The sequence below is a fragment of the Camellia sinensis genome, chromosome 1, assembly GCF_055761805.1.
Source record: "Camellia sinensis isolate YWXY chromosome 1, ASM5576180v1, whole genome shotgun sequence".
Lineage (NCBI taxonomy): Eukaryota > Viridiplantae > Streptophyta > Magnoliopsida > Ericales > Theaceae > Camellia > Camellia sinensis.
Window position 1 is genome coordinate 192,339,959 of NC_138961.1, and position 72,089 is coordinate 192,412,047.

At 33.2% G+C, this 72,089-nt stretch overlaps 1 protein-coding gene, 2 long non-coding RNA genes and 1 other non-coding gene across 35 annotated transcripts; 1 reads left to right on the forward strand and 3 right to left on the reverse strand.

Annotated features, from left to right (window-relative positions):
* The first annotated feature begins 3,284 nt into the window (after positions 1-3,284).
* On the forward strand, positions 3,285-17,693 carry LOC114299723 (Ubiquitin carboxyl-terminal hydrolase family protein). Of its 32 annotated transcripts, none has more exons than XR_014341642.1 (6): positions 3,285-4,888; positions 5,023-5,172; positions 7,296-7,375; positions 16,056-16,387; positions 16,819-16,990; positions 17,092-17,693. XR_014341642.1 is itself a non-coding variant. In XM_082890891.1 (2 exons), exon 1 carries the CDS (start codon positions 3,376-3,378, stop codon positions 4,588-4,590), a length of 1,215 nt encoding a protein of 404 aa, XP_082747017.1. In that variant the 5' UTR covers positions 3,285-3,375; the 3' UTR covers position 4,591; positions 5,734-5,791. The 32 variants fall into 32 exon arrangements, 1 of the variants encoding a protein (XP_082747017.1); XR_014341640.1 differs by having other exon boundaries at positions 16,819-16,898; XR_014341643.1 differs by having other exon boundaries at positions 3,285-4,591; positions 16,819-16,898.
* An 878-nt stretch (positions 17,694-18,571) lies between these two features.
* On the reverse strand, positions 18,572-20,157 carry LOC114299741 (uncharacterized). Its single transcript, XR_014341712.1, has 2 exons — positions 19,835-20,157; positions 18,572-18,873 (listed from the first exon to the last, which is right to left on the reverse strand). It is a non-coding gene; the product is annotated as an uncharacterized LOC114299741 (transcript).
* A 12,238-nt stretch (positions 20,158-32,395) lies between these two features.
* Positions 32,396-36,848, reverse strand: LOC145790457 (uncharacterized). The gene is made up of 4 exons (XR_014329175.1): positions 36,769-36,848; positions 35,661-35,743; positions 35,382-35,467; positions 32,396-33,256 (listed from the first exon to the last, which is right to left on the reverse strand). It is a non-coding gene; the product is annotated as an uncharacterized LOC145790457 (long non-coding RNA).
* Positions 36,849-63,390: 26,542 nt separating this feature from the next.
* On the reverse strand, positions 63,391-65,885 carry LOC145790458 (uncharacterized). The gene is made up of 4 exons (XR_014329196.1): positions 65,175-65,885; positions 64,885-64,994; positions 63,487-63,801; positions 63,391-63,413 (listed from the first exon to the last, which is right to left on the reverse strand). It is a non-coding gene; the product is annotated as an uncharacterized LOC145790458 (long non-coding RNA).
* Positions 65,886-72,089: the final 6,204 nt, after the last annotated feature.

A 72,089-nucleotide genomic window follows, 5' to 3' on the forward strand; every position in this document is an offset into this window, starting at 1 on the left:
GGGTAGCTGGTGGCGGGTGGGTGGTGGTGGGCGGGTGGGTGACGGTGGCAGGTGGTTGGTGGTAGTGAGTGGGTGGTGGTGGTGGTGGCAAGTGGGTGGCGGATGGCGGATGGTGGTGGTGGTGGTGGTGATGGGTAGGTGGGTGACGGTGGCGGGTGGTAGGTGGTAGCGAGTGGGTGGTGGTGGTGGTGGTAGCGGGTGATGGGTGGCAGTGGTAGGTGGATGGAGGATGGCGGCTGGTGGTGGATAGTGGCAGGTGGGTGGTAGGTGAGTGGGTGACGGTGACAGGTGGTGGGTGGTAGCGAGTGAGTGGTAGTAGTGGCGGGTGGTGGCAGGTAGGCGGTAGTGGTGGTGGTGGGTGGGTGGTGGGTGGTGGTGACATGTGGGTGGCGGGTGGTGGGTGGCTGGTAGTGGCAGGTGGGTGGTGAGTGGTGGTGGCAAGTAGGTGACGGGTGGTGGTGGCGGACAGTGGATGGTAGTGGCAGATGGTGGGTGGGTGGTGGTGGTGGTGGCGAGAGGTTGGTGGTGGTGGCGAGTGTGTGGCAGGTAGGTGGTGGCTGGTAGGTAATGGTGGCGGGTGTTGGGTGGTGGTAGCAGGTGAGTGGTGGCGGGGGGTGGTGGTGGAAGACGGTGGTGGAAAATGGTGGCAGGTGGTGGCTAGTGTTGGGTGGTAAAAAAAAAAAAAAACTCAAAACGGAAACACATTTTTTGTATTTTCATTTTTTAGCCAAATTTATAAACTGAGACCACTGATTTATAAATCAAAAATTTTACCAAACAAGTTTTTATTTGAATTTTTAGAATTTTTGTAAATATAAACAGAAAACTGAAAATGTAAGGCCTAGTTTGGGAAGACTAAATAAGTGCACTTTTTGATTTTTTATGAAATATGGGTTGGGCTTAAGTTGGGTTTAAAGTGATGTGTTAGAGAGGTGATGCGACTTAAATAAGATGATGTGACTTAAATAGGATAGTGACTTTTTGTCTTTTTGTCTTTTTTCAATCATGCCAAACTATTACCAAACGACACCTAAGAAATTATGTATATATATATAAAGAGAGCATACCAACTGTGACAATGGTGGATGAGACAACAGAAACAGTAATCACATTGGCTCTTCTTCTTCTTGATAGGTTTTGTTAAGTTTTTTGGAAGAGGGATTTTTTTGGAGTGTGGGGGTGTGCATTCAATAGGTGAAATGTTTTCACAAGTATAATTTTGGTATTATTTGGGAGGGGGGAAAAGAAATTTTGAGAGTGCCAAAATTTATAAGTGGAGGTTCAAAGAAATGGAATGTTCAAAATAATTCATAGGATACTAATAGCATAACTCTAAATAAAAATATCAACTTATTAGTAGTAGTTTCCAAAATAATCCTTTTTTTTTTTTCTTTTTTTTTGGTGTTTTAAACATTTTTGGGGAAATTACAAAAAAAAAAAAAAACCTAGGGTTTCGCGTGTTTTTCAAATTAAACCCCATAGTTTCAATTTTGACAAATTAAACTCTACAGTTTCTTCCGTGTTTCAATGTGAACCCTCTGTCTATATACATTTGATTGAACTAATGGAATCTGGGAAAAATTCTCATATTCAAGCACACATGTTCAAACACTTGTAACTTCCTCGCCATAACTCTATTTCGCTTCATTTTTATGTCGTTTGATTCACTTCATTGCCTAATTTTCATTTCATCCCTCATACGCCTTGTTCCACCTCTTTTTGTGTGCCGTTGGAACTCCGAAAGTTGGAAAAAAATAATATTTTTTTCTCTTTGTGCAAAATTTTCAGATTTAAAACACACATGTTCAAGCACTTGTATTTCCTTCGTCGTAACTCCGTTTTACCTCATTTTTGCGTCTTTGGATTCACCTCATGGCCTAATTTTTGTTTCACCCCTTATAAGCCTTGTTCCACCTCTTTTGCATATTGTCGGAGCTTTGAAAGTTGGCCAAAAATAAGATTTTTCATTTTTTGGGCAAAATTTTCATATTCAAACTCACATATTCAAGCACTTGTATCTCTCTCATTGTAACTCCGTTTCGCCTCAGTTTTGCTTTGTTGGATTCATGTCATGACCTAATTTTCATTTCACCCCTCATGCGCCTTATTCCAGCTCTTTTTGTATGCCATCAAAGCTCCAAAAGTTGGTAAAAAATAATTTTTTTCTCCTCTTCTATTTTTTATCGCCATGCTTCTTCCATCCTACTTTATTTCCACAATTATTCTCTTTTTTTCTTTTCCTTCATGGCCCTTCCACCAAGCTCGTAGTGACCACTGAACCTCCGATAGTGGCGGTATTGTCAAGTATGAATGTATATGACTTACAAGAACGGAAAGAAACATAAGAGTGGGGGAAGGGCCATGAAGGAAGAGGAAAAGAAAGAATAATTGTGGAAAGGAATGAGGAAGGAAGAAGTATGGTGATATAAAATAAACGAAAAATATATATATATATATATATATATTATTGTTGGCTAACTTTCAGAGCTCCAATAACATGCAAAAAGAGGTGAAACAAGGCATATCAGGGGTGGAAAGAAAATTAGGCTATGAAGTGAATCCAACGACATAAAAATGAGGCAAAATGGAGTTACGATGAATGACATACAAGTGTTTGAATATGTGTGTTTAAATCTAAAAATTTTGCCTAAAGAGAGAAAAATTTTATTTTTAGCTAACTTTCGGAATTCCAACAGCACACAAAAAGAGGTGGAACAAGACGTATGAGGGATAGAATGAAAACTAGGCAATGAGATTAATCCAACGATGCAAAAAATGAGGCGAAACGGTGTTACGACGAAGGAGATACAAGTGTTTGAACATGTGGGTTTAAATCTGAAAATTTTGTCCGAATTTCATTAGTTCAATCAAACGGATATATTATATTGAAACACGAAAGAAACTGCATGATTTAATTTATCAAATTTGATACTATGAGGTTTAATTTTAAAAACACGCCAAACTTGGGATTATTTATTTATTTATTTATTTTTTTAATTTCTCCAACATTTTTTAATTTATTTATTGTGGGTGTTTGGGAATTGGGTTTTTTTTGTAGGTTTTTTTAGTTATAGGATATTATTGGAGAAAAAAATTTTGTGTTTGGAAAGATAGTTGAATTTTTTTGTAGTTGAATGTGATGTTTGTGAAATAAAAAATGAAATGATTATGAGACTTGATATAATATTTTGTTTGGATTGATTTTTTTTTAATTTTGTAACCAATTTATCTTTTAGTGAAAAAAAAAAAAGAAAAAAAAAAGAGCCAAAAACACTTCCCAAACAGCGCCTTCTTAGTTATGTACTGGTGCATCAGTGAGCAGTGTGCACAAGCTCGTCTCTTCCATTCACAGAGCTCAAACCTCAGTGTGCATCAATGGCAACCCACATCTTCAAGAAATTCAAATTCAAACCCACCTCCAACCTTCCTTCAATGTCCACCACCGTCCGATCCAAAACTACCTCATCCCAGTACGTAGCCTCCAGATCCAGAGACCCCACATTCGAGAAACTCATGGACAAGTACAAGAACCTCCTCAAAGTCATCTCAATTCAAGACCTCATCCTCGCAAACCCCACCTCCAACAACCCACCATCAATCTCCGTCGACTTCCTCAACCGCCTCTCCCAAAAGCTCCACCTCAACCGCGGCGCCGCCGCCTTCCTCCGCCAGTACCCCCACATCTTCCACCTCTTCTACGACTCCTCCAAGTCCCAGCCTCACTGCCGATTAACCGCCGCCGCCGTCGAAATTACCAATCAGGAAGCTGCCGCCATCGACGCTTCGTTGCCGGTCGCCGTTGATCGATTGGTTCGGATCCTCTCCATGTCAGTTTCCAATTCGCTGCCTCTCCGAGCGATTATCAAGGTTTGGAGGGAGTTGGGACTTCCTGACGATTTCGAGGACTCGGTAATATCCCAAAACCCTAATCTTTTTGAGCTTTGTGATGGGTATGAACCCAATACTCATATATTGAAACTCGTTAGTGCAATTCCTAGTTGTAATTTCTCTGCTGCAGTGGAGAATTGGAGGGTCATGGAGTGTTGTAGAGAAGACTGTAGTGTTGATAGGACTGTAATTCGGTTTAGTTTTAAACACGGTTATCCTCCGGGAATGAGGTTGGGTAAGAATTTTAGGGCTAAAGTGAAGGAATGGCAGAGATTGCCATATGATGGGCCGTATGAGGAGATGGGAGAGAAGAAGAATTCTAAGAGTGGGAAAATGGGATTGGAGAAACGAGCGGTTGGGATTGTTCATGAATTCTTGAGTTTGACGGTGGAGAAGATGGTGGAAGTGGAGAAGATCAGCCATTTTAGGAGATGGTTTGGGATTGATTTGAACATAAGGGATTTGTTCTTGGATCACCCCGGGATGTTTTACTTGTCAACCAAGGGGAAGAGACATACTGTCTTTTTAAGAGAAGCTTATGAGAGGGGGTGCTTGATTGAGCTGAACCCTGTGTACAATGCAAGGAGGAAGCTTCTTGATCTAGTTCTTATGGGACGCCGTGGTTTGTTCACCAACAATTCAACGTTGAGTGATGCTGGTAGGAGCCAGGAGGAAGGATGTAAACAGGAGCAAAATGATTGAGGTAATGCCCTTTCAAGTGAAGAATGCTGGTTTCAAAATTAGGGTGAACCTCCTTAATTGAAAATGGCAATGGCATACTTGACTGAAAGAGGACTAAAAATGATGTAACATACTAACAAATGGGGGTAATGGACAGCAGAATGAATGTTGCAAGAAAATGCGTTGTTGGATGAACAAGTATATTGGTAGTTATTATGTCTACTTGATTGGTGATGGCACATTTCTTTTGTGAGACACATAAAAAGAAGTCATTCATACTAGTACTAACACACAGAGTAAACCCTAAAGCTGTTGAAAGGTAGATCATTTTAGGTTAAATTTTTTAAGTAGGGAGATGGATAAATCCTTTGGACGATCAACTGATTGGAGATTTGTTGTCTTCGCTTTGTGCATTTGAAACACCTGTGACATGGTTTTAATCTGCCCATCCAGATAAGCATTTTGTGTTGGTGCAAATAAAATGCCATCCTGCCTCAATATGCTACCCTATGTGCCCACTGAGCTCACTCTAAATAAGTGCCCGTTTGTGATGGAAGCTGCCAATTGGCTCAGGATAATTACCTGGAAGGGTCTCACACCCTGGTGATATTTCTTTCCCCGTCTCACTTGCTGCCTGTGTGCATGTGCACACACATGTGTGCATGTTTGATGTGTTTGTGCAATTAGGTGTCTGCTTATGTTCGTGTGTCTACGTGCATATTAGCCCCGTTTGGTAGAGCTGTGGGAAAGTGATTATAATTTATAACCTAACAGCTTATAACTTATAATTGTGAACATAAGCTGATTTTTTACTTTTAAATTAAGTTTCTCTTCCCCCACTTAAAGAATAAGTTGATTTTTGACTTACAAAAAGCTATAAGCTGTATTATTAAGCTGAACCAAACACATTAAAATAGCTTAAATTAAGCTAAAAGCTGAAGTAGTTGGAAATAAGCCCTACCAAACAGGACCATTGTTTGTTTATCATTTGAGTTGATTAAGATTTTTTTTGTTTTTTATATAAATTTTGTTTGCATTTTGGCAATAAGAATATTGGTGAAATCACCTTAATTTATCTGCAGTTGTTAAGAATTTGCTACAGTCCATTGTAATAGACTTCATTGCATTTTTCTCACTCTGTATTTATCTTCTTGATGTATACAGAGCTGCCCATGATGTTTAAGAAGTATGCACAGTTTTCTTTTATAATAAGATGTTGAAATCCGTGGCAAGCAAGTAACTTGTTGAGGTCAACTAGGAGGTTGGTTTACACTTCTTAAGATAGCATGTTTCTTCATGTTGAGCTGCTAGTGGTTTTGAGTTCGTCATCAGATGACATCCCTTGTTTCAGACTGGCTTTATAGAAATTGCATGGGGCCTTTTGCTGTTAAAACAGATTGTAGGATACAATTTAATTTGAATTTAATAGTTACATAAGTACTCTGAGGTTTTACACTTCATAAAAATTTAGAATTCTCATACTAGTACAGTTATGGAACATTGATGTTTTGTGGTTTGGAAGATTGTGTGTATCTTGGAGAAGGAAAGAGGGATTAAGAGCATGAATGAGTTGGCTTTTATCAGGACGAGATAAAGTAACTTAAGCAAGCCTTGAATTTGTGTAAGAGAATGGCAAGACCATGTCTGAATAAATGGTGGATCCTATATCTTGCTAGGCGGCAAAAACCTTGCAAAGAAATTGTGTCTGTATTAAAAACAGCACCTCTTGTTTGGGTAAGATCTGCTGAAGTATACCATCTCAAATTCAGGTAAGACTCTAAACCATCGGCAGTTGGAATTTTACATTCTGGAAATTTATCCATTATTGAAACTTTGACCTATGATCTGTGTACAAATGTCCTTTGATGTATCATTTGCTTGGAAGGAGCTTAATGCATTTCGGATTGGTTAATTTATTTTTTTGGGCATGTTTGTATAAAATTGTTCTGCTGCGGTCTTAATCTTTTTTTTTTTTATCGGCAAAAGTCAATTGTTAGTTGTTAGATTAGCACTTATGGGAGTTAGCCTTCCCACCCTTGCAAAGCACCAAGTGCTTGCGTCCTTAATTCAACTTCTCCTTTGGGAGAGTTGAATCTATGACCTCCCCTTTGGGACTAAGCCCTCAGGAGAATCATGGTGCCCAACTAGGCAAAAGTCAGTTGCTGTCTTAATCTAGTGAAGCGCAGGTTGCTAAGCCTCAGCCAGATTCTCGTGGCCATTCCTTGCAATATGGTCACCATGGGCATGGTTCTTACTGTTAATGAGAGTGGATGTCATGGTACTGTGGATGCTCGATGTGGCTGGTTGCCTTCTCTGAAAAGGACTAGGTTTGTAAATTGTTGGCTTGTATTTTTTGCCTCTATTGTATCTCTTTTGTCCATATGGACTGGTGTACAAGAACATCAGTAGGCTACTGTGTTTGCACTGTAAACTCTTGGTTGTTTTTCTATTTTCTTTGTTTTTTGATGGCTACTCTGGTAACGCTGCCAATTCTAGCGAGTTTTTTCACTTGTAAATCCTTACACGTGTTTAACTGCTGGTTATCTGATTTTTTATTTATTTATTTTTGCATACATGTGTTTTACTTGAGGCCACTATATATGTAGTTCTTATAAACACATTTAAATTTATGTTGGTTGTGAACTTCATTACTGTCCGTTGAAAGAAGAGCTTTATTTTGTTGAACCATTCTAATATTTTTTTGCTGTGCAAATAATATAAAGCAGGCATTTCCTACTGTTTGGTGAATGGAATTGATGAAGATTGGGAGCTTTTGTAATTTGCTTCAGTTATGTAAACATCTGAGGTGAGCTTTGAGTTGCAGTTGATTAACTCTATTGATGTTAAGTGTTAGGGGTAGTTTGGTCTTTATGTATTATTCTTATTAGTATAAGTAGTTATGTGTAAGGGGGAAACCCTATGCTTTTTGAATCAATATTATACAGCAGCTTTCTCTCGTTCTATTTCTTCTTCTTCTTATTATTCTTCTTCTTCTTCTCATCTATACATTCAATATGGTATCAGAGCACTATCTTCCTCCTTGAAGATTGTTCCTTAGGCTTCATACTGTTCCTGGTACGTCTGTTATAGCAACAAAAAAAAAAAAAAAATACAGTATGCTCGAAAATTAATGGGTAATCACCCTATATTGTCATTTTGATTGTTTGGTCATTATTGATTGAGTTTTCTAGTTTTTTTTTATTTTTCGTCAAAATTGGGTGATTTTTCGAAAATCACTGTTTGACCCTATTTTTTCTGGTTCTGTCCCTTATTCTCCTATCCTTAGGAGTCGACTGGAACCCTAGAGGGGTTTATTGTTTCTGGTTTGATGTATTTTGGCCCTATCTTGGTTTTTTATCGCTGTTTAGATGCTCTGCTTCGGTTTTCTGGCTTGTAGTTGATCTGGTTGCTCTGTTTTGGGCTTCTCTTGGACTGTTTTAGCCTTAGAAGGTGTTTTGGTGTGCTGGTTGGGTGATTTCTGGACTTGTTTGATATCCAGCTTGTGTTTTTTGCATCCTCTTTTCTCATCTCATGGCTGACAACTTGGGTCAGGACTCTAAGGGCAAGGAGGAGAGTGGACTGAGTCATGGTCTGACTCTTGGTGATAGTCCTTCTCTTCAGATTAGTCCGGTCAAACTTAATGGTTTTAATTACTTGATTTGGTCCCGCTCCTGTAGTCTTGCCATTGTCGCCCGGCGTTTGACTGGCTATATTACTGGTAGTAACCAGCCACCTATTGAGGATAGTGCTTTATCTGCTCAATGGATTTTAGAGAAAGCTTTAGATATGATGTCACGACCGCATTCTATCTGTCACGACCCCCATTCCGCCCCTAGTAGAATGGTGCCGTGATGGCCAGTAATCCGAGATTACCAAAGACTAACTTACAAAGATTCACACACAATCAGAGTATAAATATATGGGGCCTACATATGCGGAAGCAAATTTAAATCTAAGTAGTCCATAAGAACTGTGCATAGATCAAATGAAATGTCATACATCTTAATATGGTTTATAACTTAGATACAAATATAATAAAGTACATGTTACATCATGATCAAAAGGCTTCTCAAGCCGACATATACAAAAGAAATGAGTTACAAACTAAGAAGCATAATTTTCAAGATAATACAAAACATGAATCAAAACATTTTGCACATAACATCTTAGGCGTCACCGCCTTCTTGCTCGCCACCTACATATATATAAAGGGGAGGGTGAGCTTGGATACTCAGTGAATGATATAATTAATAAAGGTTTGAATGAATGATATCCGAAATCTTTATCAAAACAATACATATCATAGCTTGTAACAAAACATGGGATGAATCGAGTTCATCAATCAAATCTTTCAAATCTTCTTGGGATGTTTAATAACATCTACATAATACATGGGGGATGACATTCCGGACAAAACAAGGGAATAATCTACCCGGAATCGATTAGACAAATCCACCCGCACAAGGCCGTCGGTGGGGCCATCCGTACAAGACCGTCGATGGCAGAGATCTCTCAAACATGGTGCTACATGGGCTTATAGTCCCCTAGTGTGAAAGGACTTTCCAAGAATATCATCAAAACAAGATAATACTTGATACAAAATTAGGAATAATCATTCATACTTGAACAAATACTTTTCCAAAACGAAGCAAAGCTTTATCAAAACTTTATAACATAGCTTTATTAAAAATACCACTCACATAGCTCTTTGGGTGTAGGGATTAAGGTAAAGATCCAAGACCTACAAATATATAATAAAGTCTACTGAATGCACTTCAAGAAGACAAGAAGGAATGCTCAAAGATGGTTGTGCAATGCATCCTTAAAACAAGCTTTATATGAATGAAAATGATCCCGGCATTTCTTTCCAAAACCAAGTCAAGACAAAGTAAAACATGTTGGGAGTTAAATTACTGTTTTTCATCTAGGGAAAACATGCTGGGTACCAACCAGGTCTTAGAATGGATGTACAGAAATGATCTAGGCAAAAATGACCTAGCGGGGTGAACTCAGGAGGTCTTGGCTGAGGTCCCACATCTCTTGGCCGAGGTGTGGTTACCTAGGCTTCGGCGTGCAGCTGTCTGCCGAGGTGTTACAAGGTGTCTGCAAGGGTGTACCATGGTCGGCCTAGGTGTGCAGTGGTTAGCCTAGGTGTGCATGCAAGATAGACTAATGGTGCAAGTGATCATGCAAGGTAGGCTAAGGTGAGATACGATGCTTGGCCTAGGTGTGAGATCTAGGCAAGAGTGGTCTCGGTGACCACACCTAGGGAAGTGAGGTCTGGAAATCTGGGTTTCCCTCTTGATGAACATGAAGGACATGAACATGAAGAACATGAATGTTAAAATCGTAACTTCTTTATTCAAAATACGAGATTTCATGAGATGAGTTTGAAAACATGGACCTGGGTACCCATACTTGAAGATCTTATGAAAACAAACACAAATACAAAAACATGGATCTTGATACAAACTTTCGGATCAAAACATGGTTTTCTTTCAAGAACACAAGAACACCATTTTCTCTTTCTAAAACAAGATTTAAATCAATGCATGTCTCATGAATCATGCTAGATCATGCAATGTGATCGGATTAACATAAAGAATAACAAGAGTAGATCAAGAATCTAACCTCAAAACACGGATCTAACGGTTCAAGATGTGAAGATCAAGCTTGGACTCTAACTCTCTCCCTCTAAGAGCTTCTTCCTCTTTCCAAGAGCTTCGCTCTCTTCAAAGGCAAAGATTATGACAAATGATATGTTTTCTCTGCTGCCGGCTGACTTAACCCTCTGCTGGGACACGTGGCACTACCGGATTGGGTTTCCTCAAAAAGGTGACTGAATGACAAGACAAGAGCATGACAAAGGGTGTACAAGAAGCAAGGTGACATGGGCACACCGGCATGTAATGATCTCGGATTAGGACATAGGCTTCGGCAAGTAAGGTCCCAATGATCTCGGCTAGGAAGGATAACACTTGACCTAGCTGTGCCACACCTCGGCCTAGATGTGTCACACCTCGGTTTAGGTTATACCAGTCCCGGAACAAGATCACTAGGTGCAAGGATCAAAGATCTAGGACGCCTAGATGATAACATCTCGGCCTAGATGATACACATCTCGGCCAATATGCCAGGGTGAAGGTGGAGGTCAACAAAAGTGGTTCCAAGATGGTCCTAGGTGTAAGAGATTCAAAGGTGTGACCTAGGCTTGAGATGACTTAGGCTTGGCATAACCTAGGCTTAACACGACCTCGGCTTAACATGACCTCGGCTTGGCATGACCTCGGCTTAACATGACTTAGGCTTGGCATGACCTCGGCTTGAGACAGCAAGGAAGGAACAAAGCATGGATACAACACTTAGGCAAATCACATAAGCACAAAACAAGATAGGGACTTTTACCTAGGCAAAACAAGTCAGTCTACAAATGCAAGTTTAACAAGACGAAATCATGCAAATGCACATGAACATGACTAAGACATGAATGTGGGTTATTACATACGACCTGGCTCATCAATTCTATGGAGCCTACCATTAGTCGGATTTTTCTCTTGATGGATACTGCTCACAAGATCTGGATAGCTGCCTCTCAGATGTATTCTCAACAAGGGAATGATGCACAGGCCTATGAATTGTGTAAGAAGATTAGGGGTTTGGATCAGAAGGATCGCTCTCTGACAGTCTACTATGCTGAGTTGAGTGGTTTGTGGCAAGAGCTAGATTTTTACCAGAGTTTCCAGCCAGTTTGCTCCAAAGATGCCATTATGTTTCAGCAGGTTGTGGAGAAGGAGCGGGTGTATGACTTTCTTGCTGGTCTGAATTTGGAGTATGATCCGATACGGGTTCAGGTGTTGGGTCGCTCTCTGTTTCCTACATTGCGTGAGGCTTACGCCCTGGTTCAGCAGGAGGAGAGTCGTCGTAGTGCTATGGTGCAGGCTCCTGTTCCGGATCGGTCAGCGATGGTTGTTGGCCCTAAGTCACGTGATACTCCGCCTTTTCCGCTTCCAGGTGGTGGTAAGGGTCCATTGGTTGATCGGGACCGGTTAAAGTGTGAGTATTGTGGGAAAGATAGACATGATAAAGAACACTGTTGGAAGTTGCATGGCCGCCCTACTCGAGGCCGTGGTCATGGTGGTGGTGTTCGTCCTCAAGCACATGTTTCTGAGACTACTGCTAGTGCCTCTAATGATGCTGGTTCTCATATTTCCCCGGATGAGCTTCACAGTCTCAGACGTTTGATGGCTCGACTTGATTCTTCATCTGCCTTAGCTTCTTCCTCTTCTGCCTCTTCCAACTTTGCTAACACAGGTATTTCTGCTAGTGCACTCAGTGCCTCTTCGTCGTCTCCTTGGATCATTGATTCCGGAGCTACCGATCACATGACCGGTACTTCTAGTTTTTTCCATTCTTATTCACCTAGTTCTGGGTGAGATAAGGTTAAAGTGGCTGATGGCACTTTATCTTCTATCTTCGGCCAGGGTTTTGTTCATTGCACCTCTTTACTTTCGCTTTCATCTATTCTTCATGTTCCTAATTTTTCAACTAACTTACTTTCTGTTAGTAGCCTTACTACTACTCTCAATTGCTCTGTAACCTTTTTTCCGACTCATTGTGTTTTTCAGGAACTAGCTATGGGGAAAATTATTGGCAGTGGTAGAGCACAAAGTGGTCTGTACTTTCTGGATGTCATTTCTGCTTCACCTTTGTCCTCTCAGGCGCTTCAATGCGCTTCTGGCTCCTCCCTTCGTCTCCTTCATCAGTGGCATCGCCGTTTGGGGCATCCTTCATTTAGCATTTTAGAGAAATTTTTTCCTTTATTAGTTCGTAATTGTCCTAGGAATAACTTTGTTTGTGATGCTTGTGAGCTTACTAAGCATAAACGTACTTGTTATCCTTCAATTAATAAAAGAAGTAATTTTTTTTTATGCTTATTCATACCGATGTGTGGGGTCCTTCCCCAGTTGTTTCTACCACTGGTTATCGTTGGTTTGTCACATTTATTGATTGTTATTCCTGTGTAACTTGGCTTTATTTACTTCGTACAAAAAATGAGGTTTTCTTATGCTTCAAAAGTTTTCATAAAATGGTATTCAATCTCTTCAATGCTACTATCAAAATTCTTAGGAGTGATAATGGGACTGAGTATGTTGATGGCGCTTTTCGGGCATACCTCGACGAGCATGGCATTCTTTATCAGACTAGTTGTGTTGGCACTCCTGAACAGAATGGAGTTGCTGAACGTAAGAATGGCCATCTCCCTGAGGTTGCTCGCTCTCTCTTGTTTACTATGAACGTTCCTAAGTCCTTTTGGGGGGATGCGGTTCTTACCGCGGCTTACCTTATTAACCGTATGCCCTCTAGTGTCCTTCACTTCCAAATTCCTCTTGAGCTTCTTCTTGTGACTTATCCCACTTCTTCCCTTCCGCCTCGGGTTTTTGGTTGTGTCTGTTTGTTCATCTTCACCCTCGTACTCGTGGGAAGCTTGATCCTAAGGCTGTCCGGTGTGTCTTTCTTGATTATTCTGCTACTCAGAAAGGCTACAAATGCTATGACCCTCATTCTCATAAGCTGTATGTTAGTATGGATGTCACCTTCCGTGAATCTGAGTCATTTTTTTCTGGTCCTTTGCCATTTCCTTAGGGGGAGGGTGGTATCGATGAGATTGCGGATGAGACGACATCATATCAGCATGAGTTGTCTTTTTTCCTTCCTACTCAGTGGGCTGTTATTTGTGGTGAGGGGGAGCCTAAAAGTTATGTTAATGAGGAGTCGGATATCGGTGGTCGTTTGGACAGAGCTGATCTTAAGACTTATTCACGGGGTCAGAAAGAGCCGGCTTCTCTTGTGCCACCAAGTCAATCATCATCTCCTATGCCAGTTCTACACCCAGTGTCCACTAACTCTTTAGGTAATGATCCTCATCTCATTTCTTCACCCGTTGTTGATGGTCCTGTTACGGATGATTTGAGTCTTCCTATTGCTCTCAGAAAGGGGGTTAGAGCTTGTACTCAACACCCTATTTCTAAATTCGTGTCATATGATTCGTTGTCTTCTCCGTATCGTGCTTTTGTTTCGTTCCTTTCTTCTGTGTGTATTCCGCAGGGTTGGAAAAAAATCATCAATGATCCTAAGTCAAAGGTAGCTATGGTAGAAGAGATGCAAGCTTTGAGTAAAAATAACACATGGTAGTTGATGTCTCTTCCAAATGGGAAAAAACCAGTCGGATGTAAGTGGGTGTTCACCATTAAGCACAATGCAGATGGGACGATTGAACGGTACAAAGCAAGACTAGTGGCCAAGGGATTTACCCAAACATATGGAATAGATTATCAAGAAACTTTTGCCCCGGTAGCAAAGATGAATTCCATTCGGGCTATTCTGTCATGTGTGGCTAATTTGGGATGGCCTCTACAGCAACTAGATGTGAAGAATGCTTTTCTTCATGGGGATTTGGAGGAGGAGGTATATATGGATGTACCTCCAGGATTCTCATCTCAGTCTACAATTGGAAAGGTTTGTAGATTAAAGAAGGCTTTGTACGGTTTGAAACAATCTCCTAGAGCCTGGTTTGGTAGATTCCTCAAGGCAATGCTGGGATTTGGGTATCAGCAAAGCAATGCGGATCACACCTTGTTTGTCAAACGCAATGTACATAAGGTAACAGTGTTTATTGTATATGTGGATGACATACTTGTGACAGGTAATGATGAGGAGGAGGTGGCCCATCTCAAGATGCAGTTAGCCAAGGAGTTTGAGATAAAAGAACTTGGTCCATTGCGATACTTTCTTGGGATTGAAGTTGCTCGGTCTGATAAAGGCATCCTTATTTCTCAAAGGAAGTACATTCTAGATCTTCTTGAGGAAACGGGCATGTTGGGCTGTAGACCAGCTGATTCACCAATTGAGACTAATCATCATCTTTGTAGTGGAATTGGTGAGCCTGTGGAGAAAGAAAGGTACCAAAGACTTGTGGGAAGACTGATATATCTCTCTCATACTCGTCCAAATATTGCCTATGCAGTTGGGATAGTGAGTCAAGTTACGCATGATCCTCGTGCAACTCATTTGGATGCAATCTATCGCATTTTGAGGTACCTTAAATCTGTCCCTGGAAAAGGAATTTTGTTCTCTAATCATGGTCACTTGCGGTTGGAAGCGTTCACAGATGCAGATTGGCCAGGCTCTATAGATGACCGACGCTCTTACCTCCGGTTATTGTGCTTTTGTAGGGAAAAATTTAGTCACATGGCGTAGTAAGAAACAAGCAGTCGTTTTTAGATCTAGTGCTGAAGCTGAATACAGGGCTATGGCACATGGAACATATAAACTAATTTGGCTTCAATCTTTGTTGAGTGATATAGGGCTTGATTGGAGTGGTCCCATGACTTTGTATTGCGACAACAAGGCTGCTATTAGTATTGCACACAATCCTATTCAACATGGCCGGACTAAGCATATTGAGATTGACAGACATTTCATTAAGGAGAAATTGAATAAGAGTGTGATATGTATGCCTTTTGTTAAGTCTGAAGATCAATTGGCGGATGTTTTTACTAAGGATCTTAGTAGTAAAGTCTTTCACCCTATTTGTTGCAAGTTGGGCATGAGAAACATCTTTGCACCAACTTGAGGGGGAGTGTTAAGTGTTAGGGGTAGTTTGGTCTTTATGTATTATTCTTATTAGTATAAGTAGTTATGTGTAAGGGGGAAACCCTATGCTTTTTGAATCAATATTATACAGCAGCTTTCTCTCGTTCTAATTCTTCTTCTTATTCTTCTTCTTCTTCTCATCTATACATTCAACAGTTTCTTCCCTTGGTTTCTAGGACAGATGAAGAGAAATTCGTTTCAAGCCTGAAACTCATGTATTCTTCAAGGCTCCTTTTGACTGTATATAGTAAAAAATAAAAAAATAAAGAAAAACAAAAAAAAAAACACCACCACCACCCAATTAGTACAGTTTAATGCGTGTTTCGGAGGGAAAAGATTGGGTATACACGTAACTTTTGGGATAATGCATAAAATGGTTGCCTCGTGACTTGAACCCATAACCTTAAGGTTATTAAGTTTTACCATTGACTATAAAATTTGCCTTGAAATATCTATGATGTCGCTAAACCAAAACAAACCAAACCATAAGTCCCATCAAATGGGGTCGGCTGCATGAATCTTTCTTCTCCACTCGATTCTATTCTATCCATAGCTATTTCGTTAGTCAAATTAAAGAGATTCATATCTCTATTTACTACACTAGTTTACGTCAATTTAGGTCTACCACTTGTCCTAACACTATCATCTACCGTCATTGTATCGCATCTCTTTACTATTGTCTCTGTTGATCTCTGTTGTATATGACCAAACCATCTCAATCTATTCTCTTTCAGCTTATCTTCTATCGGTACTATTCCTACCCATTCTTGAATATACTCATTCCTAACTCAAATATCTAAGATGTCATTGATTTTAATTTATTTTTTCACCAGAGAAAGAACAAAGGAAAGCACAAGAGAGGAAAATGGTTATCCCAGGCAGCCTCATCTTCTACTGTCAGAGAGCATAGTGCCCTACATTGTGGGCTGCTCCATTACCAATTCTAAGAAACTCGAGTAAAAACACAAGTAATGAAGGATGAAGCCATTCAGTGGCAATCTTGAATGGCAACTTCTGCATCAGTGGAAGCCTTTTGCTTCCCAGTAGATGAATGGTAAATCTCCAAGTCATTTGCCTTCAATCTTGAGGAGGAAACGAAAGAAACAGGTTTGGTTATTACTGCTAACAAGGCACAATTGCTCTCAGCAACAACCATCCAAGACCAGTTGAGCATTTTTCAACATTAAAACCTGCATCAGCATGTATTTTTTCCCTCTTTTGTGTCTCTTTTGTCCATATGGACTGGAGTACAAGAACATCACCACTATTTGTGTGTTGCCTTTAGTAGGCTACTGTGTTTGCACTGTAAACTCTTGGCTGCTTTTCTATTTTCTTTGTTTTTTGATGGCTATTCTGGTAACACTGCCAATTCTAGCAAATTTTTTAACTTGTAAATCCTTACACGTGTTTAACTGCTGGTTATCTGATATTTTGTTTATTTATTTTTGCGTACTGTTTACGTAGTTCTTAAACACATTTAAATTTATGTTGGCTGTGAACTTCATTACTGTTGGCCAAAAGAAGAGCTTTATTTTGTTGAACTATTCTAATATTTTTTTTCCTAAATTTTTTTGCTGTGCAAATAATATCTAGCAGGCATTTTCTACTGTTTGAAGAAAGGAATTGATGAAGATTGGGAGCTTTCCTAATTTGCTCAAGTTATGTAAACATCTGAGGTGAGCTATGAGTTGCAGTTGATTAACTGTCAGTTTCTTCCCTTGGTTTCTGGGACAGATGCAGAGAAATTTGTTTCAAGCCTGAAACTCATGTACTCTTCAACACTACTTTTGATCGTATATAGGAAACTGACTATAAAATTTGCCTTGAAATATCTATGATGTCACTGATTTTAATATATTTTTTTGCCAGAGAAAGAACAAAGGAAAGCACCAGAGAGGAAAATGGTTATCCCAGGCAGCCTCATCTTCCACTGTAAGAGAGCATAGTGCCCTGCATTGTGGGCTGCTCCATTACCAATTCCGAGAAACACGAGTAAAAACACAAGCAGTGATGGATGAAGCCATTCAGTTGCAATCTTGAATGGCAACTTTTGTATCAATGGAAGCCTTTTGTTTCCCAGTAGATGAATGATAAATCTCCAAGGCATCGCCTTCAATCTTGAGGAGGAAACGAAAGAAACAGGTTTGGCTATTACTGCTAGTAAGGCAACAATTGCTTTCAGCAACAACAACCATCCCAAGACCAGTTTAGCATTTTTCAACATTAAAATCTGCATCATCAATTTTCATCACCCCCCTCAACCAAAGGATCCTGAGCTCGAAGAGGCCCTGCTAATAGAAGTTGATGCCTATAAATTTTGCCTGGCATTTTGCATTTTGTAAGTTGAAACTCTCTGGAAATTTCCCATGCTTACATTTATGTCTATTTTTAAGAAATTGTCAAATATATATATTTTTGGTGATGAAAAAATATTAAATATAATATATGTATATATAATCTCATTTAAATTAGTATTGTTATTATTATTATTCTTTCTTTTTCTTTTTTCTTTTTTAATCGAAGTTCAAAATTTTAGAAAAAATGTTATGAACTCCACTTCAAGTACTCTGAATTTATCTTGAATAGGCGTGTGGTTGAAATTAAATTTATATAATCTGAGATTCTTGTGTAAAATAAATGTAAATCACAAGATGACAATTCTGAATAATTAAGTATTAAGTCTGAGTTTATAGTATTATTAAAAAATTAGAACGAAGCTTGATTTGATAGGCAAAATACCTACCTTAAAAAAATGGTTGATAATCAAAATTTTCACCAATTTTTTACAAAAATACCTACCTAACTTATCTCAAAAATCTCCTTTAACCAATTCAACTGAGGGGGAAAAAAAAGTTTCTCCAATCCTTCATTTCCTAACAATTCATCAAACTAGTGTGGAAAAAAATTGTTGAAAAATTGGTGAAAATTTGATTCATACCTAATATAATGAAATCTTTGGTAAAAACTTCATTTATTACAATAATGAAAGAATTGAATCTTTAATTAAATTTGATAAAATATTTGATAAAGAATTGTTGAATACCAAAAACAAAACAAATTAGGATAATTGCATGGATGTGGCAATACATTTCAAATGGTAAATCAATATTTAACAAACAGAGAGAGTAAACGACAAACATTGTGACTCTGTGAGCCTGATTCCATCACCCATCACAAGGGCAAAAAACAGGGAGAAAATACGGCAATGATAGAGGGTCTGAATTTTCCAGGCTCGAATGGCTCGAATTGACCAAAACGACATCGTTTTGGACACAAAACAACGTCGTTTTGGTCAATTCGAACCATTTGAGCCGCGAATATTGTGGCCACCAAATATTTTTCGAGAAAATAAAAGAACAAAGACAAAAGTACTCATTTGATTTTGGAGTCTTCTGTGATCATTTTTTTGTTTTTGTTTTTGTTTTTGGTTTTTTTTTTTTGGTTGGAATCAGTAAAAACTAGTTTTAAATTGTTGAATTTTGAGGAGACAAGCTTGAGCCCTCTCAATGGCAACTTCGACTCCATCCCTCCTATTACTACATAATGACTCTTCCCAATCAGCCCTTTGAATCTTGTGCTTGGGTGATGCTGGTTGTTCTGTTCTTTGCATTTCAATGGTCCCTTTCTTCCTCTTCTTGTTGTTTGATGATGCTGTTCAACAAACAGTTTGGAAACAGTAAAGGGCAAAAAAAAAAAAAAAAAAAAAATTTAATAAGAAAAATGAGGTGAAATGATAAGAAATTGAAAGAATTAATTTTTCTCATAATAAATCTTTTCAGTTTTAAATAAATTGGGATTTAAAATAAATAATTTTATATAATACTAATCCAACTAGATTTGGCAATTGAGGGATTTAGTCAGAAAATTTAAATAAATAAATAAATAAATTCAATTCATACAAAAAAAAAAAAAAAATTACTGTTGATTCACTCCACATTTTGCACTCTTCTGTAAAAAAAAATAATAATAATAATAAAATGTCATTCTCAAACATAATTTTTGAAAAAAAAAATTTCGATTCAAATTTTTTGAAATTTTTTTCCAAAATCACTTTCTTCCTCTTACATTAATCAATCATTTTTTCTCTCTTATCTCTCCTTCTCAAATCACTTTTCTCTCGTACACATCTACTCAATTACAACAAAATATCATATCATTCTAAATTTCAAAACTATTTTCAAAATATACAACCAAATAAATCAAAAAAAAATTAAAACTCTTTCCTTGATTTTTTTTTTTTTTTAAATTTATCACAAAACACAAACCAAACACACCTGAGTCATCATTTGGATGCAGGGTTGGAATGAATTTTTTTTACTTTTTTACTTTTATTGGAGAAAAAATATTACCATTATGATTTAGATGTGATAATCTCATCCAAGCCCAAACGAGTATAGTCCCAATCTCACCCAAACCCAAACGAGCACTACAAAAAGTTACTTCAGCTCTAAAAAAAAATAAAAACATAAAAAAATATTTTAATAGTATAACCTGTACAAATTTCAGTCTACCCAAACAATGAAGATTAATAATCTTTTCTTTGCTCTCCCAGATTTCCAAATTTTTTTTTGACAGTATTCCACCTATTTGTAGAAGGAAAGAAAGAACTAACCTTGAGTAGTAGCAGTGGAAGAGGCTGGCAAAAGGATGGAGTTGGAAGAGGAAGACAGAAAGTTGTAGCTTTTGTTGAAGTTGTTGTTGTTAGAAATAGTGATGTTTTGGGAATGAAGAAGAAAGATTAAGGATTTGAGCTCAATCTTTAGGTATTCAAACCTATTTGGGTGCTGTGCTTCCAGTATTTCCAACTCTTCCTCTGCTTGTTCTATCATCTTCTTCTCCATTCCCATCTCTATCTCTATCCTCTCTGAGATGTTCAACTCATGAACACATCAAAAAAGAAAGCCCAACAGTGTAAAGTTCATTAGTCGCTGGAAAAATGCTTGGGAGCACTAATTAGTGCTCCCACTAATTAGGTGGCAGTGGGTCCCGTCATTAATGATGTGATGTTTTGGTCTTGAAGTTGTGTTTTTTTTTTTTTTTTTTTACTTTTTTAATGCATTAGTGCTATTAGTGGTGATGTTTTTAGTGGGATGAATCATTGTTGTTAGTCGCTGCTAGTGACAGAACAAGGATGCAACTGAAAAGCCGAAAGCTGCTTTTTGGTTAATCTCCTAAAAAGTATATGCTAAAAGAATGTGAAAAGACATTCTGTCTCCTTGTCTGTACCTACAATTTAATTTTAATATTATAAAATCTATATATTATATAGGTCGGAAAACTTACAATAATTAGTGTATTAATTAATATATCAATATTACTTATGATATTATTATTATTGATCTAATTCATTATATAAATTATAAATATCAAAAAAATTTAAAATTATATCACATAATCAATTGGTACATTAATTAATACATGTAGACCATGTTTGTTTGGGTGGACTGGATTAGCATTCCCATGACTAATAGTCCTAGGATTACGAATTCGTTGGATTATGTATCCTATCTTAACTAATAGTCAAGTTTAAAATAATTAGTTCGTACTTCAATTGTTTAATCAAATATCGGATTAATAATTTTATTGGACTATTAGTCCAATCACAAGTTCATGTCCACCCAAACAAACATGGCCATAATATAATTCATATTATAGAGGCAAAAAGCAAGGGCCTTGTTTGGTTTGATTTTGAGAGAAATTTTTTGAAAATATACTCTACAAACACTTTTTTAAGAGTAATCAAATCAAACAAATTTTTCTAAAAAAACTCTAAAAAATGTTTTTGGTTATCCAATTTTCAGAATTACTTTTGAAACATGTTTGCAAAAAAGATAAACCAAACAAATTTTGATACTTTTATCTCAAAAATTACTCTACAAAAAGGCAAACAAAATAAATTTTTATACTTTTTATCTCAAAAATTACTGTACAAAAAAAATCAAAGTTGTTTTAGAGAGAATATTTAGAAAAAGACAAACCAAACAAGTTTTTGTACTTTTTATCTCAAAAATTACTCTAAAAAAATCAAAATTAATTTAGAGAGAATATTTAGAAAAAGGCAAACCAAACAAGTTTTGGTACTTTTCATTCTCAAAAATTATTCTACAAACAAAAACCAAACACGCCCAAGATTTCTCTGATGAAAGTCTTATAGGAGTTTCAAATTCTCAACACAAATTTTAAATTTTTTTTGTATTTTTAAATAATTAAAAAACTTTCTATTGATTAAGGCCATCTTCAACGGTTCATCAAACCTTGCATCAGATTTGAAATTTGGTGAAAAAGTCACTTTTTGGAGCTCCAATAGTTTTAGCAAATTGGTATCAAAATAATTGAACAAAAAAATCATCAAAGTGAGAACAGGCTCCAGATTTCATTATTTTACTGTGCTTTATCGTTGAGGGAGATCAACCGGTCAACCTGCCGGATGTCCGACCGGTTGACCAACCAGTCGACCGGTTCTCTTTCAAATAGGTAGGTTCAAACAGATTAAAAAAAAAATTTGTCTTACCGGTTGACTGGCCAGTCGACCCATCGGATGACCTTTCCCTCAATTCTGCATATATTTTGTTCGACAGGTTTGATGCTCACCGTTGGAGGAAACCGTATCAAATTGAGAAAACAACTTATTTTTTACTCAGATTTGGTGAAAAAAGAAATGAACGGTTGGAGATGCTCTAACCCAACTAAAAAAAAAAAAACAACAATGCTAAGTAGTTCAAAATTTTGTGGCTCAAATCACTCAAAACGACATCGTTTTGACAGATTTTGAGTGTAAAACGACGTCGTTTTGACAGATTTGAGTCATTTGAGCCACAAAATTTTGAGCTACCAAACATTTTCCAAAAAAAAAACCTTTATATTTGAATTTCAAAATTAAAGGTGTCGTTTGGTTATACTTACGTTTTCAATTTTCTGTTTATATTTACAAAAATTTAAAAAACTCAAATAAAAACTTGTTTGGTAACTTTTTGATCTATAAATCGGTGGTCTCAGTTTATAAATTTAGCCAAAAAATATAAACTCAAAAAATGTGTTTCCATTTTGAGTTTTCAAATTTTTTTTTTTTTTATCACCCAACACTAGCCACCACCCGCCACCATTTTCCACCACCGTCTTCTGCTACCACCACCCACCCCCGCCACCACCTGCCACCACCACTCACCACCCACCTATCACCACCACCCACCACCCGCTGCCACCACCACCCGCCATCTACCCGCCACCACCACTCACCACCACCACCACCACCACCACCCGCCACCCACCTGCCACCACCACCACTACCACCCACTCGCTACCACCCGCTACCGTCACCCACTCACCCACCACCAGCCACCTACCTGCTACCACCCACCATCACCCGCCATCTGCCACCCACCTGCCATCACCACCCACCTGCCACCACCACCACCACCACCCACTCGCTACCACCCACCATCCCGCCACTATTACCCATCCACCTACCATCACCACCCACCATCACCTGCCATCCGCCACCCACCTGCCATTACCACCCACCACCCGCTACCACCATCACCCACTCGCTACCACCCACCACCCGCCATCGTCACCCACCCACCCACCACCACCACCCGCCACCATCCACCACCACCCACCATCCGCCACCGCCACCACCACCCACTCGCTACCACCCACCACCCGCCACCACCACCACCACCACCACCCACTGTCTTCTGCCGCCACTTGCCACCACCGTCTTCCGCCGCCACTTGTCATTTCTACTCTTTTTTATATTTTTAAAATTTTTTAAATATTTTGTCAATTACTAAACGTGTTTGTAGTTTATGTTTTTCTAAAAATAAAATCAGCTTATAAAATTTTTATAAATATAAATTAAAAACATAAACGTTACCAAACAGACCCTAAATATCCCAGGAATATGGATAATTATTAACGTATCACATATATTTATCTCCTTGTCAACCTTTCCCAATAATGTCAATAAAAAGCATAAAATAAAATTAAAAATCATAGAATTTTAAAAACCCTAAACAATATGTAGCAATTCAGCCTGAGAAGTATTTTAGAATAAGGCAAAATCTTACGCAATCGAGCAATTTAATGCAACATGAATCTTAGGGCTAGTTTGGCATGTTTGAAAAAATTTAAAAAGTTAAAAAATCACTATCCTATTTAAATCACATCATCTTATTTAAATCACATCACCTCTTTAATACATCACTTCAAACCCAACCCATATTTCATAAAAAGTCAAAAAGTGCACTTATTTAGATCATCCCAAACAACCCCTAAGTCGATGTTAATTTTATACTTATTTGAATATTTGTCTCTTTTTTATTACCGAGAGGTGCTTTATTTATATTTAAATGAAGGGTAAATTACAAATACACCTCTTGAGATTTGATTAAAATATAAATTATTCCCTGTAATTTGAAAATTACATTCCACCCCTGAGATTTTTAATTTCATAACAAATCGTCATTTTATTAATAAATTATCAAGTCAATTAATAGTTTTTAATGATATTAAAAATATACTTCAATTAATAATTTAGGTAGTTTTATTATTGTATAATAGAGAAATTATAAATTTTATTTTTTTGGTTAATTCTGTTAAATAAAAAATTCTAATAAATGAATATTTATAATTTTTTAAACTACAAAAAATAATCTGTATTTTAAGCAAACTTTAAGAAAATGTATTTGTAATTGACAAAAGATTGGAACTCCGGGGTAGGAATGGCAACGGGGCGGGGCGGGGCGGGGCCGGGGATAGCACTCCCCGTCCCCGATCCCCGATGGTAGAATTTCTCCCGGCCTCGGCCCCGATCCCCGACGGGGAACCTATCACTGCCCCCACCCCCGCCCCCAACGGGGATCGGGTTTCCCCGACCCCGAGCATTCCCCGGCTAAAAAAAAAAAAAAAAAAAAAATTCAGAAAATACAACTCATCAACAACAAAAACAACAACAACAACATCATCTAAAAACAGATCTGAAACAAAATTATTAATGGTCTGAAACAGATCTGAAACAACATACGAAAATACAACAACATAAACAACATCATCCAAAAATACAACATCAACAATCAGAAAATACAACATCAACAACATCATCAGAAAATACAACTTGTATGAGACGGATCTGAAACAGATCTAAAAAAAAAATTGTGAATCAGATCTGTCTGAAACAGATCTGAAAGAAAAAAGAAAAAAGATCTCATCTGTTTGTGGTGTCGAGGCTCGTCGAGAGAGGGAGTGGATGAGAGTTGCGATGTGGTGGTGCGAGGCTCGGCGGTGGTGGTGCGAGGCTCGGCGGTGGTCGGTGGTGGTGGTGCGAGGCTCGGCAATGGTGGTGCGAGGCTTGACAGTGGTCGGCGGTGGTGGTGCGAGGCTCGGCGGTGGTGGTGCGAGGCTTGGCAGTGGTCGGCGGTGGTGGTACGAGGCTCGGCGGTGGTGGATCTGAGAGAGAGAGAGTAGTCAGTGAGAGATGGACACGGGTAGACATAAATATATATAAGGGTTAGTGTAACACTGACTACTTTTATATATATATATATATATATGGGTAAAATTGTAATTTAACATCGGGGATAAAACCGGGTCGGGGATCGGGGACGGGGCCGGACCGGGTACGGACTGGAACACTGATCCCCGTCCCCGGCCCGAATCTGTCCGGGGATTGATTTTTAATCACCATCCCCGCCCCGTCGGGGGTATTTTTCGGGGAAAACCCGCTCAATTCGGGATCGGGGAGTCGGGTCCCCATCGGGCCGGTTTTAAATTGCCATCCCTACTCCAGGGAGACCCCAGTATCCCCAGTGGGTGCTGATTGGCTGAATATGGGGTGAAATGGGAATCTCAATCAGATCTAGTGATGTTAATATTTTTGCCTGTGTAAATATATACATTTTGTATGTATGTATATGTTGTTGATTACTATATCATAACAAATATTCATACCTCTATTTTTAAATTGTTATTTAATTCACTTTAGTTAATTGATTGATCCTTTATACATTACTATTTCACAAAGTTTGTTCTTGAAATCCTTCTTATTTATCTTCATTTTATGTTAATCATTTCTCCAAATATTTGTCATTCCAAATATATAAAATATATTATCTAAAATCTCAAATTTCATTTTTTTTTAAAAAAACATGGTGTTAGGAATGAATATTTTTAAAATCTTGACATAGTTAGAGGCACCATACATATTCATTGAGTTCAATTGATTTTTTAAAAAAATTATTATATCAAATTAAACCCTGCTTTATGTAGGATTGACTAATATATCTATATCTATGTTATATATTAAGCAAAATAGATTTTTTATTAGTTCCAACCCATTAATTTAAATTTCTTAATTTTTTAAACATTTGTGAACCTTAAGAAAGTGGTACAGAAATATTAGTCCATCTAATCATATTTAGGGGTTGTTTGGGATAATCTAAGTATATTTTTTAACTTTTTACGAATTTTTTTTTTTAGAAATTGAAAAATTAAAAAGGTATACCTAACTCATATCTAATTTGAAACTTAAAAATATTTGAAAGGAAAATTCAATTATAATTTTAATCTTATGTAATTTCAAATTTTAAAATATTTACTTCTAAATTTTATATTTTTGAAAACTAAACAATACATGTCTAAAAAAAATAATTTTTTAGGCATTAAAACATTTATATCACCTTTATTAATTAAAAAAGGAATTTTGCATGACACATGTAAACATAAATTAAAAAAGAGTTAATTACCAAAAAGTCCTGTCTACATATTTGGTGGTAGCTTAGGTCCTGTCAAAATTTTTTTGAACCAATAAGTCCCATTTATAGGTAAAAAGACGTTTTGCCCTTTAATTCCAAAACTGAGAATGTTCTCAATTTCAAAACTGAGAATATTCTCAATTTTCAAACAGAGAATGATTTCAATATATAATTATCAAAATTAAAAAAATTCTTTTTGGCTTCTAAGAAAAGTATGTGATTGAAAAGAAAGATAATTCTGTGAATATTTTAAGAAATTTATAATTATCAATTTTGAGAAATTTCTCAATTTTTTCATGATTAAGATTGAGAATATTATAAACTGAGAAGGTTCTCAGTTTTAAAAAACTCTCTCTCTTTCTCTCCCTGCAATCTGTCTCAATCTCCTAATTGGTTCTTTCATCTCAACTATTCACTTTCTCTCTCCGATTGAAAAACAAAATCTAGAGCTTCTACAGACTAACAATGGCTATCTCAGTCCAAAACCTCATCAAGGAGCGCAAATATCCATTCGTCTTCTCTCTCTTCGTCCTCATCCTCTTCGTCACATTCATAGAAAAATAAACATAATCAATCATAGCATCCAAAACATTGGTGCAGTGAAGCAGAGTATTCGGGTCGACCATTTCTTTGGATGGAGTTAACGGTTTAAAAAGCGAATTATCAAGGGGAACAACCCCTTTGTTCTGCATAAAAATATAGTAAGAGTATAAATTGATCATAAATGGCGATTTAGTTCGGGACAAGAATTAAAGCAATGGTAATACAAACTGGGTCAGGAATTGATTGAAAAAGGCCTGAGAATGCGGAAAAGGGTCGAGAACTATCGAGGCGGCATGACGGGAAGAAATTTTGATCTGAGTGTGTAAATTGGCGGCGACAAGGGCGGTGTAGAGGGATTCGATGGCTGCTACGAGGAGGAGGGGACGGTGGTGAGGACCTCGTCGCCGACGGAGATGGTGGTGATTAGGGTTTCGGGGAAGAAGCCGTCTTCAGCAAATCGTTTCGATCGTTTCGGAGGACGCGAGACCAAGCCTGAAGAAAAAAGGATAAATTGGGCTATTAAAAATTAATGCGATTTGAAGGAGCAAATAATTTTATTTTGGACTTAATGGAGTATAAGTTCACAAAATGAGACTTGTATGTAAATGCCCCATTAAAAAAATACATGTGTAGTGCAAATTTTTACGCCACGTCAAAAAAATACATGTGTCGTGTTTAACACATGTATTTTTAAATATATATTTTAATCATATCTAAGCCTTATTTTTATATATATATATATATATATTAAAATAAAAAATGTATGGCATAAGATATACATGATATAAAATTAGAGAAAATTTGTGATAAATCCAATCTAAGAAAAGTATAAGACAGTAGGTCCAGTGATTGTTTTTTGTTAGTGAGAGATCCACACTTTGTGAAATAATTTTGCGAGAAATTTTGAATGACATTTTGTTTTCAATTTTACCCTCTTTTTTTTTTTTAATCTATTTGACTTTTTTTCATCTATTTGACTTTTCGTTGTCTATCTATTCAAATTTATATCTATTTGATCAAAAAAAAAATTATCTATTCAATTTTTTTTTCCCTATCTGTTCATTTTTTCCTCTAAATTCTATCTATCTCTTCAATTTTTTCTTTAAATTTTGTCTATATGTTTAATTTTTTTCTAAATCTATCTGCAGATTTCTATAAAAATTATCTATTCAAAATTTCTATTTGTTGAAATCATTTTTTTTATCTGTTGAAGGTATAACTTGTTGATTTTTTTATCTATTCAAATTCAAATTATTTTCTATCTATTCATTTAGGTTGCCATTGAGAGTCTCTCTCTCTCTCTCTCTCTCTCACAGAGGGTTCATTTCAATCTATTCTCTCAAATTCTTTTATTTGTTTATTGATTGAAAAACACAAGGCCAGATTAAATCTATTTGTCAAAACAATAACAACAACAACCACAAAGAAAAAAATATTCAAATCATCATCAACAGCAAGAAGAAGCTGAATAATTAAAAAATAAATAAAAAAATCAAACGAGCAGAAAATCTAAACAGATAGATCTGCCATGTTGATGATGTAAATCTAAACTACACACAACTTAAAAATACAAACAACAAATATATATAAGAGCATCTCCAACGGTACATTTTTTTTTTCATTAAATTTGAGTAACAAATGACATATTTTACTAAATTTGATATCTCTCGCTCCAATGGTGAACTTTCATTAAATTTGCGCCGGGACAACCGGTTGGTCGACCGGTTAGGCGAAATTTTTTTTTTTTTTTGAATTTTTTTTTTTGAACTTTTTGAACCTTTTAGTGGTCGACCGATAAGGCAATTTTTTTTTTTTTTTTACTGTTTGAACTTTTTCTCGGAACTGTTTGAACCTTTTGGTGGTCGACCAGTTGGTCAATCGGCCGGGCAACCGGCTGGTTGACCGGTTGGTCTCCTCCAATGGTCACAAACAGTATTTTGATGAAATCAGTATTCTGTCATTAGTTTGATGAATTGTTTGGTGAAATCTCATTTTAATATCGATTTGGTGCAATCGTTGGAGCACTAAATAATAATTTTTTTACCAAATTTTAAATTTAATATCAATTTTAATGAACCGTTGGAGATGATCTAAATACAACAGATATGATGATTTACTCAGATCTGCCTTTGGTTTTGACAGCTCCGCAACAACAACAACAACAAATTAAGATTAAATAAATAAATAAATAATCTAGATCAATAATGGTAAAAGAAAGTTTCAATCCAGCCACCCTTTTTGATTTTCCAAAAAAAAAAAAAAGTCCAACTTCCCTAAATTAAGCAACATGCCCACAACAAACAAAAAAAAAATCAAAGATTCACGTCAATCAAATTTATTACAGTAGAAAAAATTGGAAATCAATGATTAATGCTAGATGTCATACAGAAAACCCTATTATCTTCTCTTTCTCTCTCTATTTATCTTCATTCATACACAATACACACACATGGTTGGCCTTCACATTTAAAAATATTTGAATAAAAAATATGAATGAAATTTTCAACTATATATGAGGTGTTTGGAAATTTAAATTTGAAGTTAAAATAGTCTCAAACATTAAAAAAGTAATCATTTTCCAAACAGGCACATAATTAGGCAAACTTTAATATACAATACAATAAAATTAAAAAACTTATAGGATGACATAGATTTTTATTTTATCACAAATACAAGTTTTTATTTTATTGTAATTTATTTTATTTTTCTATCCTTACTAATTAAATTATAACATTTATTTTTTATTGAGAATTTAAAATATATAATTAATGACATAATAATTGTAAAAATAGATATGTACTTATATTCTAATAAAATAGTTAAAATTTATTTTATTTTAAATTATTTTTCTATACATTATAAATTAATTTTATGTTATTATTTAATTTTAAAATTAATTTTTTAGCCGTGCATGACACGGCGATACGCTAGTTTTGATATATCTCACTGCTACACGATTTTCCATTTCTAATGGTGGAGCCTACTTTTGGACCTTTGGTCATGTCCCCAGCAGAATCCAGAATTTTAAGATTTTTTTGGAGATATTTTAAAAAATTTATTAAATTTTTTATTGCATGTTTTATAAAAAAATGATATAAGATCTATATTATTATAGTTGATAAAAAAATTTAATAAAACTTTTTGAGACGTCTAACATTTTTTTATGGAAAGATTGTTCATTTTCAGTGTGGGCCCTCTATTAGGGTTTTAATCTATTTATTTGTTATTTAAAAATTAAATAAATATATCAAAATTAAGATCTATATAGTTGATAAAAAGATTTAATAAAACTTTTTGAGACGCCTAACAGTTTTCTTTATGGAAAGATTGTTCATTTTCAGTGTGGGCCCTCTATTTGGGCTTTAATCTATCAATTTTTCATTCAAAAATTAAATAAATATATCAAAATTTTAATTTATTTCTTATAAAATAATATTTAAAAAATTCAAAATTTGACATTTATAATAAAATAAATATTGATTTTTTTATTTCAATAATTTAAATCTTAATTTTTTAATTTATTTTTAATCTAATCCATTTGCTTATTTTTGGTATAGTAAAATTGAACAAAAAAAAAGTATTTTGATTATTAAACTCAAAAAATATATATTTTAGATATTTTATGTACACGCACATTGAATTTAATGACTAAAATATTATTTTAGAAAAAGGGAGAGGCTTCTCTCTAATTCACATAGTAGACTAGAGCACACTGTTAGTCCCATAGGGCCCACCACAAGTCTCGTTTCAATAATCTTAATCGTTCAATGTGTATAACTCGTTGAATACTTTATGCTTGCAAAAAATTATGTTAATCGAATATCGGTAATCTCTTGATCTGATCATATTTTTGTCAATGGTAAATATAACGGTAATCTCTTGATTTGATCATATTTTTGTCAATGGTAAATATAATTTTAAAAATAAATTGTTAACAAAAATGTGTTCCAATCAAGGGGCTACCAATATTCAATCAACGTGATTTTTTACAAGTATAAAGTACTCGACGAGTTATACACATTGAACAGTTCGAATTATCAAAATAGGACCTGTGATTATCCTCATGGCATAACAGTACACCATCTCCTCATAAAAAAATATCAATAAGTCCTATTTTGGCCTCTTTTAGGAAGGCAAAAAATAAAAATAAAAATAACTTATTAACTTATTTTGATCACACCACCTCTTTAATTTTTTACATATTTTTCAAAAAAAAAAAAACAATAAGCCAAAAAAAATCCACTTCCCAAAATAGGCTTTTCCCAAAATAGGCTTTTGCTCTTGAGACTACTATTAAATCCTATCAAGTCTCTAGGGGTGCCTCTATTTGCACACCATATTTCATCTCAAGGCAAACCATTAATTGATTTATTTTTTATTACAATATTAACCTTATGTAAAAAGACTACAAAGGACAAAGGGTTATAATACACACATTTTGTAATCGAGTTTGACACTAAAATGTCGAACAAATGGTTAATGTTCGAAAGAAACACTCCGGACAAGTGGCTAAGGTTCGACAAAAATAGTCCGAACAAATTGTTAAGGTTTGAAAGTCCAGAGTCGAACGGTTTGCAAACTGAAATTTTTACCGACATCTTGAGGAGTCTTCACCACTGGTTCTGTTCACCGGTGTCTTGAGGAGTCTTCATCACTGGTTTTGCTCACCGGTATGTGGGGGTGACCATCAATCAGAGAAAGGAGGGGGAGATGGATCGTGGGTGGGGGTGGAGTGTGTGAGTAAGTGAATGAGAGTGAAAATGGAAGATTGTGGGTGGGGTGTATGAGTAAGGGTAAAGATGGAAAGTTGTGGTGTGTATTGAGCAAATTGCTTATTTATCAACTTATTAAAGGTGTGCCTTGAGTAGTGGTATGCCTTGAGATGAGTGGTGGTGTGCAAATAGAGCCACCCAGTCTCTAGACAATTAAGTCCTATTTGTCGTAAAACGTTATCAAAATATTTATTCTTTCATGATAAGATATCTTATCCCATTTTTACAAATAACAATTTCATAAATATTTTAATCTAAGAAAAATTATATTTTTAATTGTAAAATTAGGATATTGTATTAAAAAATCATAAATCACAATAAAAAATCACCAATAAGATTTATTTTGTTTTGAAAATTACAATTGAATTATATCAAATTTCAATATTGATAAATAAATCCTATTTATTATGAACAACAATTTTAACTTATTTAAATTTAAAATTTTAATTGTAAAAATTATAAATATTATATTAAAAAATCATAAATAACAATTGAATCAAAACAATCATAATATACTCCATATACATCATTTTTTGTTATCTCAAATTATGAATTTTCACTACTACAAAAACAGATAAAGATCACACTTTTTTTGTGTGATGTATATTATTTAATCACACCTTTTAAGTTTTATTAAAGTGTGATCTTTGGGAGTGTGATTAAAAGTGGTCATTTTTAATCACACTTTTTAAGTGTGATTAAAAATATTTAGATCACATTTAGATCACACCTTTTAAGTGTGATCTTTGGAAGTGTGATTAAAAAAGGTCATTTTTAATCACACTTTTTAAGTGTGATTAATAACATTTCGATCACACCTTTTAAGTGTGATTAAAAATATTTACATCACATCTTTTAAGTGTGATTAATAACATTCACTACTAAAAAAAATACTTTTTGCGACCGTCACATGCCGTCGCAAGTAATAAAAATATAGTCGCAAAAGACTTTTTGCGACGGCCTATGCGACTGCACATGGGGTCGCAAAAGACTTTTTGCGACAGCTATTTTGCCTTCGCAAAAAAAATAAAAAAATAAAAAAACACTTTTAGCGACCATTGTTTTACTGTCGCAAATAATTATTTATTAGAAAAAATCATGTATGGGTTTGCTACAACAAAAAAATCAATTACAAGCACCAAATAATTTTTTGTAAATGAAAAATAACAAAATTAACAAATTAATTAAATTTATAATAGACATTATCCATTAATCATCTTTAAATACACTGTACTAAAAAATTCAAGTCTTCAAAAAAAAAAAAAAGAAGAAGAAGAAGAAGAAGAGCAACATAATCTTTGGCTCCCAACATCAACTGCTTGATCATATCAACTATTCCTTCAACAAAATCTGCAAAAACATATATCAAACTTGACTTGAAAATTTAATGCACTTAAATGTGTTAGTTTAGCTTAAAACAATCAAAATAAAACTATGTCAATGACCTATCTCTATGGCAGATCAGTGATTTGCAACAAGAGTTTCAATTACCTTAAGAGCAACTTCAAGCTTAACTATGGGATCACTTAATTATGGCATTCGGAATTATATAATAGTATTGTGGCGAGAGATTTCCCTAAGAATTCCACCATCACCACCACCTACAACCAAAACCTGCATCAAGTAATTCAATTAAATTTAGCACAAATACCTGACAAACAGAATAATTATAGATTGCATAAACATGAAGAGCAGAAGATAGCTAGCTCTACCAACAATGTTTTCCTCAATCATTGGCAACTTAAATTACAAGTTCTCTTTCTACTTGTAAATATGATGAATTGAGGCTGAGAGTACATAGAAATATTATTTGTTCACAATTTAACAATGAGACAAAAACAAGGTGAGTCTTATATTCAATTCTAGAATTATATTTGTCATACAATGCCTTCAATCTAAATTACCATTCTCGATAAATTCATAGACTAGAAAAAGAGAGCCCTCTACGCAATACCCAATCAAACGCACCTATATTAGATGCCAATGTAAGTTACAATGTCTATATAAATACATATATGTATATATACTTAACATCGTCCTTTATATTTCAAAGATCAATCAGTTAAAAGATAAGAAAAAGTCGCTTAATGATATCACAATCAAAATTAGAAGACAATTGGACCCTCAAGTTTCCATCAACAACAAAATTGTACTGTAACAACCAACCTACTGAAATTCCATATGATAATACACTTTAAATATTCATCTCCTACCGTAGAAGACTAAACCTGTGAATACCTCAACCACAGAGACTTTTAAACAATCAAAAAAAAATCATGATAAATTAAATGGCGCAATGTAAATATATTGGTCATCAAATTACCATGAAATGATAAATTCTGGAGGATTAAAAATAAAAAGGATTCCCCAAAATGGAAGTAAATATCAATCAATTCCAATTACTCCAGGTTCTAAATGTCAGTGAAGTCCATATCAAATCAACAGAAGTGCATGTGCATATATTTACTAACAAGATAACCACATCTCAGATTTAAGCATGATAGTGTGTCTGTAAAAATCTGTGGTACACGCACAAAATATCAAATCATGCAATGACAATAGAGAACAGACTAACCCAACCAAGACAATTAAACAATATCTTTCACACTGGTGAAGTGAAACTTAAAACTAGTAAATTGCCAAAAAGTCGCAACATCAGCAATGCACAAGAAGCCAATAGAAAGAGGGCACAACATTCGCAAAGTCTAGTTTTGAAAATGTAAAAATGAAGAGAGCAATTTCTGTATTTCGCTGTTTCAGTAGGGAACAACTGTATACTTGAGGTTGGAATCCAATGTAATGATTAATGACCCAATTGTCGCAATGCACATTCATAGTCATCCACCAGTCTCTGTTAACTTCTCGAGAATAGTATAAAAGTGTGTTTAAGAAGAAGTTGCATCTACATGTGCACACAAAAACATGCGGGTGATGTGGCTGTATTTAATAAGCCACTGATTACATTTTTAAGGGGATATGCATTGACTGTGTTCATAACCAACTAATATAGTCTGAATTTCCAAAACCATCCCTCTATTTTACTCTATTAAATGCATTCATACTCAATAGAAGGCCAGCAATTCTGCTTTGTAGAAGAAAGTGTTGGGCAACTGAAATGAGAATGCTTTGGATAGATTTGTGGTAAAACTAAAAAAGATAGATTAGAAATGAATATATTCATGAAATGGTAGGAATAGAGAGAGAACTACTTAACATGGAAGACTTGAGCTGACATCTGATGCATACTCACCACAATCAAAGAAAATATAAATTTATTTAATTTAACAGAACATACAAACTTTGATAGAGCTAAATGACCACAAAAAAAAAATTATGTAGCCACCCCCACTTGATTGAGACACAAGGTTTAATTTGTTTCGGTTTGGTAAATGCATTCATACTCATCCAAAAATAATGATATTGTAAAATGCAAAATAAAATACATTTCTTTTAAAAATGGACAACAATATTGGAATATGCCAAAAGGCATTAGTGGACAAAAAGAATGGAAAGTGGGGAATATAAGCAGGCATGAAAGTAGCTATTTTAGAGGTAGATTGTCCTTCTTTATGCTTTAACAAGAAAAATGTTTTGCCCACCCATACAGTCAATTTGGCAGGGCATCTAATTTCTGGCATCTTATATTATAAAGGAAAGCACACTTGGATATTACAGGGTTTTATGAACTAGAGGCCTCATGAATTAGTTAGGTTTAATATTAAAAAAGGAAAAAATAAAAATAGAAGGAGCAAGAACCACCAAACAAACAGAACATTTTTCAATGAAAAATATCCTCATCTGTTTGTATGTGAGCATGGAACAAAGAATTTGGACATCACGGTTCTTTGGAGTTAGGCCAGCACGCACAACAATGTCTGAAGTTGCCATGCATTCAAGACACTCACCATGTTAGCCTACATGGACTTCATTTGCCCCTAGATACAATGCTTCACCTGGTTTAAGCTTCACATAGTTAAAGAGGAAAGCTAATAAATTGGATTTTCCTCACATTAATCAGAGAGCACAATTACAAACTAGAAACACAAAGTTAAAAGGCAGTGAATAACATGAAAAAAAGATTGAGAGGACTTACCACTCCATCCTAAAATCCTGTCTTCTCTAAAAGAGTCAATATATCAACAGGATCAACAAGTTCATACTCATTAATTTCCTGAGGAGCTGATAAACAACACGGATATCAGGTCCAAGCATTCAATGGAAAAAAATTAATACATACTTCTAAAAAAAAAATTTAAAACAAGCATTCAGTGCCGAAATTTAGTACTATTTCTTTCAACTTCGTTTCATCCATCCAATACTTTAAAAAACAAAACAGACAAATTCTAATAACTTCACAGGTTGGATCACATACTATCTGTAACACATTCTTCAGAAGGGCCAGAGCCCACAACTTCAGACACAGTTACTTGCTCTGGCTCCTTGTCTCGCTCAGATCTGGGGGTAAAAAAACCAAAAGATAAATTAATATAGAGAATAAGCACTTAGTTTGTGGTAATGTCCTTTAGCTTTAGCCAGTAAAAGAATTAATATCAGAGATGCGTTTTGTGTAGCATTACAAGAATTGAAGACATGCAAAAATTCAAGCCCAAGCAAATAAACAAGAAATGAGCCCATTCCAGTTTTGAACCAATTCAAAATGAGGATTGATCCAAACCAATAATAATAATAACACAAAAACAATAAGAACAATTATATGAACCTGTAGTCACATAAATCTAGTCCATGTGAGCAACTACAGAGACAATTTGTAGAAAACAGATATGATGCAACAATATGATTAGCTAAACATATGAGCAAAAAGGAAAAAACAGTATCAATGACCATAGATGAGAAAAGTGGCCATACAAGAAAATTAACAAATTGTCAGAAAGAAAAGAAAATATATTTTCCAAATGGAAATAACTGAAGACATCACCAAAAACAACACAAGCTCAAATCCTAATGAAAACTACTCTACGAAATGCCAACAAATTAGCCAATAAATTGAGAAAACAAATCAATATTCAGGAATTCTTTTGATAAAAAAGATGCCTGGATTCTCATGGGATGTTAAAGAACCGACTCATCCATGGCCATTTCCACAGGCTTGGGATTCGTTCGAAAGGTATATTCTATTATATATATATATATCAAACCTTCTTTGTATAAACATAGATTTGTAACCATTAATTTCATTTTCATGAAGGTTCGATTAGGCTCTGTTGCAGCATTTGAAACAGTTGATGAACCAGAGTCTCAATGTTGACACCCAAACAAACCCAACACTCAAATAGATCCAACAACCCATAACATTTATCCATCGATCAAAATTCTACAAACCCATAATCGAAATTGTAATTAAAAACACCAAATAATCGAACAAATATGGAGTGAATGTGTGTGTGTGTGTGTGTGTGTGTGAGAGAGAGAGAGAGAGAGAGAGAGAGAGAGAGAGAGAAAAGGGTAGAATCCGAACATACCTCAAGAATCGAACTGATACTTTTTTTGATCGAAGAGAAGAGAATGAAACCCTTCCATCGTCGCCGCCGCCCAAGCAGTCTCATCGCGGAAGAGAGAGCACTGTTTCCAGATTGAAATCTCGCCGCTGCCAAAGGGGTCAGAATCATAGGCAAACTGATCGTCTGGATCTTACTCGGCCTCTCAAACTTCATCTCCACATATAAACCCTTCAACAGTCGATCGATCAATAGAGAGGGAGGGGTAAGAAGAGACTAGGGTTTTTTGGTTTTGGGCGGGCGGCGAGGAACAGAGCGGGAATGGGAAAAAAAGGGGGGGGAGGAAATCAAAATCTTTTTTTTAAAAAAAAAATTTAAACAATAAAATAACACTGTTTAATTTATTTATTTTTTGCGATAGGGGTTGTCGTCGCAAAAAAAACTTGATTTTTGTTAAAATAAATTTTTTTAAAAAAAATTATTTTATTTTGGTTACTAATTAAGCTTGAAAATTTATTTGTTTCATTTTTTTTAATTAAAAAAAATTATTATTATTTTTTATTTGGTAGAAGTAGGGGTAATATTTTAATGAAAAATATTGTACTGGTAGTCGTAGTGGTGAAGTGGCGACCGTGGTAGTAGTGGTGGTAGTGAAATGGCGTTTGCAGTAGTAGTGAAGGTGGTAGAGAAAATGGGTGGTGAGAGAGAGAGATAAGTGGGAGACAGATAGAGGAGAGAGAGAGAGAAAGAGAGAGAGAGAGAGAAAGTGGTGAGCGAGAGAGAGACAAAGTGGTGCTAAAAGTGTATTTTCTTGTAGTGGATCGATAAATTGAGAGGGAGCTCAGTAAATAGAGAAGACGGAAAGGAAATAGTGAGCAACGCGAACACAATAGGAGAGAGAGAGAGACAAATAGACAGACAGAGAGAGAAGAGTGATGAGTGAGAGAGAGAAGAGTGATGAGTGAGAGAGAGAAAGAAAAGAAAGAAAGAAAGAAAGATGAAAAATAGGTGAAAAGATATATATAGAGAGAGAAAAAGAGCGAAAAGAGATAAACGAGAGAGAGACAGAAAGAGATGAACGAGAGAGCAAGAGAGAAAAGAGACAGAGAGAGAAGATAGATGAAAGAGATAGAAAGAAGAGAGATGGACGAGAGATACAGAGAAAAACAGAGAGGCAGACAGACAAAGAAAAGTGATGAGTGAGAGAGAAAAAGAGAAGAGAGACAGAGACACAGAGAGAATGAGAGAGACAGACAGACAGAGAAGAGTGATGAGTGAGAGAGAGAGAAGAGAGACAGAGACACATACAGAAAGGCAGAGACAGACAGAGGAGATGGAGTGGCAGTGGTGGAGGAGAGGTAATGGTAGTAGTAGTGGTAGTAGTGGTAGTGGTGGTAGGGGAGTGGTGGCGATGATGGTAGTAATGGTAATCGTAGAGGTGGAGTGGCAATAGTGGTAGTAGTGGTGGTAGTGGAATGGCATTTGCAATAGTGGTAAATGTGGTAGAGGAGATGGGTGGTGAGAGGGAGAGATGAGTGAGAGACAGATAGAGAAGAAAGATAGAGAGATAGAGACAAAGTGATGAGCAAGAAAGAGACAAAGTGGTCGTTAAAAGTGCATTTTCTTGTAGTGGATCGATAAGAAAAATGCCCTAAACCCCCAGTGGGAGTGACCCCCACCACCCCCACTGTTTTCTGATTGGTTCAAAAAAATTTATTTATTTATTTATTTTCACTCTTGCTCTCACAGCCCCCCACGTGGAGGTGGGGGTGCTGGGGGTCACCGCCCACTGGGGGTCCCCAACATGGTTGGATCGATAAATCGAGAAGGAGCTCAATAAATAGAGAAAAGATGAGGGAGAGAATGAGCAAGGCGAACATAGTGAGGGAGAGACAGACAGACAGACAAACAAACAGACAGGTAGACAGAGAAAGAGAAGAGTGATGAGTGAGAGACAGAGAGAGAAAGAGATAAAGATAGACAAAGTGAGAAAAAGATAGAGAGAGAGTGAGACAGAAAAAGAGAGAGAAACAAGAGATGAACAAGAGATAAACAAAAGGAGAGAGAAAAAAAGCGAAAAGAGATTAACGAGAGAGAGAGACATAGAAAAAAGAGAGAGAATAGAGAAAAACGAGAGAGACAGAGAGATAGAGAGAGAGACAAAAAAAAGGGAAACAAAAGATGCTCGAGAGATAGACAAAGAGAGAGAGAGAATAGCAAAAAGAGATAAACGAGAGAGAGACAGAGAAAGAAGAGAGATGAGCGAGAGACACAGAGAGAAAGAGAGACATACAGACAGAGAAGAGTGATGAGTGAGAGACAGAAAGAGAAGAGAGATAGAGACAGAGACATAAAGAAAGAGAGACAGACAGAGAAGAGTGATGCGTGAGAGAGAGAAAGAGAAGAGAGACAGAGACACAGAGAGAAAGAGAGAGAGAGAGACAGACAGACAGACAGAGAAGAGTGATGAGTGAGAGAGAGAAAGAGAAGAGAGACAGAGATAGAGACAGAGAGACAGGAAGATGAAAAAATTGATGAAAAGATAAATGTTATATCAAAAGAGTAAGACGATGTCATTTTTTTCAAATTTTTTTTTTATGATAGAAAAATACCATTGCATTTATTTAAACCATTTTGTAACTATATATATGAAGTCTCAAAAAGTCACATTTTTTTGCAATGACAAGTTGTGCTAGGGCTGAGCAAGGAATCCGTGAAATCCGTAATCCGATCCAGTCCAGTCCAATCCGATAGGTTTGGATTGGTTTTTTGAATCCGTGGTTCGGTTCCGGATTGAATAATTAAAAATCCGTAGTTCACGGATTGGTTCCGGATTGAATCCCACGGTTCCGGATTGGAACCGATCCGGACCGTATACAAATAGTCTATATTTTTATTATACATCCTCCCCCATAGTATCTTTTCTTATTCTATGTAAAATCTAAAGTCAAACCTAAAATCGTATAATATCTTCTTTTATTACTTTTGTTTGTTAGTTTTAAGTTTTAATTTGCAATGGTCTAAATACTTATGGTGAAACCAGTTTTCTTATGGTTGTTTAAATTCTAGAACAGTATGTCGTTATTATAGAAAAACATGTTGCTATTATGGAACTAATATAGCGCTATGTTTATATTTTTATGAAATTCAAGTGTTATATATATATTTTTGTTATTTAATTATGTGAATCCGTGGTCCTAAACCGATCCAATCCGTATTTAAATGGATTGGTTCGGATTGGTTCCATGATTTAAACGGATTGGATTGGTTCCAATTTTTTAGGAACCGTAAATAACGGATTGGTCCTGGTTTTATCCCAATCCGGTCCAATCCGGACCATGCTCACCCCTAAGTTGTGCCGTCTCAAAAAGGCATATTTTTCGCGACGGCAAGTTGTACCATCTTAAAAAGTCACATTTTTTTTTTGCGAGACGGCAAGTCGTGCCGTCTCAAAAAGTCGTATTTTTTACAACGACAAATTGTGCCGTCTCAAAAGGTCACATTTTTTGCGACGGTAAATTGTGCCGTCTCAAAAGGTCATATGTTTTGCGACGGCAAATGTGCCGTCGCAAAAAGTTCCGTCTCATAAGCCCACTTTTCTTGTAATGTTACTTAAAAAGTGTAATTAAAAAGTAGTAGTGTATATATAATCATACTTTAATTAAAAAACCGTGATTAAAAAATATATAAATAACCACACTTTAATTAGAATGTGTGATTAAAAAATATATATATAATCACATTTACTTAAAAATTGTGATTAAAAAGTAGTAGTGTATATACAATCACACTTTAATTAAAAAGGTGTGATTAAAAAATATATAAATAATCACACTTGTTTAAAAAGTGTGATTAAAAAGTAGTAGTATATATATAATCACACTTTAATTAAAAGGTGTGATTAAAACATATATAAATAATCACACTTTAATTAGAATGTGTGATTAAAAAATATATATATAATCACACTTACTTAAAAAGTGTGATTAAAAAGTAGTAGTGTATATACAATCACACTTTAATTAAAAATGTGTGATTAAAAAATATATAAATAATCACACTTTAATTAGAATGTGTGATTAAAATATATATATATAATCACACTTGTTTAAAAAGTGTGATTAAAAAGTAATTGTGTATATATAATCACACTTTAATTAAAATGTGTGATTAAAATATATATAAACAATCACACTTTAATTAGAATGTGTGATTAAAAAATATATATATAATCACACTTTGTTTAAAAAGTGTGATTAAAAAGTAGTAGTGTGTATATAATCACACTTTTAATTAGAAGGTGTGATTGAAAAATATATATATAATCACACTTAATTGAAAAGTGACATAAAAAATAAATATTATCACACTCAATCAAATTAAGTGTGATTAAAATATCAATATAATTTTTTTTATCACACTTCCAATAAAAGTGAGATCTTTTTTTTTTTGTCAAAGTGTGATCTTTAACTATTTTTGTAGTAGTGTTTTTTAGTGTAATATATATATATATATATATATATATATATATTTATCAATGCATGAAATAGGTGATGAATATTATACTTACACTTTTGTTTGTGAAATTCATTTAATTTTAGTAATTAAAAATAATCTTATTATAAAATTTTATATAAAATAAATTATTTATGAAATATTTAGTTCATATTTTAATGAGAAAATAAAATAAAATTAAAATACACAATTATGAATAATTGATTTTTTTAACAATTTATAAATTTAAAAAGAAAATAGGACTTCATTAATATTGAAATTTGATATAACTTAATAGTAATTTTTAAAAACAAACTAAATCTTATTGGTATTTTTTTTTTGTGTGATTTAATATTTTTTTAATACAATATCATAATTTTTACAATTAAAAATATAATTTTACATGGATTAAAATATTTATGAAATTGTTCTTCATATTAAATGAGGGATAAAAATGGGATAAGATATCTCATTATAAAAGAATGAAATTTTTTAGAATATTTAATGATAAATTAAGTTTAGTTGTCCATATTAAAACTTGATAGAACTCAATAGTAATTTTAAAAGCAAAATAGGGCTTGTATTTCTTCCTATTATTTTTTCCTCAATCTTACTTAATGAAAATAGGCAAATGAATTATATTAAAAATAAATCAAAAATTATGATTTTAATTGAAAAAATTAAAAACTAGTGATTTAGATTGTTACAAGGGTTTAGGCTTAGGATTTTATTTGTAATGTCTTCTTTGTTTTTTAAGTTAGGCTGCAGCCTGATTGTTTTTCACTTTTTTAAAAGGGAAACATCAAATTAGTATAATTTTTAAAAAATAATTAAAAATTTGTGAGAAATTTTATAAATATTAATAAGTATAATAATTATTTTTTCATAAATATATAATTATTTTTTAAAAAATTTCATTGTATGTAATTATCCCTTTTTAAAAAGCATTATTAAGGAGCTCATGTGTAACTCTCTCAAATACAAATAACCCAACTCATGAGAGAAATGAATATAACGTAATTGGTACACTTTCTCATAACATAATTCGTATTACAAAAGGGGTTACATGCATTATACACTCATAAAGGTTCATTCTGAATCTACAGCATGTAATGCAAATTAATAGCAACAAATTAAATGTCCTACGGGTTTATATCTTTCCAAGACATATCTTGGTTACAATCAAAAGTGAGCTTTGCTTATTACATCTTAAGCCCTTGACTTTACAAAAACATATAATTAAAATGAGAAGCCCTTGCTTTCAAAAGTTTTTCCAACGCTATTGCCTTAGTGGAGGCATGCCATCATTACCTGAAAATGTTATTCCCAAGTAAGGTGAGCCACAGCCCAGTAGAAACCATCTAACACAGTATATGAAATTTAGCAAAGGTATAAGTACACTATGCATATACAATGTCAAAGATAAAGGCATCCACATTATGTATAGTCTTAGATTACCAAACTCAATCATTAAGCCATTTCTCTTCATTTCATTTAATTGCATAAGCCAATTTCATCATATCTCAACAACCCAAATGACAGCTTGTTTGGTTTCGTTTTTTTGAAAACAGTTTTCAGAAAAGTCTACTTTCTTATTTTTTTGTATTTTTTTGTTTTTCATGAATTTTTTTAATATTTTAAGCAATTTTTTTAATTTTTAGATATACCTAACATAAATATACCTAAAAAGTAAAAAAATTGTGAAAAAAATCTTTTAAAAATTCACTAAATACCAAAAATATAAAAAAAAAATACGAGAATTCAGTACATTTTTTGTATTTTTATGTATTTAATAATTTTTTAAAATATTTTTTCACAATTTTTTTACTTTTTAGATACATCTAAGTAAGGTGCATCTAAAAAACTAAAAAAAAATGTTTAAAATTTTAAAAATATTCACTAAAACAAAAAAATACGAAAAACAAAAAACTCAGTTTTCAAAAAACTTAATTTAGAAAACTCAAACCAAACATACTATTACAACTCGTTAGTTCTAGAACCACATTATCAACACATAAGCACTTCAAACTTTTTTTTCACAGATATTTCGTCCGCGGGCAGTCGTCAAACGGGACCCATGTATTATTTCACGGATATTTCGTCTGCGAGCAGCCATCAAACGGGATCCATGTAAACGTAGGCTATACAAGCACTACAATTGCTATTTTACGGATATTTCGTCCGTGGGCTAGGCACCCATGTATAATTTCGAGACTTTTAGCCAGGACACTATGGCCAACTTAATTATAATGGAGTCCATCTCCTTTCTCCTCCCAAACAATCATTCATTCATATGCAATATATTTAATCACAAATTCAAACAATGGAGTGCATCATTTTTCCACTCCCAAATAACTATACATGTACAATGTATATAAATATAGTCATATTCAATGACAAGCACAAGTGATTAGTTTCAATTCACCTAATCCGCATGCAATTTCTACAACAATCATAGCTATCCTTCACCGATAGCCCAATAGAGTTATTTCTAAGCAGATATATAATCTCATAACAGATAGTTTATTCAAAACTACCAAAGAATGGAATAACACATAGCCAATCCCACCATTCATATCAATACCCTTTCAATTTCACATTTTTAATGTCAATTTTCATTATTTATATAAAATAATAATTTGATTCAATTAAGGCAAATCCCCATTTTCCCCCAAATGTTAGCCAAGTGCCAAAATCATCAAATCATATATAATATCACATCATTTTCAAACCTCTCAAGCATTTATTTCACCTTCACCCAAAAATCCATCTTTCCATTTTATGCCCAAACCCTAGGTTTGCCTTAAACACCTCCAAATCACATCATTGTTACACAGGATACAAATAACTAAACTGAATATCATATGGATGTGTAGAAAATATCCCTACCTCAAGCTTAGATGAGAGAAAAGAGGGAAAAGCTCAAAAGTCGACGGCGACGAAACCATGTTTTGCCACAATCAAAATGAAATCCTTGACAAGCTCTACACTTAATCTTAAAGGAATAAGGTGAAAAGATCACTCTAAGTAAGTAGATCTAGAGGTTTAAGTGAAAAAATTTGAGTTTTAGAGAGAGAGAAAAGAACTTACGGTTTGAAGGGAAAAGGAGAGGAAAAATAATGTGAAAAAGTGGTTTGGACCTATTTATAGTAGCAGCAATTAGCCTTAAGGTCAAAAAATATAATAGGCGAAAACACCGCCAAAGGTAGGGCCCAATCGAACCCCAAAAATTTGAAAAAAAACACACAAGGATTGACCCTTTCAAGCAGAGGAGTCGACCCTTTAGGTAGAAAAGACATTCTGACAACAAGTAAGGGAGTCGACCCTTAGATAGGGGGGGTCGACCATAATTTCCAGCAACTAACACGCAGATTCTACAATATAAGAGGGTCGACCCTCCCCAGACTGGTGTCAACACTATATTTCAACAACACTTCCAGAAACTTCACCAACAGGTGAGAATCGACCCTTAGGAAGACTGGTGTCGACTCTAGAATAGAATTTCTAAGTCTTCAAAGAACTTTTGACAAGAACAAGTGCGAACAATTAAACCGAACAAATTTAAATTAAATTATACTCATTCAAAACCAATATACAACAACACTAAATTTTTTTAAAATAAAATAAAAGATCCGAATACATTTTTCCAAAAGCTTTGAAGGATCATAGGTAAAGTTCGGTCAGATTGCACCCACTCATAGTTTAGAGATTCACCGAACGGATTTTATGGATTGGCGGGTCATGTGAACCGGATAGAATAAATCTTAGTTTTACAAAAATAATCATAATTTATAAATAATAAATAATCATAAATGTTTATCTGAAAAAGGAGGAGTGAGGGTTCTCCTTTTTTGAAAAGTGAAAAGTATCCCTTTCAAATTGCAATACATTTGTTTATTGAACAAATAGTATATATATATTAGCATTTAATCTGTATTATGCACGCTAAATGTATATGATAATGATGTAATATTTTACTAATATTAATCAAATTCAGTAAAAATTTAAGAATTGTCACAATTTAAATATTCTGATTTTTATTATTTTTAATAATATATAACCCTCCATTGAAATGTACAACCAAACTTGATTTTTTTTTTTTTGTTTTAGTACATAAATTTTAGATTTATTTATGTTCATTTTATATTTTTTATTGATTTATATTATATTATAAATGATTTGAAGTATGATATAGTTACTGCTTTCAGCTTTTATTTTTATCTACAATCATATTATTTGAAAAATATATCATATTTTACAATTAGAACAATATTTAAGCATATTATATCATGTAATTACAAATTATGTATTTAAAATTTTTTGTTATTAAAAGTCTAGCATTAAAATATTTGCGTACTAATCTGTGAACACCTTTAAAATTTTCAAATTACATTTAGTTAATATTTATCAATTGCATATCATGTTTAAAGATTAAAATTGTTTTAAATCAAGTTTGAAAATTAAGTAGCAGTGAATTTGTCTTATTAAATGAATAAAACTAAGACAATGAATATTCAAATAAAAAATTAATCACGAAATAATTAACTTTTTAAGGAGATTTATACACACACACATATATATATATATATATATATATATATTTAAATCAAATAAAGCGTTAGACAGATATATAATAAGAAAATTGTAATATAAGTTAGGAAAGTCTAATTTATGTTTACTATCTGTTTCAAATTAGATTGCTTAAATAAAAAAGAAATCGATATACTAAAGTAGTTTTGTATATCTACTCATTTAAAAAAAAAAATTACATGATTAAGAATTTTATGATTAGGGACGACAGACACTAAGGTATGTATGGAAATGCAAAACTCATTCTAATCCAATCCTAATAAAGTTGGTGTTTAATTAAGTTGAGTTTTTTTTTTATATATAATATAAGTTAGGAAAGTCTAATTTACGTTTACTATCTGTTTCAAATTAAATTGCCTAAAAAAAAAAAAAAAACTGGTATACTAAATTAGTTTTGTATATCTACTTATTTTTTAAAATAAAAATTTAAAAAAAGGTTATCTGATTAAGAATTTTGTGATTAGGGCCGACAATAAGTCATATGGAAATGTAAAACTCATTCTAATCCAATCTTAATAAAGTTGCTGATTAATTAAGTTGAGTTTTTTTTTTTTTTTTTTTTTTTTCTATATCTATGCATGAGTGATCAATATTCTTGATAATTATCTTTTTCTTCTAAAATTAAAAAAGAAAATTAAGTTTTCATAAAATTTATTTTACCATTGAAGAATTATGCTGCGTTGGAATAATTTTATTTATTTTTAATACTATTTCAAGGTGAAAATTTTAATAAAAACTTAAAATAAACTTTTTTGTCTTTAGTAATTTTTTTTTTGTCTTTAATAATTTTATTTTAAGACTTGTATTTTAATTTTCTTGGTTCTTGTAGGCATTGAAGGCAATGGAAAGTCTTTTGAATTAAGTATTTGCCATTTTCATAATTATTGATTCTATTACGGTAATAAGTGATTGTAATTCCATAGCTATCGTTATATTATTGGAATTCATTAGGAGAATTTACATATTATTTTAATAAATAAATTATAAATACATCCTTTGAGATTTATTTAAATTATAAATTATTCTCTGTGATTCTAGAAATTACATTATGTCCCATAAGATTTTTAATTTCATAACAAATAGGTCATTTTATTAACAAATCATCAAGTTAATTAACAATTTTTAATAATATTAAGATTTTATTTCAGTTAATAATTCAAATAATTTTATTATTGTATAAGTGAACGGTTAGAAATTTTACTTTTTCAATTAATTTTGTTAAATAAAAAACTCTGACAGGGAGGTATTTATAATTTTTCAAACCATAGGAGACAATTCGTATTTTAAACAAATCTCAAGAAGTGTATTTGTAATTTACCCTATTTTAATTTAACTAAATTAGATTTTAAACCCATTGTGAGATAACACGTGTATTTTAGAAATTATAAAATTTAAGAAAATTGAGAGTAATTGAATGGCACTTCAAGCCTCAAGTAGGCGAGGCCCATTTGATAGAGCCGTGAAAAAGTGATTATAGATTATAACTTAATAATTTATAGTTTATAGTTGTAAATTTTGGTGTAATTGTGAGATTATGAATTTAAGCAGTAAAGTAATATTTGATTGATAAGATATAAAATAACTTTTTGCTGTGTAATTGTCTTTTTTATCCTTATATGATATAAAAATGATTATTTTGTCAATTTTAATTTAAAAAAATTATTTCATTAATAAAAGTTAATATAATTAGTATTACAAAAATTATTATTTCCATTTTTTCATTATAAATTAATTAGTATAAAATTATATTATTTTTTCATTATAAAGTAATTAATGTCAATTAATGGCTTATTTTTATTTTTTCATTATAAATTATTATTTTCATTTTTCAATTAGTATAAAATTATTTCATTATAAATTAATTAGTGTCAATTAATATAGATTATTATTTTTATTTTTTCATTATAAATTAATTAGTATAAAATTATATTATTTTTTTATTATAAATTAATTAGTGTCAATGGATATTTTTATTTTTTTAATTATAGATTATTATTTTCATTTTTTTATTACAAATCAATTAGTATAAAATTATATTATTTTTTCATTATAAATTAATTAGTATAAATTTTTTTCATTTTTTCAATCAATGCTTAATTATTATTATTATTATTTTGATTAAAAAAAGACTGAAAACCTCCCCATCCCCCCCCCCCAAAAAAAAAAAAAAAAAAAAGAGCTGAAAACCCTAGCTCCGGTAGCACAGCGGCGACGGAGGCACACACAGAGAGACAGACCGGAAATCGCCTCTCAGGCCGGAAATCAACGCCGGAAATCACCAGAAATAGAACCCCAAAAAAAATCGTGGGTATTTAACCAAGACCCTTCTCATCAATGATATCTAATCAATCAAACAAACACTTAATACTTGAATTCAACAAATTTTCAAGCTTTTCAGTTTCATTTCAATCTATCTATCGATCGATAAAAAATCAAATTTGCAACACGATATTAGAACCCAAAAACAAATCGTGGGTTCACAGATTTCACAAACGCAACAAATAAACAAAAATTAAAAAAAGAAAAACTTGAAAAACTTGAAAAACTTGCCTTGGATCGACATATCTGTTATCTTGAGAAGAAGAAGGAGAAGAAGATTTGTGGGAAGTTGTTTTTTTCTTGGAACCCATTTGTTGATTCGTCACATGCTATAAACATATGCGATTCATATGTATATATATATATATATACGTAGATCAATCAGAGTGAGAGAGGAGCGAAGTTTGTTTGAAGATCCAGTGATTGAGCTTTTCTCTCTCTCTCTCTCTCTCCCCTCTTTCTCTCACATAAAAACTTAAAAAGAGGTTACAAATTAATAACACGTTTTACATCGATCTTCCTTTTGGAAATACTTCTCTCCTGTTCAAATGCTTCCTTTTGGAAATACTTCTCTCCTTTTGGAAATTAATAACACGACGGCCGCCGGAAATCGCCTCACTCTCTCTCTCTCTCTCTCTCCGCGGACGTGAACAGTGTTTGATTGTGAATTTTATATAGTGGCAGTTTGGTAATTTTTCAAATTTGAAAGGGCATTTAAGTCATTTTGTCCTTCCACACCAAGTGTGCGCATAAGCTAAAAAAATCACCTGTGAGGCCGCTTATAACTTTTAGTTGAAAATCAATTAATTTAAGGGTTGGTTTGGGGTGTACTAAAAAAGTGTATTTTTTTATCTTTTTACGAAAAGATGTGCAGAAAAGTAGAGAGGTGATGTGATGAAAAAAAGATAAAAAGATAAAAAGATGGATTATATAGTAGATGACAAACAAGGCCTAAGTTATAATTCATCTCTCATGAGCTCAACTATAATTTAAGTTATAATTCATCTCTCGTAAGCTCAACGAGGGTATCTGCGGTTCGATTTGGGACGGTTTGTGGTTCGGTTTGGATCCACCCACATGTATGCAGTTTGAGAAAAAGTCAACCCGCAATCGCCCGCAATGCAGTTTGCGGTTTATGCGGATAGGGTTCGCGGTTACGCGGGCGGTTTGCGGATTGAATTTTTTTTCAAAATTTTTTTGCTAAACCTTTTTTTTTCCTCATTTTTTATCAATATTTCTTTTAGACCTTTTTCTTCCCATTTTCTAAAATACTCTAACATTAATAATTAATGAATTAAAACTTATAAAAAACTTATAAAATAAAAAACAAAATAAAATCAATTCGTAACTTAAACAAATCATTTAAAATTTACCTTCATCATTAACTTGCATTCATATCAATTCATAATCTAAACAAATCATTCAAAATCTACATTCATTATTAACTTGCATTCATTCTACATTCATCATTCCTTACCCAAGTACAAAAAAAAAAAAAAAGGTAATTTTTCAATAACTTACATTCATCCAAAATGCAAAAAAATAAATAAAAATAAAAGAGGTTTTTTTGAACGGTCAGATTAAAAAAAAAAAAAGTTTTATGCGGGCGGGTTGGACGGGTGCGGGTCAAACCCGCAACCCGTCCGCAACCTGAAAATTAGATAAAATCCAAACCGCACCTTACCCTAATGTGTTTGCGAAACCGCCCATACATGCGCAGTTTGAATTGGGTAGGGCGGTTTGGGCGGGTCAGATGACCCTATGTCCAGTCCTAAGCTCAACCAAAAACTCCAAAATGACTTGTTTTAAGCCAAAAGCTGATTTAAACTGAAATTTAGTGCTACCAAATAGGCCTAATAATGTATTTGCTTATATTATATAATTAGCATATCACTCGTGCTATATACAGGCTTAAACAAATAATTAACAATTAATTTTGAAATTAAATAATAACATAAAATTTCTTTAAAACCTATCCAATATAATTTAGAATTAATTAAATTTTAACCATTTAATTAGATTTTTTTAAAATTTTAATTTTATTTATTTATTTATTTTTGTAGTTATTATGTCATTAATTGTATATTCTAAGTTCTCAATAAGAAATGAATGTCATAATTTAATTAGTAAAGATAAAAAAAAATAGAATACATTACAAAGATTATGGCTTATTTTGGCAACATAGTTTTTAGTCACTTTTTTTTGTTAGTAGCAAAAGTTAAAAGTTGATTTTTTTGGTTTTTTTTTTCATTTGGGAAGTTGGTTTTTAGCCAACGGTGAAATTACAATTTTACCCCTCATGGGTCAAAATGTGTTACATAGGTGAAGTTGTAAATATTTTAAATAAATGGGGGTAGTTTAGTCATTTTATTATGATTTGACATCATAAACAAATATTAATCAAAAAAGTCAATAGTCACTTTTTACCAACTTCCCAAATCATTTGTCTAAAAAAGCCAAAAGCTTGGTTAAAAGCCAAAAAGCCACTTTTTACCATCTTCCCAAAATAAGCCTATATTTATGATAAAATGAAAATACATTTCATAAGTTTTTCAGTTTTAGTTTACTCTATATTAGAGTTTATCCAATTATATATAGTTAAAAATTTAATTCATATTTTCTATTTAAATCTTTTAAATTATAAATAAATAAATTTTATTTGGGCTCTTCTTTTAAATCTCAAATTAGTTATAATTTAGATATGGTTGAAATTTTATTTTTAATTTCCATCTACAAATTTTTAGATTAAAAAAAGAAAAAGAAAGAGATTAGATAGACCAGTAGTTTTGTACATGTATATCTTATGCCACACATTTTTATTATTATTTTAAAAAATAGATGGTTTAGATATGGTTGAAATATACCGTTAAAAACATTTGTATTTTTAAACACGACGCATATACTTCTTAAATTTATGTTTACATGTGTCATGGGAATTTATTTTTCAATTAGTAGATGTGCTATAAATATTTTGATGCCTAAAAATTCTTAATTCTTTAGATACCACACATGTTTTGTTTAGTTTTTAAAAATAACAATAGAAAATTTTGAAGTAAGTATTTTTAAATTTGAAATTATATAAGACTGAAGTTGTATTCAAAATTTATATTTCAGTTTTATTTATTTTTTAGTTTCTATATTCAGATTTGAAAATTTTAAAATCCAAAATATGATTAGATGAACTAATATTTACGTGACATGTGTACTTCCTAATGTTTACAAATTTTAAAAAATTAAAGTAGCGTTTGGTTTACTTTTCAAAGTTCAACTATGTTTTAAAATCATGATTTTGATGTAACATGTTAACTAAATATATTTTTAAAAGGAGGATTTAGTGAACTTGTCATTCAAAATGATAAGAATTATAAGGATCATTTTAAAAACCTCTATTTTAAAACATATTTATTTTACTATAATACCCTCATATATATGTGTGTATATTAGATTGCAATCACTTTCATCTCAATCTCTTTGTATTGCTCTTATCACTGTTGTTCTTCATCGACGTCATTGTCGCTCTCCACCAGTGCCACTACCACTCATTATGGAACTCTTTCTCTATTGTTTTTATCGCCACCATCACTCATCGCATTCACAATCTCAGATCTGAGATCATTCACAGTCGTCGTCGCCGGAAAATGACGGTTCCTAACGATCTGCAAACCTAAGATTTGAGATCCATTACTCTCTCTCTCTAGTTTTGATGGTTCACGCTTTCTCTCTCTCTCTCTCTTCTTCTTCTTCTTCTTCTTCTTTTTTCTTTTTATTCTTCTCATGATCCTCTGTTTTCGAACTTTGTCTCTCTATTTCTATTTCTTCTTCTCATGATGCTCTGTTCTTCGAACAGTAAAATATTACTCTGGTTCATGATACAACACTCTCTTGTAAAGCCATCCTCACAACTTGTTTCAAAGTAAAATTTTAGTTTGAATCATAGTAAACTTTACTCTGATTCATAGTAGAATTTTTGTGATGTCTCGACTCCTTCAAGGCAATTGAGTGCATTTTTGGTAATCTTTGTCCCTTTGTGTGTCCTTTTCATTGTTAAACCTTTTGAAGCTTGTGTTGTTATCTATTCTTTCTTGTGTATGTTCCGTTAGGGTCATCATCATGTGTTTCGAGATGTCATCTTGCACTTTTGGGTGTTGGAGAGGAACTTGGAAGGTTGTTGGCTAATGTTTTGGTAGTTTTTAGTCTCACTTTAGGTTGAGACCGCGCAAGCGGTGAAATTGACCTTCTAGTACATTGGTTTGCAGTCTGAACTTCTGGGAGCATGAGTTATTCACTTGAGCGAAGAATTCATGCTCGAGTGGTCTTTTCGTAGAAGGAATGGAGTTTTTGGGAATGGGTGTTTTTCGCTCGAGCACAAGTTTCATCGCTTGAGCAGTCTTTCAAATTGAACTATTCGCTTGAGCGCACGATTGGTCGCTCGAGCGATTTGTCAAAAGTTGAGCTTTACTCACTTTTCTATCACTTTTCACTTCACTCTCTCTCTCTCTCTCTCTACATTAACTTTCATTCTTTTTTCTCTCATCTCTCTTTAGAAACCCTCCAACCTACTTCATTTACTCCTTGATCTCTCACTATTCATTGAGATTTTAACCTTGGTGCCTTCTTTATTTTGGAGAGCCCGTTGAGGGCTACATGGTGTATGGTAGAGATTGGATTTCAACACCGTTGGTTTGGAACTTTTCATCATTTCTTCTCAAGGTCTTGAGGTAGGGATGTTTTTTGAGTTATATATATGATTTTTAGCATATATTGTCATTTTCACTATGTTTTCTAGTGTAGATTGATTTTTGGGTATTGAATTTAGAAAAATATTAGAGAAATGTATTCTTTCTCATAACTTGGTCTAAGATAAATTATTTTGGGTATACTATGAACTATTTGGGGATGTTTGCTTGTATTGTTTTGAAAATAAAGGAAAAATCCTATTTTGATAATACCCTAGATTTTGGAAAATTTGGAAAAAAGTGAAACTGATGTAATATTTATGAAATTGATGATAAATCTCTTGAGAAATTGAAGAAAACTTTATGGGTTGTTATATTTTTGAGGCATTCATGACAGGAGACAAAAAATTTTGTTGAACAATTATGGAAATATGGGATGTGCATGTTGGCGCTTTGGAAAACTGAACGATGAATGTTGATTGTGAATACGTGGGAATCTCATATGTCACACGGATTTGTACCTTGCTACGACTTTGAGAATTTTTAAATCATGGAAGTTATATTTGAGCAAATGTGAGAAATGTTAGTGATATTGTATAAAGAAGATATTTATATGTAGTCAATTCTCATTGATTTATTTGCATTATCTCGAATGTTTTTCACTTGCGATCTTAACTTTGAAATGAATTCTTGGTTCGAGAAAGACAATTGTTGTTAAATGAAAATATTTCAGGGTAAATACGTTTGGTAAGTCCGGTTAAGGGGTGTAGATTGGAAATTAAGTTGGCTTGAGTGTTTTTAGTGTAAGACCAGAAACACGCGCGTGTGGGTGCCTAAGCCCTCCGGTTAGTAACCGATAAGGTAGGATTTTGGGTAGTGCTTGATACACCTACTTGCAGACACTAGCCATGGGAAATTACTTGAGTTGTATTTACTACTCCTATTGTTTAAATCTTGGTTTTTATGAAGAAAAAAAACCTTAAATGAATTATTGCATGGATTTCAAAAGAGATATAAAATTTTGACATTTGAACATGGAATAACACTGCATTTATATAACTATATGAGATTGTTTTTAAACGCATATACTTTGTGAGTGTTTGGAAAATTACTATTTTAGTAGGCTATTTTAGTTTTTGACTATTTTACTATGCTAAAATTTGTGTATTTGAGAAGATGAATGAATTTTTTTTTTATAATTGGATGTGATGTTTGTGAGAATAAAAGTGAAATAATTACGAGTTTGATGTGACATTTTGTCTTATTAGCTATTTTAGCCTATTTTGTCTTTTTGTGAATTTTAGCTTAAATTAAGCTAAAATTTTACTTCCCAATCAGCCCTTTGTGAAGATATCTCTACTGGGCGTTGTACTCACCCGTAGTGGAAATTGTGCAGTATAGGATGCAGTGATTTCGCCTAGTTGAAGGCGTGGAATGTGTTGAGACAAAGAGACTCTTCCTTTTTATGTGATGTTAATGCAAGCCAAGGGCCTTATGTGTTGAGTTGAAAACCTTTTTGTGTAACCAGGCTTAAGCCTCGAAACTTGTAGCCTCAGGGCATCTACTTTATTGTTCATTTATATTCTTCATTATAGTTGCACATGCTATGGATTCATCTTTCAAGAGAGTGAATACGTATTGCATGTGAACGTTTCTTTTGTAAACTCTTTCCATGAAATAAAATACTAATTGAAAGAGTTGGTCCATCAAGTTAGGATTGCATGTTGGGTTTGTCTATTTCATCTAAATTTATTGTTAATATTTTGGGGGCGTTACAATTTTATTTTGTAATCCAAAAAAAATGAGTAAAATTTACTATGATTCAAAGTAAAATTTTACTGTCGTTAAGCAGATTAGCATGTTATTAACCAGTGTAAAATTTTATTATTATAAAAAAATAGAGTACATACTAAATGAACGAACCAGAGTCAAATTTTACTTTTAGATCTATGAACAAACAAACAAAAAACTCTTAATTTTTCATTGCAATATCTCGATTTCTCATTTTTCTATCAAATCTAAGTTTTTTATTTACACACACACACACACACACACACATATATATATATATATATATATATATATATATTTATCTCAGATATAAAGTTATTGATCTCAAATATGAGTTTGTAGGTATCAAATATGAGATGGTGGTGGTTTGACGGTAAAAATTGTGGTTGTAAGCCAACAGTGAGGATGAGTAATGTCGGTAGACGATGAAGATGGTGGAAATGACAAACAATCATCGAGTTGGTGAAGAGAGAGAAAGAGAGTATTGTAAAAGAAAGAGAAGATATAATGGTCAAATAAATATTCAAATAACAAATTTTGTCTATTATACATGACTTTATAATTATGAGGGGTTTTTGAAAGTAGTAATTTATTTTTTATTTTTATTTATTTTTTGTCCTTTTAATAAGAAAAGGAAGTTAGGAGAGGTTTATGGCCAAATATATATATTTTTTTAAATACAACTCAAAATTATTTTCAAAACTCTTCTTTTTTTAATTTTATTATTATTAGTCAATCAATCAATCACTTTTTTCTCTTTTATTTCTCCTCTATTCTCTTACATTTTCTTACATTTTATACATCAATCAATCAAAAAAAAAATACAAATACAAATCATTACAAAACTATTTTCAAAATTTATAACCAAATAAATTTTGGGTTGTTTTGGAAAGATGGTAAAAAGTGACTTTTTGGCTTTTAACCAAGCTTTTGGCTTTTTTAGACAAATGATTTGGGAAGTTGGTAAAAAGTGACTTTTGACTTTTTTGATTAATGTTTGTTTATGATGTCAAATCATAATAAAATGACCAAACTACCCCATTTATTTAAAATATTTACAACTTCACTTATGTAACACATTTTGACCCATGAGGGTAAAATTGTAATTTCACCGTTGGCTAAAAACCAACTTCCCAAATGAAAAAAAAAGACAAAAAAGCCAACTTTTGGCTTTTGCTACAAACCAAAAAAAGTGGCTAAAAGCCAACTTTCCAAAATAGCTCTTTCTCTTTTCAAATCATGATTCAAAAACTCAAAATTCAAAATACAATTTCACATTTAAATCATAATTTTAAAAGTAAACCAAACGGACTCTAAGAATTTTAGATTAGTGCTTTGGAATTCATAGTCTTTGAAACGAAAAATCTATTTGCTAACCTCTTGTAAAATACATGTTGCATTAGATTGTATTAAAATGCTCCTCGTGTTGGATGGCTATATGTTATTTAGAATTTTCAACATTTTATAGTTTTTAATTTTACTTCATGTTTTTTATTGGATTACTTGGCAAGGCTAAGAGTGAGACAAATAAATGGGATACATCAATGGTTTTTCATATTAGTATAATATTTGAATTTTGAAATTCAAATTTAAAGGATAAATAAAGTTTATTTTATAGTTGGTTACTCAATAGAAAGTTTTTTAAATTATTTAAAAACTAAAAAAAATTAATCATAAGAGAATTAGTTTGAAGTTTTGAAGCTCGCATGACTCTTAAAAATATATATATAAAATAGAATTGGATAGAAAATCAAAATAAATAAATCAAAAAAGTTTAAAAGTTTAATGCTTAATTATATACCTCCATTCACTACTATCATATTAGAATTCATTCAACCCTCTAAAAAAATTGAATGGAAAATTAAAACAAAAAAATTTAAAAGTTGAACACTTAATTGCCTGTCTACATTCATTGCTCTCATATTGTAATTCATACGATCAATAAAATAAGAAATCAAAACAAATAAATGAAAAAAGTTTAAACATTGAGCGCTTAATTATATACCTCCATTCTCATATTGGAATTCAAACAACCCCTATTAAAAAAAAAATGAATAGAAAATCAAAACAAATAAATAAAAAAGATTTAAAAGTTGAATGCTTATTTACATATACATCCATTCATTGCTCACATATTGATTTTTCCATAACTTTACACATTGTCATTGTCCAAAACAGTAGTCAAAAAAAGTTCACAATTTCTTTAAAATATACAAAGTGAAAAGTTAAAATAAAAGAAGATGATAATTTCTTTAATAATCACCTTTCATAGGTTTACTCTCCACGGCCATTATCTGTTCTTGTCGTGTAGATATAAAGTGAGAAGTGATAGTCTTATGAAGAAATTGTAATGTTTAAAGGTTTATGATGGCTGTGTTGAAGTTATAGTGTTGTAGGGTTTTAAAATTGAACAAAATAAGGAATGGAAGAAAGGTTAGGTAGAGAAGAACATAAAATAGAAAGTTCATATATTTTCTTTTCAAATTCCACAAATCATGGTATAATATTTAGCTTTATGTAATTAATATGATGAGTTAGCCAATAGTGTTTTTTTTTTTAAAATAATTTTAAAATTAAAAAATTAATTCCGGCTGAAAAAGAGGTTAATATATTATATAGTATTGTTTTTTTTATAATTATGGAAATTAATTTTTTAAATCATGTGTATTTTGTTAGGTAGCAAATTTTAAATTTTGAATCCCTAAATCATAGGTGAATATTCATTAAGTGATTTGTTGATTATGATTTAAATTTTAAATTTCAAATTTCAATTTTTAGTAGCCAATTAATGTTTTTCTCTTTTTAAAAAATAGCCAAAAATCAACAAAATTGATTTAGAATTTTGAAACTTTTAAAACTCTCATAACTAAAAATCTCATTTTTCTTAATATATATAGATATAAATATCAATATTTATGAAGAATTTCTATTTTTTTACTTCGATGTAAACGCTTGTAGTTCAGACACTGTCTTGTATTGGTAAAGCATGTGACCCTTTTACAAACTATGAATAGTAATCGCGCTTTACTTAGGCCAAGTTTGGTAAGTTGTCAAGAAGTTAAAAATTATTTTAAAAATTAAAAAGTTATTATTATTTATTAAAAGTCAAAAATTACGGTTGCATAACTTTCAATCCTAATTTTTCTTTACACACTAATTTATAAAAAATTTTAATACACATTTTTTCATAAAAAGTCAAAAAGTTAACCTAAACATTCATATTTTTTTTTTCTCATTTTTTTAGTCTAAAAAGACAAAAAGTACACCTATTTAGGACACCCCAAACAACCCCTTATAAAATTTTATTTTATTTAATTATTATTATGTTTTTAAACCTAAATAAGTTAAGAGTCCTCGGCTCTCTCTTTCCCATAGTTAGAGTACCTCTAATTTACTAGGCATATAATATTTGTTAGTTAAAATATCTAATATAATTTATTTTTTTCAATTTCAATACACTAGTCATATGATTAGACATTTTAACTCAACTCACATTTACTAGCTGCATGCAGTTAGCCTTCAAATGGTAGGCGAAATGTATTTAATTATTATAATCATTTCTCTCCATCTTTGTTGCTGATATGACATTGTATGAAGTTAATAGTATTTGAATGAATGAAAAATGCTATGAATCCCAAATTTTTTACCAAACTTCTCATATGGGTGTGAGACCCACACAAACCCACATGTTTGTAGATCTCACACTCATGTGAAAGATTTGGTAAAAACTTTGGTAGATTATTTGGGATCCCTAGCATAACTCTTGGATGAATAACTAAAATAAAGAGTGTGATTGGAGTAAAAATATGAAACAATTGATAAGTAAAGTAAAATATATACTTTATAGTAACATTATGTAAAATGCCTATTAGCGTTGGAGATGCTCTTAAATGCATAAATCCTAGGAATATGACACAACAATTACTGTTATGGGGCCATATAGGCCTATTTTAGAACTCATTTTGATAATTCAAACCGTTCACCTTTTAGAATACATCGAGTAGAATATACCTGTACAAAATCAAGTTGATCAAATATTGTTAACACTTTAATCCATTCACATTTGTATTCAGTTTTGTACTAAAAATCATATTTGTCATTTATTTTTGTAGATACAAATGCAACTGGATAAAATGGTGAAGATATCTGATTAACTTGATTTTTTACAAGTATATTCTACTTGATGTATTCCAAAAAGTGAATGACTTGGACAATTAAAATAAGCCTCAAAATTGGCTCATATGGCCACATAACAGTTGTTTATAAAATAATTTTTTTTCTCTTTGTAATTACATGTATATCCCGCTCGAGTGTTTTCTTGTTATAAAACTAAAATTTGAGAAATGAAAGAAGCATTTTCATTTATTTTCAAATTAAAGGGTGGTTTGAAATGTCCTAAATAAGTGTACTTTTTGACTTTTTATAAAAAGATGTGTAGAAAAATAGAGAGGAGATATTGATTGATGTGACCCAAAAAAGATAAAAGATAAAAAGATGGACTAAAATAGATTATGCCAAACCACCCCTAAGTTTCCGTTCATCACCCTTTCAATGCCTTCAACAACCCCCTTTGGCTATACCTAATTAAAAAACTTATATAAAATATCTTTTTCAACTAAGCTTTAGCATGAATTAATCGAAGGGCCACAACTTAATAAGACAAAATCAATAAGATCTCCATCATCTATTTCCATATTATTTTTTCTAACTAAATTAGACATACACAAATCCAATTTACATAAAGACTAGTATAAAATTTGCCTTATTTGTGTATTTTTGGAGGCAAGTATTGTGCAAATAAATAGATTCCAAAAAATGAGGGCCACATGGGAGAAATAGTGTGAGAGTATGACTTAATTTTAGGGATTAAAATGTGAAATTATTTATAGGATCTGGATAATTCATCTCTCAGATTTAAAATTGAAATATGAAGTCGTTTGCATATAAAGACATACCCACCGACGTGATATATTAAATAAAAATTAATTATAATAAAAATAAGGGTTAATTACAAAAAAAAAAAAAAAACCTATGGTTTCATGGTTTTTTCAATTTGAACCCTAGAGTTTCAATTTCGACAAATTAAACCCTAGAGTGTCATCCGTGTTTCAATATGAACCCTCCGTCCATTTTCATCTTTTTCCTTCTTTTAGATTCAAATCCATATATTCAAACCCTTATATCTTCCTAATCGTAACTCTGTTTCGCCTCATTTTTGCATCATTGGATTTACCTCATAGTCTAGTTTTCATTTCACCCCTCATACGCCTTCTTTCATCTCTTTTTACGTGTTGTTGGAGCTTTGAAAGTTTGCCAAAAATAATTTTTCTCTCTTTGGGCAAAATTTTTAGATTCAAATCCACATGTTTAAACCTTTGTATCTCTCTCGCCGTAACTTCATTTCACTTCATATTTGCATCGTTAGATTCAACTCATAGCCTAGTTTTTATTCCAGTCTTCATACGTCTTGTTCCACCTCTTTTTGCATGTCGTCGAAGCTCCAAAAGTTGGCCAAAAATAAACTCTCTCTCTCTCTTTCTTTTTCTTTTTCTTTTTCCTCCTCCGCGGCTCCGCCCCCTGGCTTGTTGTTATTGTTGTTGCTTTATCATTATTATCTGCAAGATAAGGTGGTAGTGGTGGTAGTGGTGGCGGTGTCATCGAGTAGTGATAGGTATATAACTACTTATAAAAATCAAAAGCCAAATGGGTCGGTGTGCAAGTCTTGGCGCCTTCATTCCCAATTAAGCATCATCCATTGCATCTCCGCTGCCAAGAATATTGTCGTGATAGCAGTAAGAAGAAAAAAAAAATGGGGGGAGAGAGAGAGAGAGAGAGATCTTATTTTTGGTCAACTTTCGGAGCTTCGACCTCAAGAATAAAGAGGTTGAACAAGGCGTATGAGGAGTGGAATGAAAATTAGGCCATAAGGTGAATTCAACGACACAAAAATATGGCAAAACAGAGTTACGATGAGGGAGTTATAAAGACTTGAATATGTGAGTTTGAATTTGAAAATTTGGAAGAGAAAAATCTTATTTTTGGCTAACTTTTGGAACTTCGACGTCACACACAAAGAGGTAGAATAAGCTATATGAAGGGTGGAATGAAAACTATGCCATGAGGTGAATCCAACGACGCAAAAATCAGGCGAAACGGAGTTATGACGAAGGAGATATAAGGGTTTGAACAAATGGGTTTGAATCTGATAGAAGAAAGAAGACGGAGATGAATGGAGGGTTCACATTAAAATACGGATGAAACTCCCGAATTTAATTTGTCGACATTGAAACTCTGGGATTTAAATTGAAAAACGTGCGAAATCTTAGATTTTTTTTGTAATTAACCCTAAAAATAATTATGAGTATCAATTATAATTAAAAAAAATTAAATTTGTCTAATCCATACAACTACAATGAAGTTGTTGTTGTCCTTGCTAATTTCATATAACTAGTAAGTTTCAATAAAACGTCAAAAGTGTTCTTATTACCAAACTTTGTACCAAATATTTAGCAAAATGCAAAATTTGGACTAAACTTCCCTCTATCTATATTTTACAATGCGGTTTGTAAATGATAGTATTTTACTTTGATTTTGTGAAAAAAAAGAAGAAGAATAAAATGATTAGTGCATTATCGAAACAACATTCCTAAAATTTAGGTATTTTTCACATTGTACTGGGCAGAAAATTGGTTTTGATTATTCATTAACATTAGTTTGGTTTGGGTTGACAAATTTCCGTCTACCCCATCCTTGCAACCGTGCACAACCCATGCAAGTTTTTCCTTTCAAATGAGGTAAGTACAATGTAACAATTTAAAACACTACAGGAAATTTGCTTTTTAGCGGCGTTTTTAAAACGCCGCAAAAAGCCTGAAAAATGCCGTAATAGATTATGGCGGCGTTTAATATTTTCGTCGCTGATACGGCCGTCGCAATAGCTTTTCGACGTTTAAAAAACGTCGCTAAAAATATTAGACGGCATTTTTTAAAACGCCGTAAAATCTTTGACGCCCGTCGCCTCTTCCGTCCCAAATTAACGTGTGACATCATAATGACGTCATTTAGTGGCGTTTCTGAAAAAATGCCACTTTTTTTTTTTTATTTGTTTGTCCTGCTTCTGCTGCAAGAAGCTAACGTGTGATGTCAGCATGACATCATTAAGTGGCATTTTTTTAAAAACGCCACTTTTTTTTCTTTTTTTTTTTTGAATATATATTGGCTGCTGATGCAAAAACATGAAATAAAATATCATTTTTTGTTTTTTCTATGCTGCTATTGTTGTAAACTGTATTCATAATTTGTGATCTCATGTTTTATGTTTGCTCTATGCAACCAAACTGTTAGATTTATAAGCAACTAGGATCCCAAATTTTTCATTTCTTTGCCTTCTTTCTGGTGATCTGCAGTGACCAACCAGTTCAGAAAGTTGGGCTACAATCCAACCAGTGAAATTTGTGCTTCAATAATGTATTAAGCTAGTGATCATGTGCCTGTTGGCACTTACTCAATTAAATTATCAATACAAACATCTAATAGGCAAACATTAAAAAAACAAGTCAAATGCACTGTCCAATCCAGTAGGCAATCAAATTTCGAACATCAAAAAACTAAAAACACGCCAAATGCTGTGAAATCAAATTTGATTAATAATTTAATTAAAGAAGTTCCCAGAATCATGTGAAATCAATACAAACATCAAATTTGGTCATATGTACAAAAAGAAGAAAAAAACAAGTAGGCAAGTCAATATCCAAACATCTAGTAGTTATTCCTAAGTCATCGGGTATAGGCAATAATTGACAGGAAAAGTTCAGTCCCAAGTTTTAGTTCTCATCACAAACCTTTTAATTCCATCAATCAAAGCAGGAAGAGTAGAAAATAAACAAGCATGTTCCACATTTCCTTGTATGCTAATTCCATTTCCAAATGTTTCCTTCCATCTGCCATATCCACTGTCCAATCCAGCCCAATCACATCAACCCCAGTTCCTTTCATTCGCTCAAGAAAGCCACCATTCCCATTAATGTAGATAACAAGTGGAGTTCCAAGACAATGTCTTTACTAGACTCACAATCTGCAATTCCAACAATCCCATAAGGTGATTGAGAAGGAAAGAGAATAAAATGATAAAAACAACAAGTACAGGGCAGCATATTATTGAAACAGAAAATAATAAGTTTGTGTGTGTAGATTACAGAATCTAGGCAACAATTTTAAATTACTGAGAAAAAACAAAATCCATTTAATGTCCATGGACTTGCCACCTTCTAAATCTCTCCTTTTAATTTCCTGACCCTCACAAATTAGCATTGTCTAATGCATTTCTTAATAACATTAAGTACACAACAAAGACTTAAAATGTTTATGACCATGCATATCATAGAACTCAACTAGATTGAACCTGAAGCCAATCAACAAATAAGTGAGAAGGAGAAAGCAATCCAACTAGAATGGTTTAGAATGAACCTGAAGCCAATCAATAAATAAGACCAAATAACCCAGTCTACTTTCTATGAGTCTGTGTGCATATTCAATCAATAAGAGAGACAATAATAAAGTATAGTTCATCCAAAGCAATATATAGGCAAACCAAACTAATAAATTCCAACAAGGAAACAAATATAAACTAAGAATAAAATCCTAAAAAAATTCAATTTCATTAATAAAATAAAATTCACAAATAAACTAAAATTAGGGACAGTTCTAACCTTCAATTCAGTAGACTCTATCGTCCTTCTTTCATTGAGTTTGTCATATCTACTTCTTCTTCTTCTTCTTTTCTTTCTTTGATATGTGAATCTGCACTTGAGAAGAAACAAATAACACGAATAAAATATCATATTGAAAATTTCATAATTATCTATTTACTTACTTCCTCGGACGAATGATGACAATTAAACGATGAGGTGTATGCACGGGATTGTTGTTGTGAATGCACACGGGTAGCAGCTGGTGCAACAGGCCCACCCATGGCTTGTTGAGACTCCAATTGCTATATTCGTGCTCGTTGAGCTTATTGGATTGTGCTTTGCATCTCCATTTGTACTTTCCGTTGATTAAGCATAGCATCCATCATCTCCTTCATTTGCATCTCCATTTATGCTTTATATTGGTTAAGTTGCTCTTGGACCTACGTTTGGATGATACGAGTTTGTTCTTGTGATTGCCTATATACGATTCTTCCAAGCTGCAACAGGAGATTATAAATCAGGAGAATAAATTTATGCTACCTGATCTAAATGAACCTATTGAGGATTCCAAATCTGAGGTCTTGGATAGAGTTAGCTGAGACGGATCAAGCATATACTGGTAATCTGTTTTTCCAGATGAACCGAGACAAACATATGGAGGAGGGCATTTATACTTATTTAATAAGTGCTTGCTAACCTTGTTGTAGGATGAAACTGTCCCAGGTTTGAGGTTTGGTAGCATAGAGACAAGTCTAGAGAATGTCACTGGGGCAATGATAGAGAAACTGTCCCAGGTGCAGCGCAGGCAGGATAGGTTGTTGGGGTTTCTATGTGAAAAACAGGAAAGGTAGGGTAGGGATAAGTATGTGTGGGTCCCATAATACCCAACTCATTATCATCCCAAATGGTGAATATATTTATTAGTTCTGGCAACAATGATCAGTTCTAAAAAACCTTTCTTATTTGACAAGCACTAAATTACACTAAATTTCACTCCAAAGGAAGATTACTACAGTTGGTTACCCTTTCTAATTATTTTTTTTGAAAAAAAATATATATATATTTATATGTACTCTTGGGTCGAAGGGGAGTTATAATCAGTGAGGTCTTAGTTCTGTACTTTCCAAGCACGTTAACAGTGTTTTTTCACTTGTACAAAAGTGCTCCAAATAATGAATTTTGGGGTTTGATGTGTTCATACTCTAGATACGTACCCTCGTCAATGTAACATAGATCTTCCTCAATTCCAACAATTCAAACACTATAACCTTGTTCGATGAAATGTTTTAGAAAACTGTTTTAAAAAATATCTTCTGAAAACCAACTTAGGAAACACCAAAAAGTTTCATATTTTCAAAACTGTTTTTGCACAAAAATTAGAAGAATGATTGTTTTCATAATTTTTGTTTCCGGAAACATCAAAAACAAAAACATAACCCAACAAACACTATATAACATTTCATTAATGTGCAAAGAAAACCTAGCAGAGGCTCAATTCTGATGGAAGTGATAACACACTCTTTTTAGTACACAAAGATCTAGGAACAAAACTGTGCAGTAAATCTGTTGTGAAAACTCACTTTGTTTTTGCTGGATAGTGATTTTGAACTATATGAAGCTCTTCAATCTCACAGATCCTCCGGCCACCGCAACATGTCAAGTGAATTCTTTTCAGCTTCAGCTTTTTACCCTGGAAAATGAAAAAATCATCAAGATAATGATCAAACGGCTGTTAAAACTAAGGCCTCGTTTGGGAACAAACTATATTAGTAATTTTTTGGCTTTTTACGAAAAAATGTGCAGAAAAAAAGAGAGTGATGTGACTACTTATAGTGAATATTTGGCTAAAATACTTAATCATATAACTCACTTGGATTTCTCTTGGGGGTTTTCCTCCAACTCCTCTGTTGCTGTTGAATTTAGGGCTGTCATTTTGCCAAACGATTCCTTGGCATCCCCGAAGAAGTCCTTCACTTTATCGAGCACTGTTTTAAGCTCATCTTTTGATGGGAGCTGATAATTGCATTTGGGGTTGAAAGTTATTTTAAAAAACCAAAGAAGGAAAGCAAGAAAACCAACTGACAATCCGATCTGAGTTTGAAGAGAGTGTGTGCAGTAGGAATATGAAAACCAACTTTCATAAATCCAAATTACAAATCAAGATTTGCATATTGGATATACCATCATTCGCATTTTATGCAAGCAATTATCTTACATGGATTCTTCTATTTTCTTTGAAGTACTAGTGTCTATCAGATACGCTTGGATCTTCCAATTTTTACTATGCTTAAAGAAGAAACTTATTAAATTTTCTAACAAAAATTCCACGCTTTTACTAAATTCTATTGAATTTTACATTTCTACATAATTCACATCATTTTATCTAAAAATATTATATAGGGTCTTGCTAACACGTGCCCTAGGACACAAGTAAAAGAAAAATTATTTATAAAATACAAGACACTTTTCACTAACTTTAATGCCCTTTTATTGAAATCAATACATTTTTTAATATTTTTACATATTTTCAAGACACTTTTTATACATTTTCCAACCTTAAAAATGTCTAGGGGGCACTTGTTAGCATTTGCCTATTATATAATATGCATAGTTGTCAAATCGGGATTCGTATCGTGAATCAAAATGATCTCGTATCGAATCGAGAATCGAATCGAATCGGGAATCGTAAAGATTCGGTCACTTCTTCTAAATTATTTAAAAACATATATTTACACATTTAGATGTTAAATATATCTTATGAATATAAAATATTTAAACTTAAATCAATAAAAATGTTATTTTGAATGATAATCACATAGTTTAATAAGTAAGAATTTAACAAACGTTCCTATGTAAGATCACCATCTTACTTTTTTTTCTTTTTTAGATATTTCTTATCAATCATTCTTAATAAAAATAATAACCAAATAGACAAACTATCAATTTCTAAAGTAACAATAGAATGTTATGCAGTGTAATGTATAATTTATAGGGACATTACAACAAGTTTGTAGCAATATTTGAACTCGGTGGCTGACCGCAACACGCGATGCTGCTTAAGTGTTGTCTTCTGTATCTCCTTCTCATCCTGTTTAAATATAAACCACCTGTCAGTTACATATAATTAGACAAATACTCCAGATCTCTAAAGAAATAAAGGAAAATAAAAAGGCACTACTAGGGAATGATCACCGGACAATTTTTTTTATCATAACAAATGAATTCATACATCAATAGTTGAAAAAGAAATGATTTGCTAGTACATAATCTGTTATTTAGGTCATGCTTAGAACTGTGGCCAAAGTCTTGGCAATAGCAGAAAAACCCCCTCCATTGTGTCAATAAAATAGTGACTTAATTAACAGAAAAGTTACAGCAATTTCTTTTCATGCCGCTCATCAGAAAAAAGAAAAGACCATTCATCCAATTTGCTTGGAGAACAAAAATTCTACATGAACAGGGACCAACTTGGGGGAAAAAAATATTTCATAAAACTAGTTTTAGCTACAATACAAAGACAAGCCTACAAGAAATGAATTGATAAAAATAAGGAAATTAAGTCAGTCTAACAACATAGCTGCAGCAAATGTGTTGCATTGAAAAGTCCACATTAAACATAACACCGCATCTAATACTCATACCTAATACATGTAACATCTACAATTGATACATATTTATATTTTCACTCTTATTTCAACTTCAGCTGCCAACATGCGCATTCATTTCATTTATCATTGAAGTAAAACATAAATTACACAATCAATCAATCAATATTATCCCAAAAAGCTAGGACCTTAAACAGCCTTGTAAGTTTATTATAAATTCAAAGTACAGATGACACAAGTTCTCAGTGAAAAGAAAACTTACGCTGTAAAGCTTGGACCTTAAATAGCCTTGTAAGTTTATTATAAATTCAAATTTCATTCAATGTGTTTGGTGTATAAATGGAATGCTTTAATAGATGTCACAAACTTCATAAAGCAACCACAAACACTGTTCTTGAACATCACAACCTTTGACAAAGCTTTGGTATATGGCTCTTTTCAATGCAATCCATACCTTCTATGCAAGAAAATACCGATGGAGATTCACCATAAAATAGAAGATGACAATATGCTGCTAAGCAACAATATACATAAACACACAAGTGACTATATGAAATTAATAAGTTTTTTATCCACAATCAGGGCATTATAATTTTCATTTTATAGCAATCTTCGGAAGCAATTTCAGGTCACAAAATTTCATACCTAAAGATTTAAGTTGAGGGTGTCGAGTACAGGGTTCACAATTCAGGTCCGGATCAGATCCAAACGCCTCATGCCATCATCTTAGTCTAAACAATAACAAAGATATCTCAATTCTCTTGATGAGGCACAAATATGCTACATCAAGACAATGAAAATGGGAATTAGAGTCAACATTTGAATGAGAACTTGAGCATAAAGGTTAATCACTAATCTGAGGCACAACGAATGGCCATAGACTAAACAGTGGACCCATACAAAGCAAGAGAAACAACACGTTTAACAAAATTATCAAGTTTAAATGTATGGAGCCATCTTCATAAAAACATTGACCAGAGATATGTGTCATAAAACGAATCAAAGCAATCGACCTCAACTCATGTTTTTCCATCAGAGATATGTGTTATAGAGATGCAAGATATGAGTATGAATGTATAAACTTTTCAATCAAAAAAAAAAAAAAAACAAAACAAAACAAAAAGAAAAAGAAATGGCTAAACGAATTGAAACTCACAAAATGGAGAACAAAACTTCAAAATCTGCAATCCAAGCGGTGGCCTTCAAATCATCTCCAGATCTGAAATCGAGCGAGAGAGAGAGAGAGTTTTCGAAATCGAGACAGAGAGCGTGTTTGAAATCAAGCGAGAGAGTAGACTGAGAACAAATCTGAAGGAGTAGACTGAGAACTTTAATCGCTCAGATTCAAATCTCCAAATCTTCAAATCTTCGACAATCGACAACAAATCGCAAATCTGGAGCGAGAAATAGAGAGAAGTCGCAAATCGCAAATCGCAAATCGCAAATCAATTTTGCTCAGAATGAATTCGAGCTCGATAGATAGAGAGAGAGAGAGAGAGAGAGAGAGAGAGAGGAGGGGGGAGAAATCGCAGCTTTAGGGCTTTAGGATGTGGGTAACGGCGTTAGCCAATTACCACGCGTAGATGATGTTTAAATGAAATCTAATACAGCGTTTTAAAAACGTTGTTTTAATTGAAAAACAGCGGCGTTTTTATAAACGTCGCAAACAAAACGTTGCTATAGCCCCTTTTTCCTGTAGTGAAAATTTAAGTTGTTCCTTAAATTTTATACTAGTATTATAGTTGTATGTGATAATATATTATTAAATAAATAATAATAAATATAAAATTTAATTTGGCATTGAATTATCAAATATGAGATTAATTAGGGATTATTATTTGGGGCCAAATTAACAAAAATATAGAATTATAATACTAGTTGGGCCAAATTAAAGTTAAAGATAGTAAACAAATAAATATAAAAGTAAGAGTAAATAAATAATAATATTAATAACAATAACAACAACAACAACAACAACAATAATAATAATAATAACAATAATGGGTGTGATAGTAAAATAAATAATTAATTTTCTGTTGGTATACGATAAAATATAATTTAATTAGGGATTAATTTATTTATATAGTTATGCTAGGAAATTGGGTCAAAGTGCAATTATCTTAAATGTTTATTAAGATAACTATAAATCTATGAGCAAATCAGGGGAGTTATGAAACAATCTGTGAGATGATTCGGAACCGGCCATGTGTTGGGTTGCTAGTAGTCTTACCTCCCTATAAATAGGCAGGAATGGATCAATCTGTAGAAAAGAAAGTAAGAAAAAAGGAAAAAAAAACGAGGCGGAGACCCGTAAGTACTGAAAGTAAGAAACTTATAGTAGGTAGGTTGGGATAGTGGAGTAAGACTAAATGTCAATATTAAGGTGAGTTATATTATATCTTGAGTCACCATAATATAATTTACGTATATTTTGACTTACCATAATTTATTTTATACAAGTTATGTTTTATAAATTATTATAAACTATATTAATATTTCAGTTACGTTGATTAATTTCTGATATCTATTTGTTAAAATGAAACCCATGGATATGTTTGTTTATATTTTAAAGAATATTTGACTATGATCTTATAAACAATTATGTTTTGTAAATACTACTACGGGAGTCTCAAGCTTTGGGGGACTTAAATAACCATTGGCCTCTGTTTGGTTACTTTGTGGCCCTCTATTGTCATCGATCTATTGACCTATGTTCTATGCGGAGCAAAGTACTGTGTGGAGATAAGTGCTACACTATTGTAGGAGCCACCTCTATAATCCGTACGAGCCACCTCTTGAATCCGTATCTCTGTTCTGATTATCACTTTTGTGATCTTTGTTCTATTCTGTTCGGTACCGTGGTTATGGTTATTTATTTACATAATCTCAGTTTTGCTACTTAAAAGATTATTTGTTCAGACTAAGCTATCTTAAATATTTTAGTTACATAACTATCCATGGTTATTTTGTGTTTCTTATACTCTTAGCATAATATTTCTCACTCTGTCATGTGCTTATAGCTGTTTTTCAATTTTTAGAAAATAATGCAATTCAAAAATAGCTTTTAGGAAAGTCGGGTTGCGGAATAGACACACACAACACTTTTATAATATTTTTATATATAAATATCAGCCTTTTTGGTCAATACATTTTGTAATAAAATTAGAAACTCCGATGATTATTTTGGTACCATCACTTGAATATTATTTCCGCTCACGTTTATTAATTTGTTTAAGAATTGACCAGAAGTAATCTTAGTTACTGGCCATCACGATACTTAACCCTTGGATAAGGGGAACGGGTCGTGACATATAAGTTTTTTTTATATCTCCTTTTATTCCATTCTCACACGTACTTTTTAACATATGTCTACAACTGTCACCGATTAATGGTAGAGAGTTTTGGAAGATTCTCAGATCTATTCAATTAAAATTAAAGTTTTTTCTTGAGATTGAATTCCGATCTCAGGGATTTGCTACCAGTGCTTCTTTTATCTTACTTTTTGGCTTAACACAATTCACTTACCCAATTGGCTGGTTTATAGTGCTATGCGCTTGCCATATGTTGTATACTTTTCTTTATTGATATGAGATCGGCTATTTCTTTACCCTCTCATCTCAAAGTGAGGCAAGGAATTCAATCAGATGTTAGATGTTCATTGTTCTTACTTCTTTGCTTAATGAAAGAAATAAGGAGCAAACATTGCATGAGTCTCAGCGTCTGCATCTATAAGGGTAGAGAAAGTGTAGGAATAAGGAATGCATTATAGCAAGTAAGATTTCGCAAGGTGAGGCTGGGACGATAGACAATCCATAGAGCTATGATTCCTTTGTGACTTCCATATTTCGTCGAGTGTGAAATGGTGGGCCAAGCCTAGCCCTCCAATTTGGCATTGGTTGGTCATGATGCACTTGAGGCTTAGATTAAGACAAAGAAGCCGCCGAACGATTCTGAGGAGATATACGAATACTCATTCTCTTACTAACGTCTCTACTTCTCAAATCAATTGGAGAGGACTTTAGGTGTTGATACCAACTCTATTGACTTCACTCTTGACAATTTGTTCTCTTTTAGAGTCACTCACACTCACAACTCTTATTGAACACTCTTAACTATAAGGCGAGAGAGTGACTAGGGCGAAAAGGTGGAGCAAGGGCTGGTAGATAAGAGAATAGACTCAAAATATACCATCTTTTTTGTCAACATGAGTCGCTTTGTTACGCAGTTCGGTTGGCCGGGCTAAACCTACCTAGCTTGAGAAAGAGTGTTTGAGTCTTACACTCTCAAGTGAGGCTGTTAAAGTTTATTCAGAGGGACGTTGCTAGGAAATTAGATAATTGATTAGATCAATGGCGCCTTGTCCTGGACTAGCTTAATCAAAATAGAGTTGGGCTATAACTTCTCTAAGGATTTTCGTCTAGTTAGGAGAGAGAAAAGGCTGAAAATCTAAGTTTTTATCCCTGTATCATAATAGTCAGAATGCAGGTTAGGACTTTTCTTCACTTCTCGACACCTCTAATTATTTTGATTTTCCATTTTTTTTCAGGCCAACCCTTTGATCCAACGGAATATGAAGAATTGACACTACAGAATCGAGGCCAGACTGTGACATAGAGCATTCAGGGCTGTTAGAAGGAATCTCATTAGCTAAAATGATAAGGATTTGCTCGGAAGGCCCATATCAACTTAATCTGGAAAAGAGAATAGGCCGCCGTAAACTCTGGCGAAACGTGTCATACGACCTGCGGGAGGTGAAGGTCGCTGACTTGATAATAAGACTGAAATATTGAAATTTGACACCTAATATTAGTTTTCACTTATTTATTTATTGTCTAACACTTTTTAACACTCATTATTTATAGGTCTTGTTTGGGAAGGGCTATTAATTGGTTTTTTAAGTTAAAATTCACAAAAAGATAAAATAGGTTAAAATAGTCAATAAAACAAAATTCATAATCATTTCACATTTTTTCTCACAAATATTATATCTAACTATAAAAAAATCTAACCATTTTCAAAAGTACAAAATTTTTAACCTACTACAATAACTTATTAGGCACCGTTTGGGAAGAAGATTTGTAGGCTTTTTTGGCTTTTTTAGTCACAAAAGACAAAATAGGCTATTTTAGCCACAACCAACAAAATATCACATCCAACCCATAATCATTATACTCTTTTCT

Bases quoted from the DNA above. Each gene is read 5' to 3' on its own strand.
- LOC114299723 (XM_082890891.1), top strand. From the start codon at position 3,376: ATGGCAACCCACATCTTCAAGAAATTCAAATTCAAACCCACCTCCAAC.